The sequence below is a fragment of the Pseudorca crassidens genome, chromosome 19, assembly GCF_039906515.1.
Source record: "Pseudorca crassidens isolate mPseCra1 chromosome 19, mPseCra1.hap1, whole genome shotgun sequence".
NCBI lineage: Eukaryota > Metazoa > Chordata > Mammalia > Artiodactyla > Delphinidae > Pseudorca > Pseudorca crassidens.
Genome location: NC_090314.1, coordinates 22,267,980 through 22,338,948, shown reverse-complemented (window position 1 = coordinate 22,338,948; position 70,969 = coordinate 22,267,980). Strand labels below are relative to the sequence as shown.

The 70,969-nt window shown below is 44.3% G+C and overlaps 2 protein-coding genes and 1 long non-coding RNA gene across 3 annotated transcripts; all 3 read right to left on the bottom strand.

Annotated features, from left to right (window-relative positions):
• Positions 1-18,543: 18,543 nt before the first annotated feature.
• Positions 18,544-20,903, bottom strand: LOC137211607 (eotaxin-like). Its single transcript, XM_067714144.1, has 3 exons — positions 20,773-20,903; positions 19,466-19,577; positions 18,544-19,068 (listed from the first exon to the last, which is right to left on the bottom strand). Exons 1-3 carry the CDS (start codon positions 20,846-20,848, stop codon positions 18,963-18,965), a joined length of 294 nt encoding a protein of 97 aa, XP_067570245.1. The 5' UTR covers positions 20,849-20,903; the 3' UTR covers positions 18,544-18,962.
• A 24,556-nt stretch (positions 20,904-45,459) lies between these two features.
• Positions 45,460-47,381, bottom strand: LOC137211729 (C-C motif chemokine 2). Its single transcript, XM_067714306.1, has 3 exons — positions 47,222-47,381; positions 46,341-46,458; positions 45,460-45,958 (listed from the first exon to the last, which is right to left on the bottom strand). The coding sequence occupies exons 1-3, from the start codon at positions 47,295-47,297 to the stop codon at positions 45,853-45,855; spliced, it is 300 nt and encodes a 99-aa protein (XP_067570407.1). The 5' UTR covers positions 47,298-47,381; the 3' UTR covers positions 45,460-45,852.
• A 15,075-nt stretch (positions 47,382-62,456) lies between these two features.
• LOC137211961 (uncharacterized) lies at positions 62,457-65,386 on the bottom strand. Its single transcript, XR_010937293.1, has 3 exons — positions 64,436-65,386; positions 62,645-62,809; positions 62,457-62,520 (listed from the first exon to the last, which is right to left on the bottom strand). It is a non-coding gene; the product is annotated as an uncharacterized lncRNA (long non-coding RNA).
• Positions 65,387-70,969: the final 5,583 nt, after the last annotated feature.

Below are 70,969 nucleotides of genomic sequence, written 5' to 3'. Positions count from 1 at the left end.
GCTGTTCCTACAAGAAAATAGGTTTTGAAGTCTTCACTCTTGAGTACATTTACTTTCATGTGACGGCAAACGTTCCCAGGAGCCGTCTTCACATTTCTTCCTGAACTGGTCAAAGGGGAGTCTTAAGTCCTTGCTCCAGCTGGGGTTGGGGAGAGCATGATCCTTAGAATTGACTTTCTCAGTGGAAAACAACCTCCGTGCAAGTCCCGGGTCCCTCGCCGGCCAGGGCGCACCTTCCCGGCTGTCGAGCAGGGACCGGAGCGTGCGCGGTCTCGCGGTGCAGATCCTCAGTATGGCTCTGGGCACACGTGGGGCTCCAGCCGCTGGAAGCACAGCGGCTGCGTCAAAGACTGACTCTCCCACACCAGATGAGATGCTTTGATTGCTCCAGGCCTCAGGCATTGTGACTGATGTGCTCCAGGTACGACAGCCTCTGAGTGATGCCAGCGTCATAGCTGGCGAGTGTTCAGTGACGTCAGGCTGCTATTTTCATTTTGTAGTTTTCCACCCCAGACTTCAGCTGTGCTACCTGGGGAACTCAGTGTGAAATATTAACCCACTCATTCCCACCATCCAGGTTCGGCAGCTGTTCTGTCGGGCTCAGCTGCCTTCTGCAGCAAGGTGGGTTCTCTCTGACTTTTTTCTGCGACCTCCCAGCCAGCACTCACCCAAGGCAGATTCAATTCACATTCGCTCTTGCTGGTGCCTGGGGAGTCTATGATCAGGATTAACTCTGATGGGGGTAGGATATGAGTACCCTGTTATGGAAACTGATGTCCTGACTTCTTACCTGGTCCCTAAGAAATAAGAATGGTCAGGTAGAAGTGCAAACTGGGAATCCAGACTCCCAGCTTTGTTTTATAGCTTGGCTGCAGAATTCATCTGATACCACACAACTAGAGAAAGAAGTGAATAGGACCTGAGAATTCATTGTCTTCTATGCTCTCCTTTCTTGGATAGAAAAACAAAGGCCCAAGGATGGACAAAATCCATCAGGCCATGTAAGCTATTAGAGGCCCATGTGTCCCAGTGCCCAGGTCCCCTGACATGTCCCGTGAGGTTCCTACTATATTGTACCCTATCAAGCCCAGGGCCTCAATTGTCCCTTTTATAAAAGAGAACCAGCTGAGATTTGGGATCAGCCTTTCCCAAAGTTTCTTGGAACTTTTTGGAAGAAGCAGTCTATAAAGTCATTTTCATATAAGAGCTCAGCATTGCAACTGACACACAGTAAAAAGTCAATAATGATGGCTGCTTTTTTGAATTTGTTCTCCATGCCAGGGACTATAGAATTTGTGTATGTTATCTAATTTAATCCTCCTGGCCAACATCTGAGGTAAGTGATTTTATGATGCTCATTATAAAGATAAAAGAAGTGCAGCTTAGAGAAGCCAAAAGCCTTCCTCATATGGGACAGAGCCCATAAAAGGGAGAGCTGCCTCTCTGTGCAGACCTGCCCTTGAACTATGCTGAACACACACCCATGTGCCTTTGTTCTAGTGCTATTTGCCTGTTGTTTCACATAATCCTCTAGTAGCAGGTGTCTTGATCCCCACTTTACTGGGGAGATTAAATGATTTCCACAGAATGCAGAGCTGGTTCCGGCAAACCAGAGCTGAAGCAAGTCTAGCAGGTAGAATAGGGTTCCCAAGCCTCACCCTCACTCTAATACATTAGGCAGAGTCTTTGGGAAAGATAACTTAGAACCTGTGCTTTCAGACATAGAGAACAGACTTATGGTTGCCAAGGGGGAGGGTAGGTGGAGGAGGGAAGGATTGGGAGTTTGGGATTAGCAGATGCAAGCTATTATATATAGAATGGATAAACAACAAGGTCCTACTGTATAGCACAGGGAACTATATTCAATATCCTGTAATAAACCATAATGGAAAAAATATGATAAAGAATGCATATATATGTATAACTGAATCATTTTTCTGTACAGCAGAAATTAACACAACATTTTATGTCAACTATACTTCAATGAAATAAGATTTTTAAAAAGTACCTGTGCTTTTAGACATGTCTGTGGTAGTTTTAATGCACAGTCAATGAGAAGTCATATATCTAGTTCAAGGATCCATTTTATGGTTGGGTACACCAAAGCCCAGTGAGAAAATGTAAATTTCTAAGAGTTACCTTCCAGGCTAGCTACAGAACCCATCCAGGGATCAGACATGCCTTAGGTCCAGACCTGCATCCTTATAGCAGCTTCCATGTTGCTCTGCCTAGAGCCCCATTCACACCTCAGGACCAAGGTAATCATTCCCCCAACTTCAGCCGCATTCGTGGCCAACAGGTCTGCACTGAGTGCCTCTCTAGGAATTGCCTTGGGCTGTAGGGACAGCTGCCTCCCTCAAAGTCACATCCCCTTTTCTGGGGACTGCCCACACCCAATGATGGGTGATATAGACAGATAAAGGCCCGTTGCTTTTTCCTTATATGGGATAATTCTAAAGGAGCATCCCTGCTCCAGAGCACCTCATAGGATTAGTCTGGGAGCTCACTGGGATATACCCTCTAAAGTCAGAGAATAATTGTAGCATCCCTTGCCTCCCACCATTGAGAAAAGAGGCACAGTGCCTGGCAGTCAGCTTCTCTGTACTCGGGAAGACTGCTCTGACCACGCATACAAAAGGCTTCCAGTTGTGACTTCCAGGCTTCCAGGGGTGCAGAGCATGAGTGGGTTCCAGCTGGTCTGGATGTGGGGCAAGTGATCCTGCAGCTTGTGCCATCCAACCAGCTAGACGCAGGTATTAGAGGTAATGTGGTGGGGAAGGAAGCCCACTGTGCCCCGTGGAGTCTATGACTGTTGGAGAATCACAAAATGGACCCCTGGGCTTCTGGACCAAGGCCATGCCATCTAAAGAGGAGAATTTATATCTTCTGAAAAAAGAGTTCCCAGTGTGTTTACTGCCCCTGGCAGAGACAAAGAGCCTGGCCAGAGGAATTCAAGTAGACTTGCAGCCAGAACTGCCTGTCAGGAACTGGGTTTAGTGAAACCCACCAAGTTATAAAGCCAGGTGGGCCCAGCAACAATCCATTGTGAGATTAAATCAGCGCCTTGGGACTGGGCACAAGCAGGGCCAGAGGGCCCCCATCCTTAGGCACTTTCCAAAAGTGACCTCGTTAACGTAACAGATCATATTAGCTCTCATCACTGGAAATTCCAGTTTTAGGAGCTCTGTGCCAGGAACATGTATTTCTTATTATTAATTTCAACACCATAGTATTATTTACAGCCTCAAGACCAGCTGCAGCAGTGGATTAGGGTTTTCATCTAAGAGTTTGTTTCCCAGAGAAACCTTTTGATGACATCCCTGGTCCCTGGTTGGGGTCTGTGTGTAACTGAGCAGGACCCTATGGGACATCCGCACAACAGACACCACCCCCACAATGTCTTCTGCCTGCTTTTTGTCTGTAGAAAAACTTTAGTCAAAGAATAAATGTAATCAGAGGAGTGAGAAAAATGCAGAAAGAAAGGAAAGCAGTCAAACAAGACAAAATAATAACAGTTTAGCCATTAAACAAAGTCAAGGACTTTTAGTTCCTCCTCAAAGGCTATAGAGAATGTTCTGAGCCATATCCTTGGGCTGTTATGCAGATACTGAAATCCCCACCAGACTGGAAGAAGTTAACTGTATGCTGCCCATGAGCACATAGACCCCAGACTGATTGGAACCAGAAGGTTAAAGATGTTGACTCCTGATGAACTCACCACCAACCAGTCAGAAGAATGTCTACGAGCTGATCACACACCCCACACCCCACAACCCCCTCCCTCACCCTATCTTTAAAAACCTTTCCCTGAAAGCCTCTAGAGAGTTCAGACCTTTTAAGCACTAGCTGTCTGGACTCTTTGCTTGATGCCCTGCAATAAATGCTACACTTTCAGCCATGTACCTCAATGTTCATTGTGGCTCTATTTACAATAGCCGGGAGATGGAAGCAACCTAAGTGTCCATCGACAGATGAACGGATAAAGAAGATGTGGCACATATATACAATGGAATATTTCTCAGCCATAAAAAGAAACGTAATTGAGTTATTTGTAGTAAGGTGGGTGGACCTAGAGTCTGTCATACAGAGTGAAGTAAGAAAGAGAAAAACAAATACCGCATGCTAACACATATATATGGAAACTAAAAGAAAAAAAAAGGTTCTGATGAACCTAGGGGCAGCACAGGAATAAAGACGCAGATGTAGAGAATGGACTTGAGGACACAGGGAGGGGGAAGGGTAAGCTGGGACGAAGTGAGAGAGTGGCATGGACATATATACACTACCAAATGTAAAACAGATAGCTAGCGGGAAGCAGCCACATAGCACAGGGAGATCAGCTCGGTGCTTTGTGACCACCTAGAAGGGTGGGATAGGGAGGGTGGGAGGGAGACGCAAGAGGGAGGAGATATGGGGATATATGTGTATGTATAGCTGACTCACTTCGTTATAAAGCAGAAACTAACACACCACTGTAAAGCAATTATACTCCAATAAATATGTTAAAAAATAAAGAAAAACAGTCCAAGAAAAAATGCTACACTTTCTTTGACCACAACCCGGTGTCAGTAGATGGGCTTTACTGCGAGGGCAGGCAGATCCAGGTTGAGTTCAGTAAAATGTGTGCCGTCTTTAAATACCTCCAATGTTTCGTGCCCACCATTTCACACTCCAGGGGCAGATGATGCTGTGCCCTGTTAGAGGTGAACCGGGCTCAGGGTTCCTTGAATGAGAAGAGAGAACGCTTGGCAGTAGTGCTGTGAGCAAACTCTGTTTAGTCTTTCACAAATGGAAGACACTCCCCGCTGCCACTCTCTTTTCTTGATCCCATCTTCAAGATTTTCCTGGCACCAGCGGGTCTGCTGATCCCAGTAAGCTGTCCTGTGGCCACCACACTGTTGGTCTGCTGGTGCCTACCTCTGGATATGCTAACATTTGGAGGTGCCTCTCTGATTGGCATTTAGGGCTGAAGTCTGCTGGGCTGCAGGAAAGGCAGGGAGGTTTGTTGTCCTTGGAGTGAGGTCCAGTGATTAGTCTAAATGGGAGACTTTCTGTGGTAGCCACCGGGAGCTCTCTGGTGGCTCCTGGGGTCCATGCTTCTACTTGAGGCTCTGATAGAAAGGCTTCCCAGAAGGGCAGTCTGAATGCACGGGTGTGCCAGTTAGCTTGACCCTTGTGTGGTTGTGGGAGTGTAAGAACCCTCACCCAAACTTCCCTGCCCCTATGGGTAGAGATAGTGATATTTTCCAAGAGAAAGTGCTCTCAGAGCAGAAGATCTTGTAGGACCATTTATTTGATCCCTTAGATCCTTCCCTGTACAAACAAAAAGAACAAGAGTCTCACTCACCATCCAGTTACACAAGGGGTTAAGTCACAACTCACAGACAGTGCACCCTGAGGGGAATTCAAGATGGAGAAAAACAGAGAAGCATTCTGAGTTTTGGAAATATAACCCCTAGATAGTTAAGATGCATATCTAAGGAAGAATTTCAATGAGCCCAGATTCTTGCATATTTCCATGCACAGAAAAGCACTAAAATCATTACCTTGAGATATCTGGGTTTTTTTTTTTTTTTTTGCTGATTAGCACTAATCTTTTACCAAGATGTATGCTTGACTACATGTATTTCTCAGCCAAAACATTTATATATATCCTGGCTCCTTCCCTACCTCTTCGGAGCAGTTCTTCAGAACTATCTGAGGGGCTGTCTTCAGGATCTAGTTCTCAGTAAGGTCCCTGAACAAACCTGAAACTCACTGCTCTCATGTTGTGTGTGTTCTTTCAGTCAACACCTAAAATATCATTATTCTCATATTATGGATGGGATAATCAAAACCAAAGTAACTTAGTGAGAGAGACCATTTCTAAGGGCTAAAATGGAAGTCACCTGCCTCCCAGGTAAGTGTGCTTCCTGATGTCTCATGCCGCCATTTATATTGCCTTGTGCCATGGTCACCACATATAGTGGCCCAAGGGGACTTTGGTGTGAATGGTGCCCCTTGGAGGTATGCAATGCAGTGACACTGCTGTATGTAACAAGATGTTGGGGACCATCGGCTCTCCAGATTGGCAGCATCAGGCTGGGTGGAGTTATACCAGCAAAGCAACAGTGACCCTTTTCTACCCTAGAGGACACAGTGGGTCTTTGTGTCCAGGGGTCACATGACTGACAGAAATGTGATTTCATATGCTGCAGGGGAATCCTGATTTGAGTTGCTGATACAGGAGGTGGGGGGTCCTGTCCACGTGATTGGAAGCTCTTGAGCTTGGAAATTTGGGGTGTAATGGGAGGAGTGATGGAGGGAAGTGAGTTTTCTGGGTCTAAGAAGCCACCTTTAGTTGCAGCTTTGTGGAGTTTGGAAAGTTTCCACATCACTAATCCTGCTTCTCCATCCACAACATTCAACATTTCACCTGACCTAGTCCCGTTCTTCTTACAATTGCCCTCTCCCCCCTTCCCATCTACAAGTTCCCTGGCTCTGTCCCCCATTACCTTGTGAAAAGGAGACAGCAGGCCCAAATGGAGTCACTTGTGCTAAACCCCATGTCAGCAAACCAAGACTTAATATCTAACCTAATTGCAGTTTCAATCTCCCAAGAATATAACCTTTTACCAGGCAACATGAAATTATCTGGTCAGCAATAGCGAGATGATCCCCCCGTTAGGCCCTCTGTACCCCCTAGAAAGGTGACCTTGCCTGAAATAATCCATTCTTTGCTAATAATTTCCTTTTTCCACCCCTCTTCTGCCTTTAAAAACTATTCCTTTTCTACAGCTTGGGGGAGTTCTTTTCTATTGATAGAAGGGACGCTGATTCATGAATCATTGAAAAAAGCCAATTTGATCTTTAAATTCACTCAGTTGCATTTTTGTTGTTTAACAGATTTAGTGGCAATGGTGGAATTGAAGGAGAATTCTGACAGCTTCAGGATAATGAGAAACATAGGTACTCCATGAACCCTTTGAGTTCACTGTCTTTTTCACCAATTCTGAGGGTAGGTTTCCTCTTGATTTTGGGCATCACTCTCTTTGCATCAAGCTCAATTTAATTAGCTTTCCAGGGACTTCCCTGGTGGTCCAGTGGGTAAGACTCCATACTCCCAATGCAGGGGGGCCGGGTTCGATTCCTGGTCGAAGAACTAGATCCCGCATGCATGCCACAACTAAGAATCTACATGCCGCAACTAAGAAGCCCACATGCTGCAAACAAGATCCCCTGTGCGCAACTAAGACTCAGAGCAGCTGAAATAAATAAATAATATTTTTTAAAAAAAGATTTTTTAAAAAATTAGCTTTCCAGTTAGCTCCCCATTTGTCTGGAGTCGCTGGTTCCAAGTTGGGAGCTGCTGATATCTTAAACCACAGTTCCCTGTTTGATTGGAAACCCCAGCTCTTGGTTCTGTCCCCAGATTCCACGTTGGGAGTTGCTGGCGGTTTAGTCTGCATTTCCATATTTGTTTTGAATCAGCCTAAAGTCTCCATTCTTTGGGGTTTGCTGGTTCAATCCTTTCCCCAGTCCCCAGTTCCACACTGGGAATTGCTGATGGTGTGCACAAGGCCTTTTCTTGGCCAGGGTGCAGTAACATCTGTTGGTTATTGCTGATATATTAAGGTGCACATGGTTGTTTGTCTTGTTTTGTATAGATAAAGGCTACAGCTAATGGTAATCTGGGAGGCCAAAAAGCTAAAAAAATTGGTGGGTACGGATCAAGCACATAAGAACTGTTAAAGCACTTGCCACCAAACCCAAAGACTTCTGAGTTAGGATAAATTGGCCATGGGGTGGGTCAAATTGACACTAGGTCACTCACCAACCTCAAGAAGTTTTCCGTGCAACAATGTGCACTGTAAACTACCACGTAATCCCCAACTCAGTGGCACATCCCTTATAGGTATTAGACCAGCTTTGAGAAACCCAAAGCCTTAGCTAATGGGATCCTTAAACTCTAAAGAGTCAAGGGTACCACCTTTGGGCACAACTGCTTATTTTATGTCTGAAAAATATGATCCTGAAAGCTACAAATATCTACAAAGGTGGCGAAATCTTACCAAAAACAGCCTAGAATTACAACGGTCATCATGGAGAACATTTTAATTAGACATGATCATTCATTTAAGAAGAGCACTTGAAAGTCAGGATTCCCGAATTAAACAAACAGAATGGGGTACCTATTTTACCTGGTATGCAGAGACCTCCAAAAGCCTTCAAGATTCCAAAATAACCTCATTGAACATTGCAACAGGATAGAAAGCCCAGAAATAAACCCACACACCCATGGTCAATTAATCTTTGACAAAGGAGGCGAGAATATACAATGGAGAAAAGACAGTCTCTTAAGCAAGTAATGGACAGACACATGTAAATCAAGGAAGTTAGAACACACTGTGCACAAAAATAAACTCAAAATGGCTTAAAGATTTAAATATAAGACATGACACCATAAAACTCCTAGAAGAGAACATAGGCAAAACATTCTCTGACATAAATTTTAGCAATGTTCCCTTAGGTCAGTCTCCCAAGGCCACAGAAATAAATGCAAAAATAAACAAATGGGGCCTCATGAAGCTTATAAGCTTTTGCATAACAAAGGAAATGATAAAACAAAAAGACAGTCTACAGAATGGGAGAAAATATTTACAAACAATGTGACAACAAGGGCTTAATTTCCAAAATACACAAACTGCTCATACAACTCAATAACAAAAAACCAAACAACCCAATCAAAAAATGGGCAGAAGACCTAAATAGACATTTATCCAAAGAAGACATCCAGATGGCCAATAGACACATGAAAAGATGCTCAACATCGTTAATTATTAGAGAAATGCAAATCAAAACCACCATGAGGTATCACCTCACACCAGTCAGAATGGCCATAATTTAAAAATCTACAAATAACAAATGCTGGAGAGGGTGTGGAGAAAAGGGAACCCTTGTATACTGTTGGTGAGAATGTAAATTCGTGGCTACTATGGAAAACAGTATGGAGGTTCCTCAGAAAACTAAAAATAGAGTTGCCATATGATCCAGCAATCCCACTCCTGGGCATATGTCTGGAAAGAAACTCCAATTCTAAAAGATACATGTACCCCAATGCTCATAGCAGCACCATTTACAATAGCCAAGACCTGAAAACATCCCAAGTGCTCATCAACAGACAATTGGCTTAAGAAGATGTGGTACATATGTACAATGGAATATTGCTCAGCCACAAGAAAGAATGAAATAATGTCATTCGCAGCAATATGGATGGACCTAAACATTATCATACTATGGGAAGTAAGTCAGACAAGTACCATGTGATATCACTTATATGTGGAATCTAAAATATGATACAAATGAACTTATTTACAAAACAGAAACAGACTCACAGACATAGAAATCAGACTTACGGTTACCAAAGGGGAAAGAGGGTGGGGGAGGGATAAATTAGGAGTTTGGAATTAGCAGATACAAATTACTATATATAAAATAGATAAACAATAAGGTCCTACTATATAGCACAGGGAACTATATCCAATATCTTCTAATAAACAATAAAGAAAAATAATCTGAAAAAGAATATAGATGTGCATGTGTGTGTGTGTATATATATATATATATATGCACACATATATATAACTGAATCACTTTGCTGTACACCAGAAATTAACACAATGTAAATCAACTATACTTCAATAAAAAAAATTAAAAATAAACAACTCAGGGACTTCCCTGGTGGTCCAGTGACTAAGACTCTGCACTCCCAATGCAGGGGGCCGAGGTTCATCCCTGGTCAGGGAACTAGATCCCGCATGCCACAACTAAAGATCCCTTGTGCTGCAACTAAGACCCCATGCAGCCAAATAAATAAATAAATAATTGTTTTTTAAAAACTCAATTTAAAAATGGGGAGAGGGGCTTCCCTGGTGGTGCAGTGATTGAGAGTCCGCCTTGCCGTTGCAGGGGACGCGGGTCCGTGCTCCGGTCCGGGAGGATACCCCATGCCGCGGAGCGGCTGGGCCCGTGAGTCATGGCCGCTGGGCCTGCGCGTCCGGAGCCTGTGCTCCGCAACGGGAGAGGCCACAGCAGCGAGAGGTCCGCGTACCGCAAAAAAAAAAAAAAAAAAAAAGAATAAAATGGGGAGAAAAATAGAAAGATTCATTGCAAAAGGCCAATAAAAAATTAAGGATACTGGAGGTGCCTAAAACAAAAGGTAATGGGACTAGCATGACCCCTCCTGCCCCCCTCTATCCTTCTTTACCTGGGTACTCACATTTTACTAATTCTCCGAACTGCCTTTTTATTCTAAGAGACTAGTAAACAGTTATTTTTTTAAGATTTATTTTTGTCTGCGTTGAGTCTTTTTTGTTGCGCGTGGGCTTTCCCTTGTTGCGACAAGCAGGGGCCACTCTTCGCTGCGGTGCGTGAGCTTCTCATTGCGGTGGCTTCTCTTGTTGCAGAGCACAGGCTCTAGGTGTGCAAGCTTCAGTAGCTGTGGCACGTGGGCTCGGTAGTTGTGCCTCGCGGGCTCCAGACCTTAGGCTCAATAGTTGTGGCACATGGGCTTCACTGCTCTGCAGCATGTGGGATCTTCCTGGACCAGGGCTGGAACCCATGTCCCCTGCACCAGCAGGCGGATTCTTAATCACTGTGCCACCAGGGAAGCCCAACAGTTGTTTTTAAAAATAAAAACTGCCCAAGATTGCAGGCCATCCTCCTTAGGTATCTTCTACTCCTTAGTCAAAGACTGAACTAAGGGCCATAGCTAAAGGGTTTCCTAAACCCAGGGAGGATCCCAAGAGTTTTTTGAAGAGTTTAGAATCCTTACTGGGGCCTATGACCCGGGGCTGCCAGATCTTTATCAGCTTGTTCCCCGGGATGGTGGGACCTGGGGAAACCCAAAAATGGATACAGAAAGCAGAATGGCAAAACACCGAGGATGATACTTGAGATCCTCAACCAAAAAAAAGCTCCCAAAAGAGCCACCAACCTTTTACAAGCCATTCCTAGAGTCTTCCCTGCACTAATCGTTCTACTCTTCAAACATTCAAACAAAAGAAAGAATGCTTGTCCTGCGGCATTCCGGATTTCATATAATAAATGATGTCGCCTAACCTGCTCCAGCTGTCCTATTTGTAAACAGAATATCTCTTGAGATTAGTGGATTAATAAAGGCAGAAAATTAAATGGGAGGCCACTGACCTGACTGAACTCGTGATCATAGCTGAGCACTTTGAAACAAGATGGTAAACAAAGATCTGAGGCATTATTGGCTTTATAACTACGACAGCACCAAGACCAGGCCTCAGATAATACTTGGGCCTCCCACATCGCATCCTGCTAGGTCCATCATTAGAACGCCCACCCAAGAAGCAATGTCTCATTGGTAATCAGTTGGGACACTGGAAAAGAAAAATTGTCCTAAACAAATTCCTCACTATCCACGCAAATGTCCCTAAGAGAGAACACCCATCTGGGCCTCTTCCAAAATTGACGGGGGGCTCTGAGGGACCCTCTGGTAACTGCTACCAGCAATATCCTTAAACAGCCCAGGGGAAACAAAAATTAAAATTGATGGAAACCTTGCCAAATTCTGGTAGATCCTGGGCTGCACTCTCCACTTTAAACCCCACTCTCATAGGACAACAAATCCTGTGAAAAAAAGGTTTCCATCTAATAATGTTCAGGGAGAATTTCTATCTCAAGCAATGCAAAATGATCATGGGTAAAGCATTCTTTTTTGCTGTGTGACACAGCCCCAGTTGATGTATTAGGTAGAGATGTCTTTTCTAAATGAAAAGGACTGATATGTTTTGCTTCCCATGGAGACTCCACCTTAGAATTTCCTGACCAACTTGAACCTGATCTTATATGTTCTTTACAATTTGTCCTTGGTTTGCAAGAAGAATTCAAACAAAAGTCCCCTAATTTAATCGAGGTGCTCAAAAATCTGTGGACTACTTCTAATACTGATGTTGGTAGAATAAAAAGTATAAAGCCTGTACATATTCAGATAGATCTGGTTAAACCCCTTCCTAAATTGCCTCACTGTCCATTGAAGCCTGAGGCTGTACAAGGCCTCTCCACTTGTCCCATAGCAGAAGACTTAATCACCCCGGGGCTGGTCATTTCTGTACCGGCCCCTGCAACACGCAGATCCTCCCAGTATAGCTAATGGGCGGGAAGATGATTTGTCCAGGACTTGAGAACTATTAACAAGATAGTTGTTCCCCGTTTCCTGGTGGTTGCCATCCTGAACCTCCTTTTATCACAAGTTCCGCCAGACTCAAAAGGGTTCACTGCTGTGGACCTTTGCTCAGCCTTTGTCAGCATCCCTGTGGACCCCAGCAGCCAATATCTGTTCATCTTGACGTGGAACCATCAACAATATACCCGGACAGTCACGCTTCAAGGGTTCACTGAGGCCCCCTCCTGTTCCTCCCAATTGCTCCCCCAAGACGTAAGACCCTCCAGTGTCAGGAAATCAACCTTCTACAGCATGTAGATGACCTCTTGCTGTGCTCAGTTACCAAAGAGGCATCCATAAAGCATTCCACTTATTTGCTGTAAGTAAAAGTTACAATTATCTCTAGACACTTTATTACCGAGTCATAATGGAAGCACTGGAGGAATTCAGCTGTCTCCAAAAAGAATTAAGCTAAACCAAGGACTTCCTAGGCCCACAACTAAGTGACAGCTTTGTGGCTTTCTAGGCCTAGCAGGTATTGCCGACTACAGGCTCCTAATTTTTTCCTATTAGCTTCCCCTTTCTATGAACTTACTAAAATTTCTGTCCCTGAACCCCTTCCACGGGAAGATAAACATGGGTAGGCCTTTCTAAGACTAAAACAAGAAGCTCCTGTCCTAGGGCTACCTCACTATTCAAAACCTTTCACCTTATCTGCGCAGGAGAGAGAGAACCAGGCCCTGGGAGCATCGAGAGCCTGGTAATGAACACAGGCCTGTTACAGCATCAGCTTGATTCCGTGGTTCCTGCCCCCCCAGCTGTCTTAAGGCTATAGCCGCAGCTGCAAAGTTAGTGGCAGCTTCACCAGATGTAACCTTAGGAAACTGCATTTGTTTACAAACTCCTCATGCTGTCCAAAGTCTCCTTAACTCTGAACTCCCAACATCTCTCTGTAAGCAGACTAACCTCCTGTGAGATTCTTCTGCTCTCACCACCTAATCTGCATCTTAAACATTGCAACGTCCTTAATCCTGCCATTTTACTACCTCTACCTGAGGAAGGTGAGCCCCATGACTGCGCGGTAATAACATCCCATTTTGTGACATGACACCCTGATTTACAGACACCCTGTCAACTAATCCCGATCTAATTTTGTTTGTGGATGGTTCACGTCGTAAAAAATTAGTAAGGGAATTTCCACGCTGGTGATGCTCTTACTACCCAAAATGAACTACCTGAGAGGGAAAGTCTCCCACAAGCTAAATCAGCTCAACAAGCCAAGCTCTGTTCCAGTTATCAGGACAAACCGTTAATATTTATACTGACAGCTGGTATGCCTTTGGTATTGTCCGTGATTTGGGAATGTTATGGAAACAAAGGGGTTTTCTTACATCCTCTGGGACCCCAATCAAACATGGATAACAAATAAACAACCTTCTTACTGCCATTCTCTTAGCTTCTGAAATTGCTATTTCAGGAATTGCTATTATTAAAATTGAGGACTGAACCTGAATATCAGGGAGACACCCTGGCTGGCTTTCATGAGAAGGCCATAAAAGTCTATAAAAGTTGTGGCATGGGACTTCCCTGGTGGCACAGTGGTTAAGAATCCTCTTGCCAGTGCAGCGGACATGGGTTCGATCCCTGGTCCTGGAAGATCCCACATGCCGTGGAGCCCGCGAGCCACAACTACTGAGCCCACGTGCCACAACTACTGAAGCCTGAGCGCCTAGAGCCCATGCTCTGCAACAAGAGAAGCCACTCCAATGAGAAGCCTACTCACCGCAACGAAGAGTAGCCCCTGCTCGCCGCAACTAGAGAAAGCCCATGTGCAGAAACAAAGATGTAAGGTAGCCAAAAAAAAAAAAAAAAAAGCAGTGGCACATGTGAAGTCCATTCTGCTTCTATATTGTGACCTTTTGTTGCCAGACTTCCACCATGCTGATGTCCTTGCAACAGAGCAACAGTCTGCTCCTGAGTCAGAGAAACTAAGATTGACTGTGGTTGTAAATTTAATAAACGGTTGGAGTTATGGGGAAATCAATATGGCTACTTATTTCTTCACAGCTTCCGGCCAGTCCCGTTTTTCAGGTTTTGCATTCTTTCACTCACCATGGTGCATTTAAGATGACTCAAATTTTAAATAAACTTTGGTGGGAAGATGCCTATAAAATTGCAAAAAACGTTTACTAGAAATGTCTGACCTGTCAGGTCCCTAATCCTGGAAAAATTTTCTTTGTTCCCAGAGGCCTCCGACCTCCTCCCTCTGGACCCTTTTACACCTGCAACTGGACTTCATTCAGTTGCCACCTAGAATGGGTTACCACTATGTTCTTGTTATGGTATGTATGTTTTCTGGATGGGTTGAAGCTTTTCCCTGCCACAAGGCTGATGCCCTCATAATGGAAAAAAAATCTTTTAGAAAATGTGTTTTCCACTTTGGGTAAACCTTCCACCGTCTCCAGTGATCAAGGCATCCACGTCTCTGGGGGGGAAAATCATACGAGCCTTAGCAAAAACCCTGCAAAGTTTTTGGAGTCATCACAGTACCTATCACCCTCAATCACCAGGCAAGAGGGAACTAATGGGATCCTCAAACTTAAAATCTCTAAACTTGCTGAAACTACTGGACTCCCTTGGTCTAAGATGTTGCCTCTGGCCTTGCTGACTGTTTGTAATACACCCTTTGGGAAACATAAACTCACTCCACATGAGATAGTCACTGGTAGACAAACGTCCCTTGGTATACAACTGTCTGCTGATCCCTTGTTTCATGCTAATGTGATCAGCTACTGTAAGGCTTTAATGTCTTATGCTAAAGCCTATCGACAGGTTAAAGAAGATTTCCTGTATTCCAATTCAAAAGATCGTGTTGGTCACAGTCTGGAACCTGGTGACTGGGTATTCTGGAAACGTCATCAGAGGAAAACAGCCTTCGGACTCTGTTTGAAAGGACCTTACTAAGTGTTCCTGACCACTAACATGGCTGTGAAACTAGAGGGCATTGAGCCTTGGGTAAGCACATCACAGCTAAGGAAGCCTCCACCTGACATCTGGTCCTGTACAGGTGCTGGATACCCCTGAACCAAACTATAAGAGAGAAGCAGCTGACTTCAAAATAGACTGTTTCCACCCAAGCCGCCAGATCAAGACTTCATACTTTAACTGAACATGAAATTTTTTTCTTCCCTTTCTTTCTTTTACTGTGACATTGGCTTGGAAAGATAACACTCTCATCTGTATCTCCCAGGCCATTGCTAAGGGGAGTAACCTTTCAGAATGCTCAATTTGTCTTCAAAGATTCTAATCTATCCATGATGCTAGAGACCCTCTGTGACCAATTTCTCTTCTATTTCCAATGTCACTGCAAACTACAGTTGATCCCCATTTAGAACTCTCTTACTAAGTTCAACTCTTGTCATCAGAACACCCTGTGCCTTGTTTTTCCCTTTGTCAAATCGTAACTGTACGTACTCAATTAGACACAAATACCTACAAAAATCTTAGTACATTTGCAGCCCCACGTTCCCATGATTATCCAAATCAGATTGGCCCCCAATCACTAAGAGATCTCACCAGCAGTGCACATATTTACAAAGCATTTAGGATGACTCTTTATTGCAGGCTACGAGATTCTCTTCCCATATGTGCTGAAGACCTGACTGAGCCCTGGCTTGGATGGGTAAAGGCAGCAAACCCTGTGAATGAGTCCATTAACAGTACCCAGAATGCTCTGTGCCTCAACATGCTTTGTCTCTCTCTGTGGCTGTTTTCATTCTCCCTGGGCCTATGGATGCCTAGATGCCGAGGGCACAGCCAGGCAATGCCTCTTAGGTTATCTAACTGTGCCTCTAACTTTCCACGAATGAGTTAAGTCATCTCATTGATTGACTTCCCTGGATTTACAGCATTGAGTTAGAAAGGAATTATCGGAAGGTGGTCATGACTCAAGATTAGCTTCCTTTGGCAGGGCCATACTTCCCTGGTTATGAGTAAATACAAGTGACAATATGATCAGGAACCCCTCCTTAACTCCTGAAGACATTGCAGATTCCATTGCTAAGACAATAGCTGCCCAATAAAGATCCTTAAACTCTCTGGTCAAGGTTCCTCTTAATCGTAGGATAGCCCTTGATTATCTTCTAGCTGGACAAAGAGAGGTCTGTGCTGTGGTCAACACCACTTGCTGCACCTGGGTAACCCTTCTGGGGAAGCTGAGACTCAGTTACGCAAGACCACTGAGCAAGCCACTTGGCTTAGCAAGGTGACTCCTTCAATGGGTCTTTCTTTGAATTATTTGATTTTGATTGGTTTGGGTCTTAGAGACCATGGCTCGAAGTGCACTCCAAACATTAAGGATTATCTGGCTTATAATAATCATAGTAATCTCCCTGGTGTGTTGTATTCTCTCTAAGACTGGAATGTCAGAAGATGAACAAAGAGAATAGCCAACTTAAAAATCATGAACCTGGGGCTTCCCTGGTGGCGCAGTGGTTGAGAGTCCGCCTGCCAAGGCAGGGGACACAGGTTCGTGCCCGGGTCCGGGAAGATCACACATGCTGCGGAGCGGCTGGGCCCGTGAGCCATGGCTGCTGAGCCTGTGCGTCCGGAGCCTGTGCTCCGCAATGGGAGAGACCACAACAGTGAGAGGCCCGCGCACCGCAAAAAAAAAAAAATCATGAACCTGAAACCATGACCTGTGGACATCACAGAGATGAAGGAAAAAATAGTCCTGACCTGTGAATACCACACAGAGGATGGACAAAAGCTGTGAGAACTACAGAGCAGTAGCTAAGAGTGGTGCTAATGCTTTAAATTTTGATCTCATGTCTCAGTTATTCTGATCAAAAGTGGAGGGGGGGTGGGATAGTTTTAAAAAGGAGACAGAAAAAATAAAATAGAATAAATAAAACAAAATAAAAAGGAGACAGCAGGCCCCAAATAGAGTCACTTGTGCTAAACCCCACATCAGCAAACCAAGACTTATTACCTGAACTAACTTCAGTTCAACCGCCCAGGATTGTGACCTTTAACCAGTCAACCTGGAAATATCCGGTCAGCACTAGTGAGCTGACCCAACTGCCAGGCCCTTCCATTCTCCTTAGGAAGGTGACCTTGCCTGAAACAATGCATTCTTTGCCAATAACTTCCTTTTTCCATCTCCTTTCTGCCTTTAAAAACCATTCCTTTCTACAGCTTGGGGAAGCTCCTTTTTATTGCTAGATGGGCTGCTGCCTGATTCATGAATTGTTGAATAAAGCCAATTTGACCTTTAAACTTTTTCAGTAGAATTTTTGTTATTTAACAACCTCATGCCTATACATTGCCAGAGTGTACCGGCTGTTCCCCCTTACCCCTCCCACTCCAGCCCATAGAGGTGTTTACTGAAGAAGCCCCACCGATCATGGCACTCCCCTTCCCCGCTAAATCAAAACTTTCAATGTCTATTAGCACTAGGGTGACCAGATGCTCTGATTTGCCAGGGTCGGTGTTAATTTATATCTGTTGTCCCAGCATAATTATTAATGGTGCCTCCTTTTATTCTCAAACGTACCCTAATTTGGGTGATAAAAATGACATGTTCATCTTACTTATGACTATCTGAATGGAGCATAAACTCCCCACCTTCACAGACTGGCCTCAAGCTTCCTTCTCAAATTTCCCCATCACTTCACACAGACTCCAATCTAACATCTTCCCAGTGGGCCTCCACCCAACTTGATAAACACATTATAATCCCCCCCCCCCGCCCCCGCTTCTAGGCATTCGCTCAAACTATACCTGTCTCCTTTCTGCCTGGCCTGAAAGAGCTTTCAAAGAACCCCTGTACTTGTCCATCCATGAAGACCTGGTTTAAGTTCCAGGATGAAGCCTCCTTAAGTGCTGATAAAGTCTTAGTCTAAATAAACCTCTTGTCAAGGGTTATCTAGGCTTCCTCTGACTTCCTAATGTCTCTTTTCTGTTTATCCTGGGTTGGAGGATGATCAGAGGAGTAATGTCAGGCACAGGGAGAATATCACAGGCTGTTGCAATGGGTCATGGGAGAGATTTGGGGCAAGCATGGCGCTGGCCAGGCAAGGAATAGTGGTGAGAGTCCTGCTGAATAAGAGACTGAAGCACCTGGGGTCTGGGAAACCTCTCTTGGGGACTGGAATTAGAGGGATGGAAAGGTTTTGTCTGGTCTTGTCAGTTTTACCCTGAATCTCATTGAAGACCAGCAGAACTAAAAGGCCATTTCTCAGGAACACAGTTCCCGCCCCCATAACCATACCTCTCACCCCTACTTCCATCTTTCTCCCTCCCAGCTCAATGTAGATTCCCCACAAAATATACAAAATATACGATTGCTGACTGTAATAAAAAATATTTTTTCTGAATTCCTAAAATAACATGTATTTCCATTTAACATTATGAGCCACACCTTTGGTTCACAAGAGCAATATCTTCTTAAAAATACAAAACATTTTTGTATCAATGATCCTTGCCAGGACCCTTACAAGATTCCAGGGAATTAAAGAAGAGAGAGACAACATTACTCATACGTTGCAGGTGATTGAATTGGGGCTCACAGAGGGGGAGGGACCCAACCAAAGCTTTACATTTAAAAAGTAACAAAAATTCATGGCAGAGAATTTTTTAAAAAGTCAATAACTTATATGCAATATTTTTTTTAATTATTAAATAAAAGCCATTCCTTTTGGAATGAGGTTATCTCAGAATACATCTTAGGAAGACCGGGAGAATGAATCAAGCATTTTGAGGCTCTGGTTTGGTTTTAAAAGGTGAATATTTATGGCTTTAAAGTTTGGGCTTTTTGGTCCAGGTACTTCATGGCATCCTGGACCCATTTCTCCTGCGGATCAACACAGATCTTCTTGTCCTGCTTGGTGCTGAAGCTGTGGGAGAGAGGGAAAGAACTTATTAAGGATCCTCTTTGAAACTTGTGCCAATTTAATCCTAAACCTTCCAGGACCATCTGCCATGGGATGAAGGGGTTGCCATGAGAGCAGAAGAAGGAGATAGAGGAAGGGTGGGATGCTGAGGGTCAGTGGCTGCTCTTGATGGCTCAGTAAAGCCATTCTTGCTCTTGACTCGAAGGAACTGGTATGACCTTAACAAACTTCTAGCCAGGGAGCTAGAGGGAAAATTTCCTGTTGTGAAAACTCATGGATTGGATTATAGAGATGGAACGCTCTAAGTGTAAGGCTCCAGTTAACTCTAATGCAGTTTCAAGAGCTCTATCCCCCAGAAATGAAATTTGGGGCTGGGAAAGGGTAGGTTTTGTCTACTTACATCACAGCTTTCTGGGGACATTTGCTGTTGGTGATTCTTCTGTAGCTCTGCAGTCGCTGAATGGAGATCTTCCTTCTGGCCATATTAAAGCAGCAGACAGTTGGGACAGAAGCTGAATTGGGGAGAAATGAATAGAAAGACTGAGCACTAATGATATGTAGATAATTTTTAAGCATGACTTTGTAAGGAAAGAAATTTCAGGAAGGCAAGGAAATGTAAGAGATGGAGGCAGAATCCATCTGCTCTGAGGTCCTGTACCTCTGCCTTTGATTTGGTGTCCCCAGCTGTACAGTAGGGACCCATCACTACAGGCAAGGCTATGGAAAAAGCTTGGTCAATGCAATAAACTCCAACTTTGTCATTACAAAGAGCTACGTCACTAAGGGATAGTCATAATACTGCTCATCAAATACTCTCCGTTCTCTGCTTTCTGGACGCATGGTAGACTTGCAAGTCTTGGCCACTTTTGGTTGATTGGAACCATTAACTGGTTTTGAGCAATAAGTGAGAAGACAAAGTGACAAGTATCATTTCTAAGGTAGCTGTTGTAATTGTCAGTGCAAGACCCTTGAGAGCTTTCTTTTCCTTCATTACAGTAAGCAGCAATGTTCCCAATCCATCAATTGCCCCATCAATCCAGAATCCTGAGTATATGAAGTCAAAGCTCTAGTCAATACATTACAGATATTTAGTATGAGTAAGAAATTAACCTTTGTTGTTTTAAGCCCTTGATAATTTAGGATTGTTTGTTACCACAGCATGCATTGTCTTATCAGACTGATACATGCAGAAAATCTAAGTCATCAGAAGATGAAAACATGAGTTATGATACAAACAGATAGATACAATCACAACACGTCACCTTGAGAGATTCCCCTGGGACCTCATTCCCTTCCTCTAACCACTGTTTCTGAAAACTGTCTTGGGATCCAGTTAAATTTTGGGGTGTACAGTCAAAGCATTTTTTTTCTCTCCACCACTGACAAAAATGCCCCCTGTGCCTGCAATAAGAGAGGGTCTTTCTTTCGTGTGCCCCCATCCCCAAACATGCGAAGGCAGCCGGATTATGGATGGACAAAACATCACTCTCAATATTCATGTCAGGAAAGAATGTGGGGACTGACCTCAGTAGCCTGGGTTTCTAGTTCTGGCTCTTTCTCTGATTGTGAGGTTGGGGCTCTTCTTGTCCACTCGTGGGACCCGTTTTCCCATCTTTAAAATGACGGGGTCTGCAGCAAGTCTCTGCAGATTCTTGCTGATCTGACAGTTCTGGTGGTGATCAGCTTTGCCATAGAGAAGGGACTTACCTGGCTGAGCCAGCACCTGGGTGCTGAAGATGGCTGCTGTGAGCAGCAGACACAGAAGTGCTGCAGAGACCTTCATGTTGAGCGGGGAGGTTACCAGCTTCAGTCTGAGAGCTGTTGGTTTCTGGGTTTGTCTCAGCCTCTCTGCAGCTCTGGCTGCTCTACATGCCTTTTAAAGACAGCACAGGGTGTGGGAGCTTCCAGGGAAACCTTTGCTTGGCCAGGGTCATGAACAAATCATGACAAAGGCAAGTCCTGGATTGCTGTTCCAGATCCCAGCAAGTTAACAGGACATAAGAGGCAAACATATCTTTTCATTCTCACATGTTTTTGGAATGGCTGAGCACAAATGGTAACCTAGAGGGTCATTCTTACAAGCTCTGCTTTCTCTGAAATGAACCATCTGCAGTGGCGGAAGAGTCAAGGAGACCAAGGGCATGAAGAGATGAGGAGATTCAAGTACTTTCCCTGGTCCTTGTGTTCACATGGTGGTCTTTAGGATTTTAGAGGCTGGAAAGGGGCCTTAAAACTTCTGCTAGGCTCCCATCCAAATACAGAGAGATCTCAGCAGCTCTGAACATTGCTTGGTCTCTGGGAACCCAGGAATTGTAGCACATGAGAAACTCACCCCATAATTCAATCTAGTGCACAGAATCTTAGTGCCCTGGAATTTTAGTGTTATAGGACATCAGAACTGAGTATTTCTTATTTATCTTGACTTCCTGTGCATTCTTTACTCAGTTTTGTTAAGGAAATTTGACAAATAAAGATTGTATATATTGAAGGTGTACAGCATGATGGTTTGATATTCACATGCATTATGAAATGATTATTGCAGTTAAGTTAACTCACACATCCATCACCTCCATCACCACACATAGTTAACTTTTTGGGGGGTGTGCATGGTGAGAACACTTCAGATCTACTCTATTAGCAAATTTCAAGTATATAATATGGTATTATTAACTAGAGTCACCTTGCTGTACATTAGACCCCCAGAACTCATTCATCTTATAACTGAATGTTTGTACACTTTGACGAACATCTCCCCAGAAATACAAATCAAAACCGTAATGAGGTATCACTCCACACCTCTTAGGGTGGCTTTTATAAAAAATACAAGGCACAGTAAGTGTTGGCGAGGATGTGGAGAAAAGGGAACCCCTGGACGCTATTGGTGGGAGCGGAAATCGGTGCATCCCCTACGGAAAACAGTATGGAGGTTCCTGGGCATTTCTAAGCTATTTGCTTAGCCGCTAAAGCATTTTCCAAATGGAATCAAATAGCCAAAGCTTGTTCATCAAATACACTGTAGTGGATTGGGTCTGCTTGAAGCATAATGGTTGGCCCACATGCCCTCACACCCCAAGGATTCAAGGAACACTTTTGGAAAACCAGCAATCTAGTTCAACCCCACTCCCTGAGCACACATTGCAGACAAAGTGCCCAATGGCTAAAAATATCAAAGAGAAAGAGACAAGAACCTACATGTATCCTCTTCGTGCAGAACACTAGGCCCCCTAGTAGGAGATGGTGCAAGGGGAGGTCATTATTAACGGGGTCTTTTAATGAGGTCCTTAATTAAAGTCTTTAATGGGGTCACTGCGGTGAATACAGAATTGAATACTGGTATGGAGGCACTGCAAGGCCATTTCCGGGCTCTTCCTTTACACTCCCATATCAAATTGGTACAGGTGGCACAGAGAGGTGTGTTGAGAAGGACTCTGAGGCCTTGGCTTGCGTTAGTAGACGACAGTGATGTGGCTGACTGGTCATGTCCATCATGGACACGAGATTAAGAGAGTCCTCTTACTGGCCTACATGCTCTCTCAGCTCCCATCTAGAGTAACTGGTCTACAAGTACCTAAAAAGGAATTAAGTAGAGACCAGGAAATCTGGATTTTCCTTACTCTTTCCTGCTCAGCTCCAGATGAAGTGGTCTAGCGTGGTCTCTGGAATCAGGACCCTGAGTTTCGGTGATGGTTCTGCCACTAATTAGCTTGGATACCATGGACAACTTACTAGCCACTCTCTGCTAGGTTAAGATGGGAATAATAATCATGCCTACCTTAGAGAATTTTTGGGTGAAATAAATGAGTTAATATATATATAAAGTTCTCAGTGGAGTGATCACTCTGTTACTCTGTAAGTGGAAATTCCTATATATTTGTGTTTAGAAATGGGGCAGATTTTGTGGGCCAGGGGATGCTAGAAAAGGACCTTGAGTCTGATCATATGGTTTCGTCAACATCTTCTCCCCAATTTTCCCAACTGCTTCCAAATAAAGGCATGTTATGCTAGGGACATTCTCCAAGAATGCCTGAGTTACACTAGTGGAGGAAACAAGCTCTTCAAAGCTGTGTCAATACAACAAGTTTGGAACATTCAAACATGTTTGGCTGATAAGTTTGAGTGATTATGTCCTCTTAGGAGGAATAATTTCATAACTCTCCTGGGTTTTTAGAGGGCCCTGTTAGCAAGGAACTTTACATGCTTGTGTTTCCCTTCAAAGCTCTGGATTTCATCTGGAGCAGAGAAACCTCAGTAGGTAGAAATAAATTAAATCTTTAAACGTTTAAGTTCAGTAGCTGTTTTGTCCAGTTGCCTGGCTGTCTCTTACAAGTGGGGACAGCTTCACTGGTTGTCACGTCTCTCTTCCTTGGAAATTTGTGACTCAGTGGTGATGTGAGCTGGACCCATTACTTGCCTCTGGCCTGGAGCCTGATAAGTGTGGGGCTTTGGTCAGGAATGACTCTGAGTGATGGGCAGAACGGGGGTCCCCCCCCTGTGAAATCTGACCTTCCTGAGTGTTTCCCAAAGAATGACTGATGGTCAGTGGACAAGGATCCCAGGAAGCCGGACTCCTTGTTTGTTTTGCAGCTCTGCTCCAGATTTCCTCTAATAATGCAAAGTTATACACAGAATTGAAAGAGACATTAACATTCATTTTATTCCAATCCTTTCTTAAAAAAGAAAAAAAAAAGAATAGAGACTTAAGCTTGGGGACCACTGACAAAATCCCTAAGGCAACATGGTGTGTTTTATTTTTTATTTTTATTATTCTTTTAACATCTTTATTGGAGTATAATTGCTTTACAATGGTGTGTTAGTTTCTGCTTTATAACAAAGTGAATCAGTTATACATATACATATATCCCCATATCTCCTCCCTCTTGCATCTCCCTCCCATCCTCCCTATCCCACCCCTCTAGGTGGTCACAAAGCACCGAGCTGATCTCCCTGTGCTGTGCGGCTGCTTCCCACTAGCTATCTATTATACATTTGGTAGTATATATAAATTCATGCCAACCTCTCACTACATTCCAGCTTACCCTTCTCCATCCCCGTGTCCTCAAGTCCATTCTCTACATCTGCGTCTTCATTCCTGTCCTGCCCCTAGGTTCTTCAGAAACATTTTTTTTTTTTTTTAGAATCCATATACATGTGTTAGAATATGGCATTTGTTTTTCTCTTTCTGACTTACTTCACTCTGTATGACAGACTCTAGTTCCATCCAACTCACTACAAATAACCCAATTTCGTTCCTTTTTATGGCTGAGTAATATTCCATTGTATATATATGGCCACATCTTCTTTATCCATTCATCTGTTGATGGACATTTAGGTTGCTTCCATGTCCTGGCTATTGTAAATAGAGCTGCAATGAACATTGTGGTACATGAGTCTTTTTGAATTATGGTTTTCTCAGAGTATATGTCCAGTAGTGGGCTTGCTGGGTCATATGGTAGTTCTATTTTTAGTTCTTTAAGGAACCTCCTTACTATTCTCCATAGTGGCTGTATCAATTTACATTCCCACCAACACTGCAGGAAGGTTTCCTTTTCTCCACACCCTCTTCCACATTTACTGTTTGTAGATGTTTTTGTAAGGGCCACTCTGACCAGTGTGAGGTGATACCTCAATGTAGTTTTGATTTGCATTTTTCTAATGATTAGTGATGTTGAGCATCTTTTCATGTGTTTGTTGGCAATCTGTATGTCTTTGGAGAAATTCTATTTAGATCTTCTGCCCATTTTTGGATTGGGTTGTTTGTTCTTTTGATATTGAGCTGCATGACCTGCTTGTATATTTTAGAGAGTAATCCTTTGTCAGTTGCTTCGTCTGCAAATATTTTCTCCCCTTCTGAAGGTTGTCTTTTCATCTTGTTTAAGGTTTCCTTTGCTGTGCAAAAGCTTTTAAGTTTCATTAGGTCCCATTTGTTTATTTTTGATTTTATTTCCATTACTCTAGAAGGTGAGTCAAAAAAGATCTTGCTGAGATTTATGTCAAAGAGTGTTCTGCCTATATTTTCCTATAAGAGTTTTATAGTGTCTGGCCTTACATTTAGGTCTTTAATTCATTTTGAGTTTATTTTTGTGTATGGTGTTAGGGAGTGTTCTAATTTCGTTCTTTTACATGTAGCTGTCCAGTTTTCCCAGCACCACTTATTGAAGAGGCTGTCTTTTCTCCACTGTATAGCCTTGCCTCCTTTATCAAAGATAAGGTGACCATATGTGTGTGGGTTTATCTCTGGGCTTTCTATCCTGTTCCATTGATCTATATTTCTGTTTTTGTGCCAGTACCACACTGTCTTGATTACTGTAGGTTTGTAGTATAGTCTGAAGACAGGGAGCCTGATTCCTCCAGCTCTATTTTGCTTTCTCAAGATTGCTTTGGCTATTCGGGGTCTTTTGTGTTTCCATACAAATTGTGAAATTTTTTCTTCTAGTTCTGTGAAAAATGCCATTGGTAGTTTGATAGGGATTGCAATGAATCTGTAGATTGCTTTGGGTAGTAGAGTCATTTTCACAATGTTGATTCTTCCAATCCAAGAACATGGTACATCTTTTCATCTGTTTGTATCATCTTTAATTTCTTTCATCAGTGTCTTATAGTTTTCTGCATACAGGTCTTTTGTCTCCTTAGGTAGGTTTATTCCTAGGTATTTTATTCTTTTTGTTGCAATACTAAATGGAAGTATTTCCTTAATTTCTCTTTCAGATTTTTCATTATTAGTGTATAGGAATACAAGAGACTTCTGTGCATTGATTTTGTATCCTACTACTTTACCAAATTCACTGATTAGCTCTAGTAGTTTTCTGGTAGCATCTTTAGGATTCTCTATGTATAGTACCATGTCATCTGCAAACAGTGACAGCTTTACTTCTTCTTTTCTGATTTGGATTTATTTTATTTCTTTTTCTTCTCTGATTGCTGTGGCTAAAACTTCCAAAACTATGTTGAATAATAGTGGTGAGAGTGGGCAACCTTGTCTTGTTCCTGATCTTAGTGGAAATGCTTTCAGTTTTTCACCATTGAGAACGATGTTGGCTGTGAGTTTGTCATATATGGCTTTTAGTATGTTGAGGTAAGTTCTCTCTATGTCTAATTTCTGGAGAGTTTTTATCATAAATGGGTGTTGAATTTTGTCAAAAGTTTTTTCTGCATCTATTGAGATGATCATATGGTTTTTCTCCTTCAGTTTGTTAATATGGTGTATCACATTTGCTGATTTGCATATATTGAAGAGTCCTTGCATTCCTGGGATAAAACCTACTTGATCATGGTGTATGATCCTTTTAATGTGCTGTTGGACTCTGTTTCCTAGTATTTTGTTGAGGATTTTTACACCTATGTTCATCAGTGATATTGGCCTGTAGTTTTCTTTTTTTGTGACATCTTTGTCTGGTTTTGGTATCAGGGTGGTAGTGGTCTTGTAGAATGAGTTTGGGAGTGTTCCTCCCTCTGCCATATTTTGGAAAAGTTTGAGAAGGATAGGTGTTGGCTTTTCTCTAAATGTTTGATCGAATTCGCCTGTGAAGCCATCTTGTCCAGGGCTTTTGTTTGTTGGAAGACTTTTTATCACAGTCTCAATTTCAGTGCTTGTGATTTGTCTGTTTATATTTTCTATTTCTTCCTGGTTCAGTCTTGGAAAGTTGTGTTTTTCTAAGAATTTGTCCAATTCTTCCTGGTTGTGAATTTATTGTCATATTGTCACTTGTAGTAATCTCACATGATCCTTTGTATTTCTGCAGTGTCAGTGGTTTCTTCCCTTTTCTATTTCTAATTCTATTGATTTGAGTCTCCTCTCTTTTTTTCTTGATGATTCTGGCTAATGGTTTATCAATTTTGTTTATCTTCTCAAAGAACCAGCATTTAGTTTTATTGATCTTTGCTATCGTTTCCTTCATTTCTTTTCCATTTATTTCGGATCTGATCTTTATGATTTCTTTCCCTCTGCTAAATTTGGGGTTTTTTTTGTTCTTTCTCTAGTTGCTTTAGGTGTAAGGTTAGGTTGTTTATTTGAGATGTTTCTTGTTTCTTGAGGTAGAATTGTATTGCTATAAGCTTCCGTCATAGAACTGCTTTTGCTGCATCCCATAGATTTTGGGTCATCGTGTTTTCATTTTCATTTGTTTCTAGGTATTTTTTGATTTCCTCTTTGAGTTCTTCAGCGATATCTTGGTAACTAAGTAGTGTATGTTTAGCCTCCATGTGTTTGTATTTTTTACAGATTTTTTTCATGTAATTGATATCTAGTCCCATAGCATTGTGGTCAGAAAAGATACTTGATATGATTTCAATTTTCTTAAATTTACCAAGGCTTGATTTGTGACCCAAGATATGATCTATCCTGAAGAATGTTCCATGAGCACTTGAGGAGAAAGTGTATTCTGTTGTTTTTGGATGGAATGTCCTATAAATATCAATTAAATCCATGTTGTTTAATGTATCATTTAAAGCTTGTGTTTCCTTATTTATTTTCATTTTGGATGATCTGTCCATTGGTGAAAGTGGGGTGTTAAAGTCTTCTACTATGATTGTGTTACTGTCGATTTCCCCTTTTATGGCTGTTAGCATTTGCCTTATGTATTAATGTGCTCCTTTGTTGGGTGCATAAATATTTACAATTGTTTTATCTTCTTCTTAGATTGATCCATTTATCATTATGTAGTGTCCTTGTCTCTTGTAATAGTCTTTATTTTAAAGTCTATTTTGTCTGATATGAGAATTGCTACTCCAGCTTTCTTTTGATTTCCATTTGCATGGAATGTCTTTTTCTACGCCTCACTTTCAGTCTGTATGTGTTCCTAGGTCTGAAGTGGGTCTCTTGTAGATAGCATGTATATGGGTCTTGTTTTTGTATCCATTCAGCCAGTCTATGTCTTTTGGTGGGAGCATTTATTCCATTTATATTTAAGGTAATTATTGATATGTATGTTCCTATTACCATTTTCTTAATTGTTTTGGGTTTGTCATTGTAGATCTTTTCCTTCTCTTCTGTTTCCTGCCTAGAGAAGTTCCTTTAGCATTTGTTGTAAAGCTGGTTTGGTGGTGTTGAATTCTCTTACCTTTTGCTTGTTGTAAAGCTTTTAATTTCTCTGTCAAATCTGAATGAGATCCTTGCTGGGTAGAGTAATCTGGGTTGTAGGTTTTTCCCTTTCATCGCTTTAAATATGCCCTGCCACTCCCTTCTGGCTTGCAGAGTGTCTGCTGAAAGATCAGCTGTTAACCTTATGGGGATTCCCTTGTATGTTATTTGTTGTTTTTCCCTTGCTGCTTTTAATATTTTTTCTTTCTATTTAATTTTTGATAGTTTGATTAATATGTGTCTTGGCATGTTTCTTCTTGGATTTATCTTGTATGAGACTTTGTGTTCTTCCTGGACTTGATTAACTGTATTCTTTCCCATATTAGGGAAGTTTTCAACTATTATCTCTTCAAATATTTTCTCTGTCCCTTTCTTTATCTCTTCTTCTTCTGGCACCCCTATAATTCGAATGTTGTTGCGTTTAGTGTTGTCCCAGAGGTCTCTGAGATGGTCATCAATTCTTTTTTTTTTTTTTTTTTTTTTTTTGTGGTACATGGGCCTCTCACTGTTGTGGCCTCTCCTGTTTCGGAGCACAGGCTCCAGACATGCAGGCTCAGTGGCCATGGCTCACGGGCCTAGCTGCTCCGCAGCATGTGGGATCCTCCTGGACCGGGGCATGAACCCATGTCCCCTGCATTGGCAGGCGGACTCTCAACCACTGCACCACCAGGGAAGACTGCGGTCCTCAATTCTTTTCATTCTTTTTTCTTTATTCCACTCTGTGGTAGTTATTTCCACTATTTTATCTTCCAGGTCACTTATCCGTTCTTCTGCCTCAGTTACTCTGCCATTGATTCCTTGTAGAGAAGTTTTAATTTCATTTATTGTGTTGTTTATCATTGTTTGTTTGCTCTTTAGTTCTTCTAGGTCCTTGTTAAACGTTTCTTGTATTTTCTCCATTCTATTTCCAAGATTTTGGATCATCTTTACTATCATTCCTCTGAATTCTTTTTCAGGTAGACTGCCTATTTCCTATTCATTTATTTGGTCTGGTGGGTTTTTACTTTGCTCCTTCATCTGCGGTATGTTTCTCTGTCTTCTCATTTTGCCTAACTTACTCTGTTTGTGGTCTCCTTTTTGCAGGGTGCAGGTTCATAGTTCCCCTTGTTTTTGGTGTCTGCTCCCAGTGGGTAAGGGTGGTTCAGTGGGTTGTGTAGGCTTCCTGGTGCAAGGGACTGGTGCCTGTATTCTGGTGGATGAGGCTGGATCTTGTCCTTCTGGTGGGCAGGACCACGTCCAGTATTGTGTTTTAGGGTGTTGTGAACTTATTATGATTTTAGGCAGCCTTTCTGATAATGGGTGGGGTTGTGTTCCTGTCTTGCTAGTTGTTTGGCATGGGGTGTCTAGCACTGTAGATTGCTGGTTGTTGAGTGGAGCTGGGTCTTAGCATTGAGATGGAGATCTCTGGGAGAGCTTTCGGCATTTGATATTACATGGAGCTGGGAGGTCTCTGGTGGACCAATGTCCTGAACTCGGCTCTCCCACCTCAGAGGCATAGGCGTGACACCTGGCCAGAGCACCAAGACCCTGTCAGCCACACGGCTCAGAATAAAAGGGAGAAAATGGAAAGAAAGAAAGAAAATAGAATAAAATAAAGTTATTAAAATAAAAAATTAAAAATCAAAGAATTAAAAAGTAATTTAAAAAAAGAAAGAGAGAGCAACCAAACCAAGAAAACAAATCCACCAATGATAACAAGCGCTAAAAACTATATTAAAAAAACAAACAAACAAAAAAAACGGACAGACAGAACCCTAGGACAAATGGTAAAAGCAGTTACACAGACAAAATTACAGAAAGAAGCATACTCGTACACACTCACAAAAAGAGAAAAAGCAAAAAATATATATATAGTTGCTCCCAAAGTCCACTGCCTCAATTTTGGGATGATTCATTGTCTATTCAGGTATTCCACAGATGCAGGTACATCAAGTTGTGGAGATTTAATCCACTGCTCCTGAGGCTGCCGGTAGAGATTTCCCTTTCTCTTCTCTGTTCGCACAGCTCCCTGGGCTCAGCTTTGGATTTGGCCCCGCCTCTGCGTGTACGTCACCTGAGGGCACCTGTTCCCCACCCAGACAGGACGGGATTAGAGGAGCAGCTGATTCGGGGGCTCTGGCTCACTCAGGCTGGGGGGAGGGAGGGGCACGGAAAGCAGGGTAAGCGTGTGGCGGCAGAGGCTGGAGTGACGTTGCACCAGCCTGAGGCGCGCTGTGCATTCTCCCGGGGAAGTTGTCGCTGGATCCCGGGACCCTGGCAGTGGCGGGCTGCACAGGCACCCCTGAAGGGGGGTGTGGAGAGTGACCTGTGCTCGCACACAGGCTTCTTGGTGGCTGCAGTAGCAGCCTTAGCATCCCATGCCTGTCTCTGGGGTCCGCGCTGATAGTCGCGGCTCGCGCCTGTCTCTGGAGCTCGTTTAGGCGGTGCTCTGAATCCCCTCTCCTCACGCACCCCGAAACAATTGTCTGTTGCCTCTTCGGCAGGTCGAGACTTTTTCCCGGACTCCCTCCCGGCTAGCTGTGGTGCACTAATCCCTTTAGGCTGTGTTCACGCCGCCAGTCCTCCCCCTGGGATCCGACCGAAGCCCAAACCTCAGCTCCCAGCGCCCGCCTGCCCCGGCGGGTGAGCAGACAAGCCTCTCGGGCTGGTGAGTGCTGGTCGGCACCGATCCTCTGTGCGGGAATCTCTCCACTTAGCCCTCCGCACCCCTGTTACTGTGCTCTCCTCCGTGGCTCTGAAGCTCTCCCTCCTCCCACCCCCCGTCTCCACCAGTGAAGGGGCTTCCTAGTGTGTGGAAACTTTTCCTCCTTCACAGCTCCCTCCCAGAGTGCAGGTCCTGTCCCTATTCTTTTGTCTCTGTTCTTCTTTTTTCTTTTGCCTTATCTGGGTATGTGGGGAGTTTCTTGCCTTTTGGGAAGTCTGAGGTCTTCTGCCAGCGTTCAATAGGTGTTCTGTAGGAGGTGTTCCACATGTAGATGTATTTCTGATGTATTTGTCGGGAGGAAGGTGATCGCCACATCTTACTCTTCTGCCATCTTAAAGGTCTCTCCTCACGTGGTGTGTTTTAGGGTAAGCTGATTCTAGAACGTCCGTCTTGTGAAAATTTTAGCACAATGAAGTCCCTGGACCTGGTTTTCCCTCATGCAAAATAGGGTCTGTTACCTCTCTTTCTCAAGGGTCACTGAGACCAAGTGTGCAGTTTCTTGTTACTTTTGGAGGAACATTACCTTCCAATATGTTAGTATAAAAGTTCTAACATGTCTATGGGCTTCCTGGGTGGCGCAGTGGTTAAGAATCCACCTGCCAATGCAGGGGACACGGGTTCGAGCCCTGGTCTGGGAACATCCCACATGCTGCAGAGCAACCAAGCCCGTGCACCACAACTACTGAGCCTGCTCTCTAGAGCCTGCATGCCACAACTACTGAAGCCCTTGCACCTAGAGCCCGTGCTCTGCAACAAGAGAAGCCACTGCAATGAGAAACCCATACACCACAGCAAAGAGTAGCCCCTGCTCAACGCAACTAAAGAAAGCCCACATGCAGCAACAAAGACCCAACACAGTCAAAAATAAATAAATTAATTTTAAAAAATTCTAACATGTGTAGCATATAGCAAGTTCTCAATAACAATGCTAACTTCAGTAATCTACGCAAGCTACCATATTATTTCACTTCAAATGTGTTGACTCATTGAATCCTCCCCAAAAACCTACGAAGTAGGTATTCTAATTAAGTCCACTTTAAAGATGAGAAAACAGAGGCTTAGGGAATTTAAGTGACTTCCTCTCCTGTGAAATCATTTATGAAAGTGAAGCCTGCTTCTCAGAGTTGCTCTGAAAAAAACCCTTATATTTAAAAGACATTATTTTTTATTTGCATTTCTCAACAATTAGTAACATTGAGCATATTTTCATGTGCTTTTTAACCATCTGTATATCTTCTTTGGAGAAATGCCTATTTAGATTTTCCACGCATTTTTTTATTGGGTTGTTTGTTTTTTTGATGTTGAACTGCATGAGCTGTTTGTATATTTTGGAGATTAATCCCTTGTCGATTGCTTCATTTGCAAATATTTTCTCGCATTCTGAGGGCTGTCTTTTCATGTTGTTTATGGTTTCCTTTGCTGTGAAAAAGCTTTTAAGTTTCATTAGGCCCCATTTGTTTAGTTTTATTTTCATTACTCTAGGAGGTGGATTGAAAAAGATCTTGCTGTGATTTATGTCAACGAGTGTTCTGCCTATATTTTCATCTAAGAGTTTTATGGTATCTGGCCTTACACTTAGGTCTTTAATCTATTTTGAGTTTATTTTTTGTGTATGGTGTTAGAGTGTGTTCTAATTTCATTCTCTTACATGTAGCTGTCCAGTTTTCCCCAAACCATTTATTGAAGAGACTCTCTTTTCTCCATTGTATATTCTTGTCTTCTTTGTCATAGATTAGGTGACCATAGGTGCATGAGTTTCTATTCTGTTTTTTCTATTCTGTTTTTTCTATTCTGTTCTATTCTGCTTTCTATTCTGTTCCACTGATCTATATTTCTGTTTTTGTGCCAGTACCATACTGTTTTGATGACTGTGGCTTTGTAGTATAGTCTGAAGTCCAGGAGCCTGATTCCTCCAGCTCCATTTTTCTTTCTCAAGATTGTTTGACTATTCATGATCTTTTGTGTTTCCATACAAACTGTAAAATTTTTTGTCCTAATTCTGTGAAAAATGCTATTGGTAATTTGATAAGGATTGCATTGAATCTGTAGATTGCTGTGAGTAGTATAGTCATTTTAACAATATTGATTCTTCCAATCCAAGAACATGGTATATCTCTCCATCTGTTTGTGTCATCTTTTATTTCTTTCATCAATATCTTATAGTTTTCTGGGTATAGGTCTTTTGCCTCCTTAGATAGGTTTATTCCTAGGTATTTTATTCTTTTTGATGTGATAGTAAATGGGATTGTTTCCTTAATGAGGTATCACCTCACACTGGTCAGAATGGCCATCATCAAAAAAATCTACAAACAAATGCTGGAAAGGGGGTGGAGAAAAGGGAACACTCCTACACTGTTGGTGGGAATATAAACTGGTACAGTTACTATGGAGAACAGTCTGGAGATTCCTTAAAAACTAAAAATAGAGCTACCATATGATCTAGCAATCCTACTCCTGGGCATATAACCAGAGAAAACCATAATTTGAAAGGATACATGCACCCCAATATTTACTGCAGTACTGTTTACAATAGCAGGGACATGGAAGCAAGCTAAATGTCCATCAACAGAGGAATGGATAAAGAAATTGTGGTGCATATATACAATGGAATATTACTCAGCCATAAAAAGGACAAAATAATGCCATTTGCAGGGACATGGATGGACCTAGAGATTGTCATACTGAGTGAAGTAAGTCAGACAGAGAAAGGCAAATATCATATGATATCACTTATATGTGGAATCTAAAAAAAGACTATAAATGAACTTATCTACAAAACAGAAATAGAGTTACAGATGTAGAAAATAAACTTATGGCTACCAGGGGTGTAAGAGAGGGAGGGATAAATTGGAAGATTGAGATTGACACATACACACTACTATATATAAAATAGATAACTGATAAGGACCTACTGTATAGCACAGGGAGGGATGTCTACTCAATACTCTGTAATGGCCTATATGGGGAAAGAAACTAAAAAAGAGTGGATATATGTATATGTATATGTATAACAGATTCGTTTTGATGTACACCTGAAACTAACACAGCATTGTAAATCAACTATACCCCACGAAAAATTATAAAAATAAATAGATAAATAAAAGACCTTATATTTAAAAGTCTTGTATTTAAAAGACTCTTATTGTTTGTTATTTTATCTCATATAGTCCTTTTGGAGCAATCAACTTCAATCTTTCATACAAAGGGTAAAACTGAGGCACAGAATGCTGGAAGTATTTTCCTGAGCCATCGGTCACAGTATAGCTAGCCTACGCTTCAACAGTAACAATCATGAAAATCTCAGTAGCTTATTGCAACATTTATTTTCTGTTTATGTCACAGCCTGATATTGGTCAGTTTGCCTTGTCAAGAGTGCTCTCTTCTGAGGAGTGACTAAGATCCAGCTTGCTTGTAAATTACAGCCACCATCTGGAACATGTGGCCTCCAAGTTCACTGAGGCAGGGAGAGAGAGAGTGGATAGATTGTGGAGGATGTTTTAAAGAACCAGGCGTGGAAGTGGTTTATATCACATCTGTGTCTACATCCTGTTGACCTTCATGCATCACATGACTCTAGTCTAAGTGCAGAGGAGGCTGAGAAATGCAGAGGAGCACATGAATTTTGATTAGGGCTAATAGTTTCTATCATAGTCTGTCCTTTGCTCACTTCTTTCTCAACATAGGTTAACACAATTAACCTATCCCCGAGAGAGACAACCCAAGGTCCTATGTAGTCATTGCATCAACCTATATGTCCAGGATCTCTGGATGGCAGGTGGTCCTCTCTGTCAGGTGAAGATATTTTGTCCAGTGACCTGTGAACTAAAAAGACAAACTGTTTGCCCCTAATGTAATATATCAAGTTTGCAGAGGACAGGGTACTTGCCATCAACACCCTCATTCATGGAGGGGAAGATGGTAGACCCCAGTGGACAGTACTCTGTAGCAATCCTTCAGTCCTTCAGGAAGAGGTTGGAAAAGTCTCTCACCCTTGATGAGGCTTGATTCTGCAACCTGGGGAGTCTCTTTTGACTTTCTGATCCTGGCTCCTGATTGCCTTTGTGAGGACCCTCCTTTCACATTATTCCCCTTGGCCACCTTTGAAGTGGGTGTGGAAGAGAGACATGATCTTCTATGGGGGCTCTGCAGCCTTTGAAGACTGCTTGCTGCACTGCAGTATTTGGAGTTTGTTTTCATCTTGAACTGTCAATGGCTTCTCTCTTTGTTTTTTTTTTTTCCAGTCCAAGCTCATTCATTCACTGTTTTAATGGCAATATAGTATAATTCTCTTGATAACTTAGTAGGCTGATACCTTTCCACTCAGTCAATTTCATATGCCAACAACCACAGCCCAAGTTTATTTCTGGATAAACTTCTCAAATGGCTTCTGCTTTTCCTTCTCCCTCTCTCTCTTTCTCTTTCTCTCCCTCTTCTTGATGGGGCTTGAAATGGCAAGGCAACAACTTCAATCTGATTTTGCCCTAAGTCACTTCATCCAACTAAGAGTTCTTTTTCTGAATTTTATTACTAAAATCCTTTTACTTTTTCCCCTTAAATTCCTTCTTTTAAGGTTTGGGACCCAGAAACAGATGGCTTTCCCAACAATCTCAGGTCCTGGATCTGGAGACTTTATTCTATTTCATTTCTACTTTAAAATCTGTCCATTCTTTTCTGAGCTCATCTCTTTCTTGCAATACTTTAACAAATGAAGACAAAAACAACCTATATATGACTAATGTATATTTTTCATACTCTCTCCTGAGATTGGCTAGGAGAGATTTTCAGTGCACCCATGAGTGTCAAAGCTTTGGTGTTTGAGTTTTCTTGTCCTGACATCCTGGACCCATTTCTGCTTGGGGTCAGCACAGACCTCCTTGGCCAGTTTGGGCTTGAAGCTGTGGAGGAGAGACGGCACAGTTAGATGGGGAGCCTTGAGTATTCAGGCGTGGGAGTGTAACCTACTGTATAGGAAACATGCCTGGTCCGATAGTCTGGATGATGGAGCTGCCCCAGGGATGGAGGGGGAAGAAGGGGCCTTAGGAGAAGGAGCTACCTTTGCTGGTCCAGGGGAAGCCATCCTGGCTCCTGGATGAAGGAATTGTAGAGCTGAATCAATGACTGGACAGGACCTGGGAGGGAGAAGTCTCTTGATTTTCTTAAATTCAGTTTTCCCAATGGAAAATTTCTATGATTGGATTAGAGATGGTTTAAAGCATCTCCAACTCAATCTGATAATAACCCTATCCACTGCCCCAGGGGAAGAACTCAGGACCGAGGGTTGAACGTGGGTGGTCATGGTTCACTCACATCACAGCTTCCTGGGGACACTGGCTGCTGATAATTCTTCTGTAGCTCTCCAGCTTCTGGATGGGGATCTACTTATTGGTGAGTCTATAGTAGCAGGTTGTTTCTGAGTGAAACAACAAGAGAAAGGCTACTTAGACTGTGTTCCAGGGCTTTCTGTTTATAAAGTAGAGAACCATAGAAGGGGTCGTCAAAGAAAAGGGAAACTGCCCATCCTAAACCCCGTGATCTGCCCTTTGAAGTGTTCCTTAAACTCTCCGTCTCACTTGCATGTGCTGTGAAGTGGGAGGGCACCATCACCAAATGAGAGGAGAAGAACTGACGGCAAATCTGGGCTGACATGCTTGGAGGGGCGAATAGAATATTACAATTCCTTAGGGCAAGAGGACCTCAGGTATGGGTCCTCTATTAGGCTCCAGCCAATCTATGCCCAGTCATGAGTTCTCCTGATACCCACTGCCTCTGCAGAGCTACGTCACTGGAGTCCAGATTCTGGGTCTCCTCCTTTGCCCTCCACCATATCTGGAAATATTCTGCACACCCACTCGTACAGACCCTCTCTCTTTGATATCCTGGTCCCCAAACACTGCTGAAAGGAGCCAGGGTAGTAACTGCACTGGGATCATGTTTCCAGAGCTGGAGTTCTGGAAGGAGCTGAATTTGGTGTCCACAGCTGGAATCCCCATCCTGGCTTTGCCCAGGAGCAGCCGTGCAGTCAGGCTTATTCCTTCTCCTTCTCAGACTTTTCCGATCTTGTAAAAACAGTTGTTAAAGTGAGAGTGTGGGTACCCTTCTGCTCTGAAGGCCCATCATGACCTAGAGATGGGGTGATGTGCTTCAAAGGGAAGAAGAGGGGGGCTTGCATGGCTGAGGGAGCACCTGGGTGCTGAAGGCGGCTGTTGTGAGCAGTAGACCCAGGAGGACTACCGAGACCCTTATGTTGGGGGGTGAGGACTTCAGCTTCACCATTGTAGCTGCTGGCTTCTGAGTTGATCTCAGCCTCTCTTTCCCTCTGCTGGCTCTGCCTACATTTTATAGAGAGCACACAGGAATAGGGAGAAAGTCAGTGGGTGAGAGGCCCTCATTCTTCTGGATGAATCACAGCACGGAGTAATAAATCAGCCGAGCCATCACCCTGCCCTGAGGAAGCTGTTAGGAGATGAAAGAGAAAAGTGTGAGTTGATGCAGGCCTGTTTTCCTTCTAAGATAAGGAGTGGTAGGGGAGGTAGGGGCTATACCCAGTCAGACCACAGGATGGGACCTCTGGCTGTTATTAAGGGTCCTGCTTTTTGAAATAAAACACTTTCTGTAGAACAAGGAAGGAGGTAGGGATACCAAGGGCAAGGAGATGAAAGCACTTTCCCCATTTTCCTTTTAGGCTCCCAGGTGCAAGGCTAGGGAACATAGACCATGTATCTTAATGTAAGGAGTGTAAAAGAATTTGCAGACACGTTTTAAAACCACTGTTTTAGCTTACAGCCTTACACTGTTGGGTGTATGTTAGCTGTGGGCTTGTCATCTATGGCTTCTATTATGTTGAGGTATGTTCCTTTTATACCCCTATTGTTGAAAGTTTTTATCATGAAAGGATGTTGTATTTCATCAAATGCTTTTTCTGCATCTGTTGAGAAGATCGTGGTTTCTATCTTTCATTCTATTAATGTGGTGTATCACATTTATTGATTTGTGTATGTTGAACCACAGTTACGTCTCAGGGATAAATCCACTTGATCATGGTATAAAATCCTCTTAATGTGGTCCTGAATTCAGCTTGGGATATTTTGAGGATTTTTGCATTTATATTCATCAGGAACATGGGCTGTAGGTTTCTTTTCTTGTAGTGTCTAGCTTTGATATCGGGTAACACTGGCCTCGTAAAATTAGTTTGAGAGTGTTTCCTCCTCTTCAAATTTTTGGAAGACTGTGAAAAATTGGCATTAATTCTTCTTTAAATGTTTGGTAGAATTCATCAGGGAAACCTTTTAGTCCTGGACTTTTCTTTGTTAGAAGATTTTCGATTGCCTATTCAATCTCCTTATTATTGGTCTGTTCAGATTTTCTATTTCTTCATGATTTGGTTTTGTTAGGTTGTAAGTTTCTAGGAATTTATCCATTACTTCTAGGTTATCTAATTTGTTGGTGTAAATTGTTCATGTAGTCCCTTATGATCCTTTGTATTTCTGTGGTATTTGTTGTAATGTCTTCTTTTTAATTTCTGATTTTATATTTATTTGAGTCTTCTATTTATTTGAGCCTTCTTTCTTCTTTTTCTTAGTTTTCTCAGTGTAACTAACTGTCAACTTTTGTTTATCTTTTCAAAAAAAAAGACAACAGCTCTTAGTTTTGTTGATCTTTTCTGTTGTTTTTCTGGACTCAGCTTAATTTATTTCTGTTCTGATCTTTGTTATTTCCTTTCTTCTGCTAGCTTTGGGCTGAGTTTGTTCCTCTTTTTTCTAGTTTCTTAAGGTGTACAGTTAGATTGTTTATTTGAGATTTTTTTTTCTTGATGAAGGCATTTATCACTATAAACTTCCCACTTAGAGTGTTTTTGCTGCATCCTATAAGTTCTGGTATGTTGTTTTTCCATTTCCAGTTGTTTCAAGATTTTTTTTTTTGATCTCCCTTTTGATTCTTCATTGACCCATTGTTCAGGAGTGTGTTGTTTCATTTTCATATTTGTGAATTTTCCAGTTTTTCTCCTGTTATTGATTTATGGTTTCATACCATTGTGTTCAGGAAAAATACTTGGCATAGTTTCAATCTTTTTAAATTTGCTAAAACTTATTTTGTTATCTATAATATGATCTATCCTGGAGAATGTTTTGTGTGTGATTGAGAAGAATGTGTATTCTGCTGCTGTTGGATGAAATGTTTTGTATATGTCTGTCAGGTGTATTTGGTCTAAAGTATAGTTCAAGTCTAATGTTTTCATATTGATTTTCTGTCTGGATGATCTAGCCATTATTGAAAATGAGGTATTTAAGTCCCCTACTAATATTGTTGTCTATTTCTCCCCTTAGATCTGTTAGTATTTGCTTAATATATTTAGTTGCTTCAATATTGGGTGCATATGTACTTATTATTGTTATAGTCTCTTGATGAACTGACACCTTTATCCTTGTATAATGACCTTCTTTGTTTCTTCTTACAGTTTTTGGCTTAAAGTCTATTCTGTCTGATATAAGTATAGCTACTTCTGCTCCCTTTTTATTTCTACTTGCATCAAATATCTTTTTTCACCCCTTCACTTTGAGCCTGTGTGTGTCCTTAAAACTGAAGTGAGTCTCTTGTAGGAAGCATATAGTTGGGTCTTATCTTTTTAATCCATTCAGCCACACTATGCCTTTTTTGGAGAATTTAATCCATTCACATTTAGAGTAATAATTGGTAGGTAAGGACTTAGGACTGCCTTCTTATTGTTTTCTTAATATTTTGTAGTTCCCTTGAACCTTTCTTCCTCTCTCACTGCCTTCCTTTGTGAACTGATGCTTTTTCATAGTGGTATGCTTTGATTCCCTTTTCTTTATCTTTTATGTATCCATAGTTTTTTGCTTTGTGTTTACCATGAGGCTTACATAATACATCTTATAGATACAACAGTCTATTTTACACTGTTAACAACTTTACTTTGATTGCATACAAAAACTCTACTCATTTATCCCCCTTTTATGTTACAATTAACCTTTTTGTGTATCATGTAACCATTAACATATTATTGTTGCTATATTTATTTTTAATACTTTTTCCCTTTAACCTTTGTACTAGAGTTAAGTGTAAAATCATATTACAGTATTAGAGTATTCTGAATTTGACGATATGCGTACCTTTACCAGTGTATTGTATATTTTCATATAACTAATTAATGTCCTTTCATTTCAGCTTGGAGAACTCCTTTCAGCATTTCTTGTAGGGCAGGTCTAGAGGTGATAAACTGACTCAGTTTTTGTTTATCTGGGAAAATCTTTATCTTTTCTTCACTTCTGAAGGACTTTAAGCCAAAAACTGTAAGAAGAAACAAAGAAGGTCATTATACAAGGATAACGGTGTCCGTTCATCAAGAGAATATAACAATAATAAGTACATATGCACCCAATATTGAATATTTTCCAGGTAGAGTATTCTTGGTCGGCAGCTGTGTTTTGTTTTGTTTTTTCTTTCACTATAACACCCTACTCTCTTCTGACTACAAGGTTTTTGCTAAGAAATCCACTGACAACCTTATGGGAGTTGCTTTTTTAAGTTACAGGCTTCTTTTCTCTTGCACTTTTAAGATTCTCTCTGTCTTTGATTTTTGACTGTTTTATTACAACGTGTCTTGGAGAAGATCTCTTTGAGTTTGTTTGGGAACCTATGAACTTCATGAACTTGAATATCCAAATCTCTCTCCAGATTTGTGAAGTTCTTAGCCATTATTTCTTTAAATAAGCATTCTGCCCCCTTCTCCCTCTCTTCTCCTTCTGGGACTTCAATAATTCACAGATTGTTTCTTTTGACGGTATTCAATAGACCACAAAGTCTTTCTTCACTCTTTTTACTTCTTTTTTCTTTGTTCTCCACTGACTAATAATTTCAAAGGTCTTGTCTTCTATTTCACAAATTCTTCTTGGTCCATTCTGCTGTTGATGACATCTATTGTATTTTTCATTTCATTCATTGTATCTCCAGCCACAGAATTTTTAAAAATGATTTTCTATTTTCTATCTCCTTGTTAAACTTCTTATTTTGTTTGTGTATATATTTTTTTGACTAATTTTGTTGAATTGTCTTTCTCCATGTTCTTGTAGCTCGTTGAGATTCCTTTCAAAGGATATTTAAAATTCTTTTTCAGGTAAATAATAGATTTCAGTGTCTTTGGGTCACAGTTACTGGAAGATTATTGTGATCCTTTGATGGTGTCACGTTTCCTTGACTTTTCATGTTCCTTGAAGTCTTGTGTTGCTTTGTTTGTTTTTTGCGGTACACGGGCCTCCCACCTCTGTGGCCTCTTCCGTTGCGGAGCAACAGGCTCTGGACGCACAGACTCAGCGGCCATGGCTCACGGGCCCAGCTGCTCCGCGGCACGTGGGATCCTCCCGGACCGGGGCACGAACCCGTGTCCCCTGCATCGGCAGGCGGACTCTCAACCACTGCGCCACCAGGGAAGCCCTGTGTTGCTTTCTTTGAATCTGAAGTAGCAGTCACTCCCTCCGGTCTTTACTGAGTGACTTCAGGAGAGAAATACCTCCTGTCAACCCTGCTAGGGATTTTGAGGTTCTCTCAGAACTTCTAAAAATATGCTTGCTCCATGCTTTAAGCTCCCCTTTGTGGCAGAATTCTTTAACTTGCATGCCTTCTCTCAAGCCTGCCAAGTGCTTGGCAGCCTCTTTTGCTTTCTCAAGGGCGGGGCTAAAGCCCAAGTAGATCTCTCCGTGAGGCACAGATTCAGGCCGGCTTTCTGCACGTGCTCTCTAGCTGTCTGCCAAAGCTCGCTCTTGCCATTGTTGGGAACACTCAGAGGGAGCCAGCCACAGGTTGGGTGTGTGTGTATGTGTGAGGCTCATGGAGCGGGGCACTTAGGGAGATCTGTAGCTGAGATCTTGCAGGCTTCTCGGAGTCTGTAATGCAATTAGTAGGATCTGCATCCTTCTAATGCCTCCCCAAAGTTCTATCTGCTGCTCTCCCAGCCTCTTCCTGGCCCCTAGTCATGTATGTAGTTTGGAATCAAGACTCTGTGAGGAGCAGGAAAAAAATGGGTCTCTGGGGCAGTGTCCACATAGCTGGGGAGCTGGGGAAGTTCACACACACAATCTCACTCCCCGCGCCCCCAACGTCTCAGGAGAAAGCACAGCAGCCCAGAATGTCCTTCTTGGCACTGAGCTGTACCACTTTGGGGGAGGGGTAATGCAGGTAACGTGAAACTGGTCCTGTTATGCTCTCCAATGCATCCAAACTTGATTTTCTTGCTCCAACTGTGTGGTGTGCTGGAACTTCTCCACTAGAAACCTGGACTTCCACAAAGGCTCTCTCATCTGTAGGTAATTGGCTAAGACACTGTTCTCCAGGGGCTTCCAAACCACAGACAGGAGGGGCTGGTGCCAATTCATGGACTACTGCAGATTTCACAGCTAGGACTTCGATCTATATGCTTTTGACCTGATGAATGGGTGGGCAAGACTCCTCCCAGGTCCCGTGGCATACAGTGCTTGATCCCACAGCTGCAAAAAGGCACTTTTGTTCATGGATAGCTGAAAACTTGTTGTTGTTGATGGGGAGATATGAGCAAGGGACATCTTATTTGGTCATCTTACTGACTTCACTCTTCTTTCCATTACTTTTTAAATTTTTTTGTGCTCCATAGTTTCTAGTGTACCATTTTATTTCCTCTTCTCTTTTATTTTTTTGCGGTAGGTGGGTCTTTCACTGTTGTGGCCTCTCCCGTTGCGGAGCACAGGCTCCGGACGCGCAGGCTCAGCGGCCATGGCTCACGGGCCCAGCCGCTCCGCGGCATGTGGGATCTTCCCAGACCGGTGCACGAACCCGCGTCCCCTGCATCGGCAGGCAGACTCTCAACCACTGCGCCTCCAGGGAAACCCTCCTCTTCTCTTTTATCGTATATTTTTGAGTTATTTTCTTAGTGGGCACTATGAGGATTACCGCTATTATTGTAATTTGTAACAATCTAGTTCAGGTTAATACCATCTTAATTCAATAGTATATGTGAACTTTGATCCTATATAGCTCTCCTGCTATATGCAGGGACGATGAATGAAGAATCACAGAATCTGGCTGATGCCTATCTCCTGCCCCTTCTCTCTCTGGCTTATTTCTTTTGCCCCAGTCTCTTATTCACCATTATCAGGTGTGTGGGGAGAAGGTGGAAAGGGTGGTGGGGGCAGAGAAAAAAAAAGCTGCTATGAATGGAGGAGGGGGCCAGGAACTAAGGGATGCAGAAAGCCTCTAGAAATTGGAAAAGGTAAGAAAACTGATTCTCCCGTAGAGTCTCCAGAAGGAATGCAGCCCTACAGACCCATTTTAAACATCTCCAGAACTTTAAGATAATATATTTGTATTGTTTTAAGGCATTAAGTCTATGATAATTTGTTACAGTGGCAATAAGGAATGAATACAGATTTTGGTACCGGGAAGTGGGGTGTTGCTATTACAAATACTAAAACATGTAGAAGTGACTTTAGAATGGGGCAATGGAAAGAGGCTGGAAGAATTCTGAGCATGATAGGAAAAGCCTAGCTTTCCCGGAACAGACTGTTGGCAGTAACAGGATATGAATACACTTGGCATTCCCTCCTGAAACAGGGCCTCTTGCCAGTGCTATGTGCTCAGAGATTCGTTGTGCAAGGAGCAAGGAATCCCATGCTTAGCTGGAATGACAGCAACAACAAAAATGGATTCAAGGTTTCCTGAAAGTGAGTAGATATGGTTGCAAAGGAAATGTGAGTAGATAATTTTGGGGACTTGAGCACACGCATTGCCCCGCCCCTAAGCCTCCCTTCTTTCCAGACCCTCCACTTCAAATCAGCCTGGCATTAGAGGGTCTGATGCTCAGTAAGCTGTATGGTGATGCCCCATTTGCTTGCACTTCATTCTGTTTTTGCCTCCTGGCATCCACTGCAATTTGAGCGGTCAGGGCTGAGGATTGGAGGAGTGAAGGACGGGCAGGGGGTACGGTTGGGCCTGGCACGAGGGTCAGTGAGTTCCATTAACAGCTGCCAGTGAATTGGCTGCTGACTGATGTACAGGGCACTTTGGGAGTGTTCCTTGGAGTTTTGATGGAATCCCTCAGCCAGAATCAGGGACTCCGGATGGGCTCAGGAATCTGGAAGCAGAATACCTTCTCTTCCCCTTCAGCTCTAGGTGGTAGAAATGAAAGTTTTCCAAAAGACATACACCCAGATCCCAAAACCTAGGGTCTGCTGGGTTCCTACATGCAATACAACATCATCCCCATTTTATTGATGGAGACTCAGAATACTCAACCTGCCCTAGGTAACAGAGTGAGTCAGTGCCAGTTCCGGGATTAGAACCTAAGTGTCCTTCTGCCAACCAGGATTCTCCCCTACTGCCAAAGGCACTGCCTGATCTAGCTTGATACAGCAGCCCTCTCCTCACCAGAGTGGCCTTGGTATCTGCAAACTCACCATGCAGAATTTATTCATAGGACAAGATATTTGCTTTCCTTAGTGGAGGAGCTGTCTGGGTCTAGGTGGGTCAAATCCTCACAGGTAGGTCAAAAGCCATGCAAAGGAATAGACAACTTAGGTGGACATTCTGGAAAAAGAGGCCTATCCATCTAAAATATGATCTCAGACTCCTGGGGTTGGGATTAGGAGACAGTGATGGAGAAAAGTGCATTCTGGTTTCAGGGAAAGCTGACCCCTTAGAATGTAGGTTGTAGAAGGAGCTTCCTCTTTATCTTAAGTCACAGGTCTTCTCCTCCATCTACGATACCCAGCATTTCACTTTGCCCAGCTAATTTTTCTCCGATGTTACCTCTTATACTCCATATTCAGACACTCATAATCTCTTGCCTGGACCATGGCAGTAGCCTCTTCCTTGTCCCTACTTGTCCAGGTCTGCAGGAAGCCAGTAAGTTACAGTTACTGAAACTCATCTATGAACCTCTGAACATGGACATGTCCTTCCTCACTGGCCCAAACATTTCCAACATCTCCTGTTAACCTATGAGGCTGAGTATTAACTTTTCACCTTGACATTTAAAACCCTTTACTCGGGACTTCCCTGGTGGCGCAGTGGTTAAGAATTCGTCTGCCAATGCTGGGAACAAGGATTCGAGCCCTGGTGCAGGAAGATCCCACGTGCCACGGAGCAACTAAGCCTGTGAGGAGCAACTAAGCCCGTGTGCCACAACTACTGAGCCTGCCACATGGCTTGTGGGATTTTAGTTTCCTGACCAGGGATTGAAACTTGGCCCTCGGCAGTGAGCTCACAGAGTCCTAAGCACTGGGCCGCCAGGGAATTCCCTCTCCTTTTCTTAATGATCTTGTAATTTGTCTAGAAAAATCTCATGCATTCATCAAAGATAAGTTCAAGTCATATATTCTTTTTTTTTTTTTTGCGGTACCTGGGCCTCTCACTGTTGTGGCCTCTCCCGTTGCGGAGCACAGGCTCCAGACGCACAGGCTCAGTGGCCATGGCTCACGGGCCCAGCCGCTCCGCGGCATGTGGGAGCTTCCTGGACCGGGGCACGAACCCGTATCCCCTGCATCGGCAGGTGGACTCTCAACCACTGCGCCACCAGGGAAGCCCTATACTCAGCTTTTTAATTTCCTTCAAGAAAATGTCAAAAGACAGGTTTTGTAAAAAAATATATATATTTTGTTCAACAGTTACGTAATATACATTTCCACAATAGCACTTTCAGCAATGACTTAGAATGTAAAACAAAAAGTTTTTTCATTAATCATCCTTGCAAGGACCCTCCCGCCATCCCAGGGGTAGAACTGGGATTCACAGAGGAAAGCAATTTGCCCAAGTCTCCATTTAAAAAAAGAAACAAAACACTAGTAGTCATGGAAGATAAACTTAAAACATCAATAACTTAAATAAGATTAATATTACTTAAGGCATCATGTTTCATATCAATAAAGTGCACACTCTTTAAAATTATAATAAGATAACATCATAGGGCAGTTAGGGAAAGCCAGAAGAAAACAGTCTTCAGATTCTCGGGTTGTGGAGGGAGTGCTCAAGGCTTTGGAGTTTGCCTTTTCTTGTCCAGATGTCTCATGGAGTCCTGGACCCACTTCTGCTTGGGGTCTGCACAGATGTCCTTGCCCAGTATGGTCTTGAAGCTGTGGAGAAGAGAGGGGACGGTTAGATGGAGTTCCGTTGAGATTTCAGCCTATGAATGCAGCCTATTTACCCCAAGACGCTGCCGTGGGAACTTGAGGAGGAAAGCAGGTGGAAGGAGGGAGCCCAGGGCAAGTCAGTCCTGTAGATGGTGCAGATAAAGCCATCCTGATTTCAGGCTAAAGAAACCGGGATGGTCTGAATAAGCACCCAGATGGAGAGTGATGTTAGGAGTAACTTCTTCCCTTGTGGCTGCAGTTTTTCCATTGGGCACCTTTGGATATTGGATTAGGTCATGTAACTCTCTGACTTCACATTTGTGAACCATGCCCCTGGCGCCCCGAGGAAGAACTGGACCACGGAGGCCTGAAGTGTTCAACTCACATCACAGCTTCTTTGGGACACTTGCTGCTGGTGACTCTTCTATAGCTCATCAGCCTCTGATTCGAGATCTTCTTATTGGCGAATGTATAACAGCAGGTGACTGGGGAGTTAATTGCATCTGGAAATAGAACCACAAAGAAAAAGCACTTTAGGACGGACTAGGTTCTTTCTGATCTCAATCAGAGCAGAAAAGAGGAGTAAGGAGAAGACAAAAGGGAGTCAGGAGTGGAGGTAGAACCACTTAAATCCCAATACTTCTGCCTATGCTAGAATAGCATACAAACTCAGTTTCCTATGCTCTAAAATGGGTATACAGCATCGATAATGAACTGAGGGAAGGGAGCTCTGTTAAAACTAAATAACTTAAAAAAAAAACTAAATAACTTTTGGAAGTGCTCTTAGGAGGAGCTAATAATCCAAGTTATCAGGGTCAGGGACACAGCTGTGGGTCCCCTTTAGGCTCCAAGTAATCGATGCTTGGTTGTGAGTTTCCCTGGTACCCACTGCCTCTGCAAAACTGAGTCTCTGGAGTCCAGATTCCAGGTCTCCTCCTCTGCCCTCCACAGTATCTGGAAATACCCTGCCAGAGAACCCCCTCTCTTTATATCCCAGTCCCCAAATTTTGCTGAAAGGAGCCAGGGCAGTAACTGCTCTGGGTTCAGGCTTCCAGAGCTGGAGTTCTGGAAGGAGCTGGATTTGGGGTCTGCAGCTGGAATTCTCATCCCGGCTCTGCCCAAGGGAAGCTCTGTGATCAAGCTCACTCCTATGCCTCTCTGACTTTCCTAGTTAAAGCGAGCGTGTGGGTACCTTCTGCTCTGATGGCCCATCACAACCCAGGGATGGGGTGATGTGCTTCAAAGGGAAAGAGACAGGGGACTTACCTGGCTGAGCGAGCACCTGGGTGCTGAAGGCGGCTGTTGTGAGCAGCAGACACAGGAGGGCTGCGGACACCTTCATGTTGGAGGGAGAGGATTCAAGATTCAGCGTGGGAGCTGTTGGTTTCTGGATTGGTCTCAGCCTCTCTGCTCCTGCAGTGGCTTTGCCTGCCTTTTATTGAAAACCAAGAGGGTGGAGCAATGGGAGAGAGGTTGGCCCAGGACAGCATCATCCTCAATGAATGACGAAGTGGAATCTTGAAAGTGCTGAGCAAGTGAAGCACCCGAAGACATTTCCAGGAAGTAGAAGAGAGAAGCGGTAGGTCAGGACTGGACACTTTTTCCATTCGAAGCTGAGATAAAAAGAAATGGGAGGAGCAGGGTACAGTTATATCCCGAGAGACCACAGACGTAAACCAAACGGTTTATTCTTAAGGATTCTGCTTTCTCCGAAGTGAAAACTGCAGAAAGGAAGGGAAGCAAGAGAAAGAGAGGTCACAAGGACGATGAAAGCATCTCTGAGCTTAACCATGGTTTAACCCTGGTCCACCTTCAAGCAACATCCCAGGGGACCTTCAAGCCAAGAAACGGTTCTGAAGTCTTGGCAGCCCCCCCCCCCCCCCGCAACAGCATACTAAATCCCCTTGCTCTTTAAAATGTAGGATGGTGGTACAATTGAAGCTTAGCCGAACTATAGGGTTTTTTTAAACTATAAAAGTGAATTCTAGAATCATCGGATTTAAGACTTGGAAGAAGCCCTCTAAATCATGTAGTGCTGCAAAAGAAATTTTCATGTAATACTAATGCAGTACTTACTCTGTGCCAGGAATATTCTAAGCCCTTTACAAATGCCAAGGCTTTCAATTCTCCAACCCCATCTAGTAGGTATTGTTCATTCCAATTTTATAGCCAGGCAACGAAGATACAGAGAAGGTAAGTAACCTGCTTGAGTTCCCCCAAGAAGAACCCAGTGTCTTGTGCTGTCATGACTAGGACATATGAAAGGGGCACATTCTCCAGCTGGCTCTCTGGTCATTTACCTGGGTGCCCTCTGTCCTCAGCCTCTGCCAAACTAGCCGACATCTAAAGGGGAGTCGGGGATGTTCCTTGCGGTTAAGTCATTATGGGATTTGGAGCCTGTGGTTAGCACAGCAGGCAGACAAGACAAGAAGCGTGTCCTTTGCTACGGCGGCTGTTAGCCCAGCTTCTTTCTGGATTCCTAGGTAGCAGGGGTGAGCAAAGGAACAGCATTACTGGAATTAGAACACTTGCCTTCATGCTGCAGCTCTGTCTTAGATTTCCTCAGAAACCCCAGAAGCAGTCATAATACCTAAGACCTCAGCATTCATTTCAGTGAACTCTTTTCTCTTACAAATATGATAGGATTCCTTGAGGCATGTTGGTGGCTAAGCCGAGCCTCGAATTCAGGTCTCTACTTCCCCATTCCACTGCCTCGTGCTTTTGAGCTTGCTTGGTCTTTGCCCAGTGAGCATGGAAGGAGCTGGTGACCTTTCTTTCTTAGAGAGTCTTTGAGACAAGGTCTATGAAATACATGGAACTTTTTGGAAGAACCGTCTGACATTTGTAACCACTACTACATTTGTAATAAGAAATGGGTTCTATTGAACAAACGACTGTATCTGGTCCATATTAGTGGTGAGCAATGGCGAAGAAGAGGACTAGCTGGTGTCACTGAGTGTTTCCCAGGAGCCAGGCCCTGTGCTTGGGTGATTTCCAGCATTGTCTCATTGGTCCTCCAAACAACCCAACTTGCCTTACATTGCAACTGAAGTGAACTCACTTGTCGAGGATCTCACAGGTAAGAGCAGGTGGGGCTGAGATTCCCACCCAGGACACTGATTCCAGAATCCCTACTTCCAGGCACTAGGCTTAATGTCTCAGGATGGATATTGGTTTCCTAGAGAATCTAAGAGCAGAGAATCTATGGAGAAGCCATGCCAGGCTCTTGGGTGTGATTCCAAAAGGGCAGGACAAAGAGAACAAATTAACTTGGGCACTGCTCTGCTTGTGCCCCTCTAGGAGCCTTAACTGCATTCTGCCTGACTCCTTTTAACCCGCCTACCACCTCCTCACCCCCGACTTGGGCTGTTTTGCTCAGTGCTCTGCCAACAGCTCTATCCATTCTTACTGAATGAGTCAATTATTTTCAGGAATGGAGACTGTGTAACGTCATGTACGTCTTCCCAGACCATCTCACCTTAACTTCCGAGACATTTTTCCTCATATTAATGGAAACTCCTCTCTAGTCTATTAGTGTCCTTTTCTGTGGACTTGGTGGATTTCATCCCGTTTCCTTCTAGAATCCGGTCATTCCTTGGATTTTTGTCTAGGTTAACAAATTTAAAGATGTTGAGATCTTAAAAAATGTAAGTCTATAAGAAAAAAACCCCACAAAACCCCCATAATATTGAAAAGTAATAGAACATCTGGGTCTGAAGGTTTTATCTGGAAAGTTTTCAGCTGGATAGATATCAGGCTTTCGTATATGATTATTCAGGTTGTCTATTTCTTTGTGGGAAAGTTTGGGAATTTGTTTCTTGTGATGTATTGGTTGGTTTTATGTATCGTGTTGAATTTATGGACATATATTTGTCCACAATATTCTTTTATTACCTCTTTATTGTCTAAAGGTTAAACGCTGATGTATCATCTTTCATTCATGACATTGATAATTTGTCTTTATAAATAAAAATATAATTCCCCTAAAAAAATCAAGATGTTGAGATCTTGAAACTGCTCTCTCTTGATTCTGCTAGGTAGTTATCATTCCTCGTCTCCTAGAGCCAATGCACCTGTAGAGATCTTACAGTACATCTCCTCTTCTTATGTAAGGAAACCATATTCTTGATATGGGCAGGGAGAGCAGCTGGCCCCTGGTCACCCATAGTCACACAGAGAAGTTTTCAGGGTTTTTTTTCTGAGTTTTCAGGCAGACTTCTGAGTATTTGAAGCCATGTCTCTGCTTCAGGAAGGGATCACCATTTTTGGAAAGTGACTCAGTCACTGCAAGTGTCAGGCAACAAACAGATCAAAGGTGAAAGATGAGTCAGAAGAGAAAGTCTTCAGGAAGATGGTAGCTGCCTCCCTGTCACTTCTGCTCAGTCAAGAAGAGCTGCTCTCCCCAGATGGAGGGTCAATCACAGGATGGGAGAAACAAGTGGAAATTCCCACTCTGAGGCAGCTCTGGAAGTCCCCAGATTCCTTGGAGAAGAATGCACTTGGCTGGAGCCTGCATTCCAGATGCTGGGTTTGGATCCAGAGACGTCTCACGCGGGGCATGTGCTGCGAACATCCCAGTGCAAGGTCCGGGTTGGGGCCCTGCTTCAGGGCATGCAAGGGAAAGGCCCCGGGGAGAGTTGTGGCGAGAAGGCAGGGTTAAGGTTTTGCTGTTCCCCAGAATCCCCAGTCCCCCTGGGACCCCTCCTCAACAACACACAGATGAGGAATGGAAAAGTTCCTCTTGGTGAATAATCTTTCCTTCCTTCCTCCCTGTGGGCTGACCTCACCCCCCGCCCCAACCCGGATCTTCCGCGTGGACCTTGATCATCGGCCCAGACTCCCACTCAGTGTCAGGGGCAAAGGAAAGATGAACTGAGAGTGATCTTTCTAGACATATCAGAAGCCAGCACCTCGCCCCTGCCTTGGTCCCTTCCACAGTTCGGTTGCTTCCCCCTCTGCATCTAGCACGGGCGCACTTACCTTTGCATGCTGATGCTTCTCCGGTTCAGGCCTTAGAGTGAGATACACAGTAGGCCTTGCACCCATTAGGTCCTTTCTAGACACTTCCCCAGGCCTCTCCGCCTGCTGCTACCTACCGTTCTCCTCCACGTTAGCTCTGAATTCTAGGGAGGACAGAGCTTACTTTCCTGGGGCCCCAACTCTAGGATCCCTTGCCTTTCAAGGATGAGAAATCCATTCTTTATTCTTGCACAGAATGTCAGATAAAAACAGAACCTTGGAGATTATCTTCCTGTTTCATGGATGGGGAGATTGAGGCCAAGAAAGAGGCTGTGACAGGCCTGAGGTGACGTAGTAGACGAACAGCAGAGTTTGTGGGGACTTGTCCGTTTCTGGGTTCTCAGCGTAGCACCCTTCCTCAGATGCTGCACTAACTCCTTGTTATAACACACAAACAGTTAGCATCTTTTCGGTACACAGCACCAGGTAGGGGACTGGGATTGGAGGATGGGAAAAGCGAGCCAGACATGCAGCCTGCTTTCCAGATGAGATGATTAAGTAGCCACGGGAAGTCAGGCTGAGTTTATAAATAAACCCAAGCAGTGCTCACCCCAAGCTTCAGCATCCAGGCATTTCCTGTGTTCCAGGTGGATCCGCCCCAAGTTTATATGTGTGAAAGAGCCGCGGATGTTTGGGGGAGGGAGCAGGGGGGATAGCCTATGGGAAGAGAAAGGAAAGGTTCACCTGCAACAGCCAGCTCTTGCTGGTTGGGGACGGAGAGAATGGGTCTCAGCCCAGTGGGGGGCTTGTCACGTAGACTGCCTTGTGGGCCAGTCCTCAGGGACCAGCACCTGAGCCCTACAGTGAGGGGCTGCTCTGGGCAAGGGGGTCACGTCTAAGAAAATCGTTAGGATAATGACAGTGTAAGACTCGATACTGCTCCCCAGATAGACTGTAACCAGGGGTAGCACCATGTGGGAGAAGCCACTTTCTAGGGATTGCACTGCCCAAGGTGCCCCAGGCAGTGTCAAGGGGGCTGGTGAGCACAGTTGAGGTACCCCTGTGACAGCCCTGAACTTGGGGGCATCGTAGGGAAACAGAGCTCATGAAGAGCAGGTGGAGTGGAGACAGAGAAACACTGCTTTGACAGCCTTCTATGGCATCCGTGGTTTTTGTTTGTTTGTTTGTTTGTTTGTTTTTGCGTTACGCGGGCCTCTCACTGTTGTGGCCTCTCCCGTTGCGGAGCACAGGCTCCGGGCGCGCAGGCTCAGCGGCCATGGCTCACGGGCCCAGCCGCTCCGCGGCATGTGGGATCTTCCCGGACCGGGGCACGAACCCGTATCCCCTGCATCGGCAGGCGGACTCTCAACCGCTGCGCCACCAGGGAAGCCCGGCATCCGTGTTTTAACACCTGTGTTGGGGTCCTCTGAAGGAAACGCAAGTGACACACAGAATCACTGCAATAACCAGAGAGGTGCAGAGCTGTGAGAGCCCCAGCTACGGGGCTCAGGAAAGCTTCATGGTGGTTATTTTAAGATGGGCTCAGGGGCTGGCAGGTTTCGAACCTCGGGTGATTACTGGATGGAGGAGGGGTGCATTCTGGAGCGAACTTAGAGAGATCAGAGGTTTAAAGTGCCCACATAGCTTCTTGGGATCTTGTTAAAGTACAGATTCTGATTCTGTAAGTCTTGGGCGGGCCTGAGATCCTGCATTTCTAACCAGCTCCCAGGTGAGGCTTATGATACTGGCCTATCGTCCCATTAGAAGAACCTTAAAAGGGCTCAGCAGGGGAAATTGTGGTCAGGGGTGGGAAACATGAGCAGTTCATCGTGTCTAGACAAGGGTTCTTACCTGTGGCTCTTGGCTAGGCTTCAAGAACCGTCTGTAATTGTGTCCCACATTTACGTGATTGTGTATTTTTCTGGAGAGCAGGTCCGTAGCTGCCATCAGATTAGCAAAGGCATCCGTGACCTCCAGATAGTTAAGGACCACTGAACCTAACAAAAATAGAGTTCTGGTCTTCACCTCTGACCTGCTGAATCGCAGTCTGTAATTTTATTATTTAAAGATTATTTTTTCTTTCTTTCCCCCTTTTTTAAATTGAAGTATACTTGATTTACAATGTTGTGTTAGTTTCTGCTATACAGTAAAGTGATTCAGTTATACATATATATTGATATTCTTTTCCATTGTGGTCTATCACAGGATATTGACTATAGTTCCCTGTGCTCTACAGTAGGACCTTGTTGTTTATCTATTCTCTATATAATAGTTTGCATCTGCTAACCCCAAACTCCCAGTCCATCCCTCCCCCACCCCCCCAAAGCTGTATTTTTTCTAAGCTCTCCTCCTACCCTCAGATGATTGCTGGTCTATATTTGGGCACCCCTGGGCTGAGCATAGGGTGCATGGGGTAGAGGCTGTGCTGGAGGGCTGGGTGGCACAAACAGGAGAAAGGCACAGACAGAAAAAAGAAAACAGGGAGATGGAAAGCGTAAGAGAAGAGAGGGGGTAAAGAAGAGGGAAACTTGAATCGTGGAAAGAGCCCCAGGCAATGTCAGGCCACTAGGGCCAGAGGCCTGGCTCTGCTTCTGTCTAGCTGGATGGCTTTGCACAAGTCACTTGACTTCTCTGGGCCTCTTCTGTAACGTATGATTAGTAAGACAGCGTTTCTAACATTGTCATGAGACTCCTATGAAATAATAAGCCAAAGGTGTTTTGTAAGCAGCGTGTAAAAAGCTGTGTCACTCTGAGGGCCTGAGCAATACGATCTCAGACAGTCTCTGGGTACAAGGCCAAGCCCAGGAAGCCCTGATGGTTTTTTTTTTTTTTTTTTGACTGCACTACATGGCATGTGGGATCTTAGTTCACTGGCCAAGGATCCAACCCGTGCCTCCTGCAGCTGGAAGTGTGGATTCTTAACCACTGGACCACTGGGGAAGTCCCCAAGCCTCCACTCTTATTTCTTGCTCTGAAAGTGGATTGGGCATCTATATCATGCAGTCAGGTTTCGATTTCCCGGGCTCTTTTTTATCAGTTTTCTTGTCTGTGTGTGGACAGGGAGAGAGCCTTTAGGGGCTGACAAAAACTGAGGGTCAGAGAGGAGCAGCTCCCAAATCGAGTTAGGGTATCAGCTCCCTCACCCAGCAGCCAGCTCTCACTGGAAGTTCACATTCTGACACGTCCTTGTCTGCCTTTAACCTCCTGTGGCCCCCAGAGTCATTCTTGGCTTCTAGAACCCTCCATGCTCCATCCCACCTCAAGGCCCTTGCCCAGGCCGGACCCCAGCTCCTGGTACAGTGTCTTTCCTATAATGGATTCTCAACAAATATTGTTTGAACTAATGAACAGCCCAAGACTCTCACAGCATTTCTCCCAGATATCTGAATTATGGGATGATTTAGTATCAGGCAGGGAAATGAGTAGGGAAGCAAGACTTTTTTTACCGAGTTCCCCACTTCTTCTATTTGGGGACGAGATCGTGGCAGGGCTGGGGAAACAGTGCCTGGACCACTACCAAATGGTGGCTTTCGGGGGCCCCATAAATCCCTTATGGGGATGGGCTGTTTCTCCCTTTTGGTTGCAAAACGTGCATGCCGAGAAAGGGAAAGTTCAACCCAAAAAAAGCTCCTGCTTTGTTAATAGTTTCAGGTGGCTCGCTGGTGGAACCTGCGGTTGCAAAGCACTGGCTACACTCCAAAGTTCTCCCTGCATTTACGTAAATTGGAGTCTGAGAGAGGGTCTGAATGAGGATGCTGAAGGTATTTGTGCAAGGGAGAGAGTGATCTTGGCGGAAATTGTTCTGCAAAACACATGCAACCTTTCTGGCTTAGATGCAGGGACCTGAGAACAAAACATTATTAAATAATCCACCTAATGGTGTAGGAATGTCAGGCATGCAGGTGGGCAGGGATTTTTGTCCTGTATCCCCAGCACCAGCACCCAGCATTAGGGGTTTGACATATATGTGATAACGAATGAATTAGGGGAAGATAACTAGAGCTGGAAGGTGCGTGAGAGGTCCTAGAGTTGACAATCCCTGCCCTGATTAAATCAAAATGGGGAAAAGAATGTTTCCCAGGATTTTAGTGCACTCGTAAGTCAGTGCAGACAAGCCGTGTGTGTGTGTGTGTGTGTGTGTGTGTGTGTGTGTGTTGTGGAAAGTGCCTGGTCAGGGATCTTAACATTTTCCAGTGAGACTGCCAGCTATTTTTTCTCTAGGAGAAACACTTCTTTGTTTGTAGAGAAATTTTACTGAGGCCATAGAATTAGGCACTCATTGTGAATAGGCACTCATTGCCCTGGAGGGAGGGAGGAAAGAACTTTTGGTGGCCAAAGAGAAAGGCTGCCCCTTCGAGCACCCCTTGCGATGCAGAGCTGGCCACAGGGGGAGCAAATGGACCAAATGGACATTTGCTTAAGGACCAGGTGACCTTCTAAAAGGAGAGGAATCGAGACCCTGTCTTTCAAGTCCAAAATGATTAGACACTTTCTGAGAGTCTGAAGAGGTTCCAAGTGGATTGGTTAACTCGAGTTCTGAGTCCGGGCTGAGAATTCAGGGGGTGAGGGTGGAGGTGGGAAGACCTTCTGGCCCGCCCTCCACCATGTGGATGCAGTAGTCATGCTTTGGGGGCAAGTTGATGGTGCTGATGATGCTGTTGCCTTGGAAGCCCAAGGCTGGCACCGTGGTCAAGACAAGAGGAGGCATAGTTAGAGCAAGGAGCAGGGAACCGCTTTGGGTGGTTGGGGGTCAGCTGTCTACAGTTCCCCCCAGGGGCTGTGATGGAATCAATGGTAGCCAAGAGCCCTGGCTACTGATTGGTGGGTCAGATCCCCCAGCTCTCACTTTGCTTGCACTTTAGCAGCAGGACTGATCAGCTGGACCAAATAGGTCTCCATGGTCCTCGGGCAACATGAGGAGGTTGGGAGGGGGCACTTAAGCATGAACTATTACATTTCCTCCTAATCTGGACAACTTGGGGCTCTAGGGATTAACTGAACATAGTAAAAGAGACATGAACCATTTGTGCCTTGAGATGGCAAGAAAGACTATGTCAGTTACACACACACACACACAGTTCTTTACTGTGGACAATTCACTGCTCCAGTCCATCATGTGCCCTCTTGCTTTTCCCCACTCCCCTCCCATTGCGATTAGGAGGTACTTATATTTCAAAATCATGAAAAGCTTTTCCCTTATACAATTTTGATTTCATGATGATGATAAACATTAATTGTAGTATTTACTGAATGCCTTCTAGAACTTCTGTGCAGTTCATGATGTGTGCTTTATGACTCATTAAACCATGTGAGCCTAAGAAGAGCACTGTAATGTGAGTGAGACCGGGATCATCATCCCCATTTCACAGGTGGGGCAACTGAAACTTAGAAGTTGACTTGCTCAAGGACAAGGGGTCTAGGAAATAGAAGCGCTGGGATTGAAGTCTACGTGTTCCCGGTCCAAGGTCACTCTTCTTCATGTTCCAACAGTCATTTCCTTCTCCTGGTTATTTTCCTTTCCCTTCATCCTAAAGCTCACCTTTGGAGATCACCTCCATCTACTGTGTAAATGGAAAGCGTGGTGAGTAGGTGGAAGGAAGGAAAAAGTTAGGTGATGTAAACCAACTAACAGGGATGTTCTCCAGTGTACTCTGGGTCTCTCTTCAAGTGACTTCATTGCCACCTCACTTCAGCCCCTGCCCCACATGGCCACCCTCTGGACTCTGTCATCTCCCTGAACTTCTCCATTTCATGGTGTTGGACTGAGTAATACATTTCTTTGACCACAGTCTTCCACTTCCTTCCCCTTCAGCAATTCTGTGTCACTGTGTCATCTCCTCCTGGCCCCTCGGCCCCTACCTGGCTTCCCTTCCTCCCCAGCCCAGCCTGGGGTCGGTCACACTCTCACCAGCACACCGATTCCCTCATTTCTACCATTCTGTCCCCCCACTCACCAGTACCCAAACCCAGTTCATCTGATCATGTCCCCAGTTCCCGACCACTCCCAGGCTGTCAGGCTTGCTGGAAACCTCGCTCTTCTCGATGGCTACACCAGCAATGCTTTCACGTATCCCTAGGTATTTCTTTCTGCCCCGTTCCACGGCAGTGCTCCAAACCTTCACCATTCTCTTATAACTCTTGCTCCAGCCTCAGAGCTCTCAGGAAACAATATACTCCCCAGTATAAGCAGAGACTATGAGATGAGAATTCCCTCAATGCTTGCCTCCATGCCCCTATCAAAACTTAATCCCATCTTCATGTTATGACATCTCTTCTCTCCTGCCTTAGAAGAAGAGATGGTCCCTCTTGTTGAGGGTCACGGATCAATCCATATCCTTAATCTCCTGCAGTCTTTTCCAGAACCTGTCATTCCCCATTAGCTCCATGCCTTTTCGATCTCCCTCGTTCCAATCCCCTTCCTTTCTTCCAACCAACATGCTCAAGTCTTCTTCATTATTTAAAAAAAAAAAAAAAAGTACTTCCCTTAACTCCATCTTCCCTCAAGCCACTCCCTTGCTTTTCTTTCTTTCCATGGCAAAAACCCTTGAATGATTGATCTCTACTTATGGCCTCTACATTCTCAATTAATTCTACAATTAATTCCTTAACTGTGGCCATTTACTTCCTATATCTGTTGCTCAACTGCAATTCTTATGGTCTCCTCAGCAACCTCCTCATTACTTAATTAAAGGAATTATTCACAACTCTGATCCATTGTGAAACCACCGTCTACCACTCCCTGTTTCAGGAAATCCTGTCCTCCTTTTGTGTCTGGGGCTCTGTTCTTTTCTTGTGTTACTCTCTGCTTCTTCTTTTTTGACATTGCATTCACTGGCTTTTTCTGTCTGTTCATCCCTAAATACTGATCTTCACGAAGGTCATGCCTGTATTCTCACTCTTTTTTTGTTTTTGTTTTTTTAATATATTTATTTATTTATTTAGGCTGCATTGGGTCTTTGTGGCTGCACGCAGGCTTTCTCTAGTTGCAGCGAGTGGGAGCTATTCTTCATTGCGGTGCGCGGGCTTCTCATTGTGGTGGCTTCTCTTTGCTGCGGTGCACGGGCTCTAGGTGCACGGGCTTCCGTAGTGGTGGCTCGCAGGCTCTAGAGCGCAGGCTCAGTAGTTGTGGCGCACCAGTTTAGTTGCTCCGCGGCATGTGGGATCTTCCTGGACCAGGGTTGGAGCCTGTGTCCCCTGCATTGGCAGGCAGATTCTTAACCACTGTGCAACCCGGGGGGAAGTCCCTGTATTCTCACTCTTCACTAGCATTTGCAGACTGGTGGCCCATCGCCTGGTTCTGGCCTGGAGACTTTTTCTGTTTGTCTTGTACAGTGATTCAAAAGAATAAAAGTAATTGCTAATGTTTAAAATGGGAACGATTTCTCATTTAAAACTTTGGATATCTGGTCTGTCTTGGTAGAATCAGAATTGGCAGTGCTGAGCCTGCATCCTCGCATGGCAACGATCTATGGGAGCAGAGTGGCTGTGGTCCCTTTGGATAAAGCATAGGTTCACAGGCTCACCAGAGAATCCCTTCCTCCCTTCCCCACAATTTCTCTGTTAATTATTGCTCCCTGCCTTCACTCACTTATCCTATCTGCCTGGCTCCTGTTATAGTTGAATCTGTTACCTTGGGTCTGGACTCTTTTTCCCACATTTAAGTTTCATAATCCAGCTAATTAGTCTTTAGATAAGCTCTAGACTTGTGTTTCTATCCGCCCACTGGACATTTACCCGGATGCCACTCAACTTCAACAAGTTCATCTTCCCTTCTCTGCCTCTCTCCTTTCCCTCCCTCTCCTCCTTCTTTCTTTTCTTCTTTCAACCAAAATGTGATAAGCCCCTGTGGCAGATGCAGAAATTCTACCTCCGAGGGCCTTGGGGAATCAGTTTGGTTGGAAGATGGGGTAAAGGACTGGTGTTGAGGCTGTATTTGCATAAGAGGAACATCATTTTCCCTTACTTTAATCATCTGAGGAGGCTTCAGGCAGAGAATTTTTGAGGAGGGGTTTTAAACTTCCTCAAACCATCCCTTGATGCCATTTCTGTATGTGACTACTCTGTTGGCTGCCATGCTGAGTGCCAGGCCTGCAGATCAATCCTGATCCACAGTCCCCAGAACCACCATGCTATCCTCAGATCTGCTTCCCCTGCCAAGAATTCCCATGCCCACTCACCCAGGAGGCCAAAGCAGAGTGCAGAGACCATCCTTAGATTTTCCTCTTCACCTCCTTTACATCCAATTGGTCCACTAAGATCCATCTGTTGCACTCCTTTTAAAAAAATTTTATTGAAATATAGTTGATTTACAATGTTGTGTTAATTTCTACTGTACAGCAAAGTGATGCAGTTATACATATACATTCTTTTTTATATTCTTTTCCATTATGGTTTATCTCAGGATATTGAATATAGTTCCCTGTGCTATACGGTAGGACCATGTCTCCATGTCTGTGAGTCTGTTTCTGTTTCATAGATAGGTTTATTTTGTCATAGTTTAGATTCCACATATAAGTGATATCATATGGTATTTGTCTTTCTCTTTCTGACTTACTTCACTTAGTATGATAATCTCTACTTCTATCTCTGTTGCTGCAAATGACAAACTTTCATTCCTTCTTATGGCTGAGTTTTGTTCCATTGTATGTATGTCATCTGTTGCACTTCTGAAGCATCTCTTGCATTCACCTCCTCTTCTTTGTCCCAGATGACCCTGCCTCAGTCTGAGTTCTATTAAAACAGTTTAATGTGATTTCCTGCCAAGAGAAATCTACCACCCAGTCCATCCTTTTTACTGAAGGCAAAGGTATCTATCCCAAACTACCAATCTGATCTGCTAAAAATATTTCAGCAACTCTCCATATCTACTTGATGGCCTTAGAATGGCCATCAAGAGGGCTGACCTGGGCCCAGCATACCTTTAAGGGCACATGTCATGAGTCAATACTTTCAAATACCCTAGGCTGGGTATTTGAATACCAAAACCGATTAGATCATCTTTCCCAGAACATGGCCCTCACATGCGTTATTTCCTTTGCTTGGAAAAGTAGCTGGACCTTCTCTAAGAAGTCTTTCCAGACTCCTTAAGACACATGATCCTTTGTGTTCTTTCCTTTTTACAACACTTGACTACACCCTGTATTTTAAAGGGTTTTTATACGTATGTCTTCTGCACCACACTCTGAGCAAAGATAGGCAGGATCTACCTATTCTTTTTTGAATTTATCTTAGCACTTAGAACAGAGCCTGGCATTCATTCATTCACTCATTCATTTAACAAGCAGTAATTAAGAGCCTCCTATTCTCTGCTGGACAGGGACTCTATATTAGGCATATATTCGCTGAATGAATGGAGAACCTGGGGATAGGAAGACCTCAACTCAATAAAAGGTCCAAAATCTGAAAAAAATCTAATCTGTGTTTTTTTGGGTTTTTTTTGTTTTGTTTTGTTTTTTGCAGTACGCGGGCTTCTCACTGCCGTGGCCTCTCCCATTGCGGAGCACAGGCTCCGGACGCGCAGGCTCAGCGGCCATGCATGGCTCACGGGCCCAGCCGCTCCGCGGCATGTGGGATCCTCCTGGACCAGGGCACGAACCCGTGTCCCCTGCATCGGCAGGCGGACTCTCAACCACTGCGCCACCAGGGAAGCCCTAATCTGTGTTTTGACTGTATTTTAAATGGGTCTTAGCTACACTGGGCATCCACTCATCAGATTCACCCCTCCCACTGACTCACTTTATTACCTTGGCCGAGTGTTTAGCTATCATGGGTCCTCGTGCGCAGAAGGGAAATAATAAATCTTTGAATTTCCTTATAATTCTGAGTTTCATTTGTCCCATTACTTCTTCATTTCTGAGGCAGCTGCAGAGAAAGGAAATATCTCAGTTCTGGAAATTCCCTATTGGATGGGATGCCTGGCTTCCTGCCCACAGGCCCAGCATTAGTATCATTTCACTTGATATTTGTAACAATGAACAGGTCGGGGATGATCATGCCATTATATAAGGAGGTCACATGACCTGCCAAGGTCAAGTGCGAGAAGGTGGTGGAACAAGTATTGGAAAGCAGGTCTTCTGCGTCTACAACCAGCCCAGTTTGGGACTCTCCAATACTGCTTTGCTGGGCATCTTGGCAAGAAAGTGGGTCTGGATACCCAAATTTGAAACCAGTGTGGTCTGCAGTGGGGTCTGCTCTAACATCTTGGCCTAAACCACATCCTCTTTAACCCTGTTTCTTGGATGTGTTTTGCAATGTAATTCTTATCTTCACTGTTCTGGGCCAAACATCAAGCCTCTAGTTCCCTTTCTGCTCATCAGCTTCTGCAGCTCAATTTTTCTTACAGTTGTTTTTCTAGTTCTCCATTTTTCTTTCTCTCATTTCATTTTCATCTCCTTGGGACTTGTCATCATCCCAACTGGCTGTCTCGGTGACATCAGACATCCCATTTTGAAGGATGGCACTGATTTTTCCAGGGGTGATATTAGTCTCTAGACCTTCTAGGAAAAGTCAAGTCAGAAAGCCCCTGTCTCCTCCATTATTTGCATCTTGCTAAACAAGCAACAACCTTGCTAGGGGCTGCTGGGTTCTTAGCCGGGCCCTTGAGGAAATCAAAAGGCAACTCTGACTCTAGACCCTCAACATTTGCTGTGGCCTTTTCTCCAGGTTCACCAGAGATCAGGGTTACTAACACCCTATCAGCTCAAGAGACCATCCTTCTATCAGTGGGTACAGCCACAGGTAAGAGGGTTGATTGACATGAACATTGCATGTCTAGGTTGAGAATGGAAAGGCACCAAAGAGATCATGGCGCCCATGCCACATTTTGCATATTGAGGTTCCTAGAGCACAGAGCAAGCAGTGGCTTGCCCAAGGTCACACAGCAAATTAGTGACCCGGGTTTGGGCTGAAACTTCGGTCTCTGAAAACTTTTCTGGGAAGAAGTCATTCCTCTACCACAAGGTTCTTGGAGTATCAGAGGCCTCTGGTAAGTGACTTGCAAAATCTCCAAGCATGAAAAAAAAAAAAAAAAATCTCCAAGCATGGATTCTGGATACATCTCTTGCAGTCATTCCTACCTGATACCTTTAAACCTGAAGAAGTTGCCTGGAGGGGGTCAAATCGCTCGGTCACATGCTGACCACAGAACTCTTTGCTGACATGGCTCTCCAAAGCCTTGATGAAGGAAGTTGAGGCAGGGACTTTTGGTCATTCCCATGCCTGAAGAACTCTCCAAGGCCGCCAAATGATCTGTTCCCAGCAAAGAGCCATCTTCCAGTCACCTTTCCCATTATGATTATAGTAATGACAATTACGATCCCTTAGAGGTAGGCTGCATTTCACAGTTGATTAAGCTCATTTGCATAATGTGTCTCACTCTGGTCTCTACACCAGTCTGTTCTAGACACTCTATTTTCTGAACCTAAGGTTCAGAGAAGTTAAACAACTTGGCCAGGGCCACGTAAATAGAAAGCAACAGAACCGAAGCTCTAATTCTGGGGTTTTTTGCTATATTGCTCTCACACAGAAACTCATAACAAGTTCAGTTGTAATAAGCACCTTCAACAGCTTTGACTTTCTGTTTCCTTACTGCAATCTTCTGAAGTCACCTGTATTCAGTGATTAAGTGACTGCATCACAAATTCAGGCCCCCTCCCACTGCCCGGCCTTGTCTTCCATGCCCAGGCCACAACCCCATGGCGAAATCCCCAACTGGGCCCCGGCGAGCCTCACAGGCAGATGGCCAAGGTCAGGCCAGCGGCCAGGACCTGGCTTTCTGCCCAGAGCTCTCTCTCCACTGACTCCAGTCGGGCCTTTCTGAGAGAAGGTGGGGGGCTTTCTCATCTGAGCTGACTGAAGTTTCCTGTCACCCTCATCTCTTCGGGGCATCCACTGTCCCTAAAGAAAAGATAAGACAAAAAGTGATAACCAGTGTTGATTAGATTAGCAGTGACCTTGAGAGAGGTATTAGTGGAAGATTTTATTCATTCATTCATTCACTCACTCATTCATTCCCCCTCCTTTAACAACATTTTATCAAAGATCTATTCTGGGGACTTCCCTTGTGGTTCAGTGGTTAAGAGTCCGCCTGCCAATGCAGGGGACACTGGTTCAATCCCTGGTCCGGGAAAATCCCGCATGCCGTGGAGCAACTAAGCCCGTGCACCACAACTACTGAGCCTGTGCTCTATAGCCCGTGAGCCACAACTACTGAGCCCATGTGCCACAACTACTGAAGCCCACGTGCCTAGAGTCTGTGCTCCACAACAAGAGAAGGCACCGCAATGAGAAGCCTGTGCACTGTAACGAAGAGTAGCTCCCGCTCGCCGCAACTAGAGAAAGCCCGTGCACAGCAGTGAAGACCCAAAGCAGCCAAAAATTAAACATTTTAAAAAATTTTAAAAAAAGATCTATTCTGTGCAAGGCATCATGCTAGCTGCTTAGGAGGCTGGAAGTTGACATAACATTGTACATGACTTCAAGGAGTTAAATTTTGGTTCAGCAGATAATAGAAAACTAGAAGTCACCCTGGGCTCTTCAATCTACCTTACACTCCACGTCCAGCTTTCTCCTCCTCATCATTGGCATTGCACTTCTTCGGGTTCTTAAAATATTTTTTTCCTGGATACTGCAAGGCTCCCAGCTGGGCTCTTGGCCCACAATCTCACACCTCTAATCTATCCTCCATCCTGATGCCAAAAGCTTGAAATGCCAATCCCACTGTGTCTCTTCCCTGCTGAAAATCCTCTATGGCTCCCTCCTGTCCTCAGGATAAACTCTAAGTCCCTCAGTGTGTCTGCCTGGACTTTGGTGATGGCTTGGTCCTTTCCTCTTGTTCCAGTTTCATTTCTCCTCTCTTGCCTCTGGCACCCTGATTATTATAGGACCAGAAACCAAGCAGTTTGCAGGGACTCCACCTCTCCCTCCCATCCACCAAAGGCACACTTTTGGGTTTTTGTATAAGCTGTTTCCTTTTCCTGGAGGATCTTACCCTTCTTCATTAAAAAACCAACTTCTACCCTGTGGGGCTCCTGGGGAAGCCTTTCCATGTCCCCCATTTCTTGTAGGGAATAGACTCCAGCCTCCATGACCTTCCTTGAGTTCCAAAGGGCAGATTCAAGCAGTTGCTAATCAGGGAAGGGAGGGAATGCAGAGACAAGGGAGGGGCAGCCAAGAAACAATAGTACAGCCTTGGGGCAGAGTCCTAGTTCCACCTCAAGGGATACACATAACAATATCTTTGAACTGTTTACAGAAGTAAACCCCCAACAAATGGAAGATGTTAGCATTCTTTATTCCAGATTAAATGAGCCAGAGAAGCTCTTCAAGAGACCATTTGAGGCCAGATTAAAGGAGTGCAGGCCCTGCATACTCCCTAATCCTTATCAGCAACCCCATCCTTGAACCATTGCTATAAAACTCACAAAATCCCTCCAGGTTGGCACACACAGTTACACAGTTTTGAGGGGCAAGAGCCTGCTGTGTTCCCCTTTGCCTGAAAGCAATACATCTATTCTTTCCTACCTCACCCAAAACTCTGTCTCTGAGATTCGATTTGGCACTGATGCACAGAGGCCGAGTTTTCGGCATCACTCGTCCTGCAAAACCCAGCTCAGAGGCTCTTTCCTCCTGGAAGCCAAGGCTGGAAAAGATGCTTTTCTGCTACATTTCTACAGCATCAATGTTCACCCCAAACAACGATTCATGTATTATATTGCATTATTGGACTTGCCTGTCTCCCGTTTATCTGTGGGATCCTGGATGCCTATTACATAGAGAACGCCTAGACCAAGAAGGTGCTTAGTCATGTTCTATTGAATGAACTCAGGAAACATTTCAAAGAAAGAAGCTATTTATCCTCTCTGCTCCAAAGCAGCTTGCAAAATGTCGTCAACTTTGTCCTCCCTCGTGGGTGGTTGGAGCTCAGAAGGCAGGAATGTGTCTGTGTCTGTTTTTCTGGAGAACAAATGGATCGCTTTCAAGTCCCATTTCAAGATGCTTCAAAAAGCAGGGGCAGCTTAGTCATTGTAACTGGGAAAGTCCACATGCTTTCCTGTGGCTTTTGCCTGTAGCATAGGTCCTCGGGCGGTTTTCAAGAGCAGAATAAAAAGCCATTTGATTTTTCCCTTTTGCTAGCTGGAGTTTCTTTCTGCTCCATGGTCAGGGTTTCTGCCCAGCGTCTTTCTGCTCTTCCCACTCAGGGCCAAACTGCCAAAGCTGGAGCTTGGAGAAGGAGCTCGGTACACAGGTGCCTTGCTGCATCTGGGAACTGGGACCCATGCATCTGCTCATGTTTAAGTCTCCTGAAATCCACGGGGAACCGCTGAACTCGACTGGATTCCCTCATTGTTGTCCTGCTGTGGATTCATCCTCGTTGCAGAAAAATGCTGGTGCTAGGAGTAGCGGGAACGACTGTATCATCAGACCTACCATTTTCAAGACCCTGCAATAGGTAGAACATTTCTGCTGGACAGTTTACATATTAATTCATGAAGATAATTAGAACTTAATATGGGACAGATACTGGGTCTACATTAACTCATTAAACAGGCATGGTTCCTGCCTTGGTGAAGCTCACATTTAATCTTTTTTTTTTAATTGAAGTATGGTTGATTTACAATATTGTGTTAGTTTCAGGTATACAGCAAAATAATTTTGTGATTTTTTTCTGATTCTTTTCCATTGTAAGTTATTACAAGATATTGAAAATTGTTCCCTGTGCTATCCAGTAAATCCTTGTTTATCTAAAGCTCACTTTTAAGTCTCCCAATAGCTCTATGAGCTAAGAGATAGTACCCATCCCTGTCCTTTTGCAAGTGAGAAAACTGAGGTCTGGGGAGGTAAAGTGACTCGTTCAAGGTCATACAATCAGCAGAAATCAGAATTGAAGTCAGAGTTCAGGGCTTCTGACTCCTATCATGACACAATTTAAATAAGTGACACCTGTGACCTCCCCAGCTAGCCTCCAACACTGGTGCAGACCCGTCTGGGTTCATCACCTGACTCACATATGTCCCATGTACAGCACAAGCAGCTGGCCACCGTCACCCAGAGCTCACCTCCACTCAGGCCTGGTCTCACCTGATTGAGGAACCCAGACCTCGCCAGCCCACCTGTAATGCCGATTTTGCCTGCCAGCCCCATCTCCCCTCTCCCCAGCTTCGTCTCCCAGAGCTCATACCTGGTGCTGGATGGGGCTCTCTGCTCAGCAAATTTTGGTCTTTTAGTCTTTTTTTTTTTTTTTTAACATACCTACAGGCTGAATGAATGAATGGACGGGGGGGAAAAGGTGGAGTTCATCCTAAGGGTGCATGAAACTCACCCTCAAAGCTGAGACTCAAGGGCACATTAAGAAAGTCTGGGATCCAGACACCTTCCCCACCAGCTGGTCCAAAGGGTCTGGAATTGTCACTGTTACAGTGTGTGTGTCTTTCAGCTAAAGCATGTCCCCAGTTCTGGCGTTCTACTGTTGTGATTTTTCACAAGTCTTTGTAACACCGTTTTCTCATATATTTGGTGATTTTCTTTAAGATGATTCATTTTTTATCTTAAATAAATTCATTTTGGAAGGAAACAATTTGTAACTGCTATACATTTAAAACTGCTATACATTTCAAACCAATATTCATGCTCTATATACAATCAAAACAAACATTGTTTTTCAGCTTGTACTTGATGCAGCTGCATGCCTGCTCTTCTGAGTCCTGAGCTAACTCTCTGGTTGAAGAAAAATAGCAGAGAGAGAAGGAAGGGGGATTGGCAAGTACTGAGACTTCCTTATTAATTGAATCAGAAAAATTAAAAGAATATACTTAGTGAAGCAAGACACGCAGAGAAAGACAAATACTATGTGATATCACCTGTATGTAGAATCTAAAAAATAATACAAATGAATCTATATACCAAGCAGAAACAGACACACAGACATAGAAAACAAACTTATGGTTACCAAAGGGGAGAGGGAAGGAGACAGGGACAAATAAGGAGTATGGGATTAGCAGATACAACATACTATACATAAAATAGATAAGCAACAAGAATTTATTGTATAATGCAAGGAATTATACCCTTATAATACACTTATAATAACCTATAAAGAAATAGAGTCTGCAAAAAAACTGAATCACTTTGCTGTACACCTGAAACTAACATACTGTAAATCAATTATACTTCAATAAAAAAAGATAACAGAAAAGGGAATGCTTTTCTGTACTAGTGCTTCATTGCTGTTTAATGTCCTGGTCTTGGATAACCATGGACTAGGGTATCACGTCTTACACATTTGTCACCAGTGGGCAGTTAACAGAGTGATTCTCACTTATTAACACACCATGGGGCTCCGTGGAGCTGAAGCCTGACAAAAAGAACAGACACGTTTTGCTGAGGGCAGCTGGGGTAGAGCCAGATGGCATGGGCCGTGCCAGGGCAAGTGGGCCAGGCAGAGTTCTGGGGAAAGTGGGCTGAGGGCAGGTATTCTTGGAGTGCCAAGGTCATAATAATGGGTGATAGGGAAGCCCCCCCCAAAAGTTGGCTCACTCCCATTCTGCCCAGCTGTGGTTCTGTGCAGACCCTGGGGGACTGGGGAAGAGGGATTTGACTGCTGTCCCTGCGAAGAACTTGAGAAAAGAGAATCCGTGTTAGAGGCCCTCTGGGTAGCTGAGCATAGGTCCTCACGTAAAGCTGGGGAAAGGCTCTGCGGCTGGAGGACTTCCTCTTATAAGGGCAGGGGAATCCCTATTTGCTGCATTTCTCAAAAGAGGAGGGAAACTTCTCAGAAAACCACATGAGATGTGCTGATGTTGGGCAGAGGAGGTGATGAAAGCATGTCGAGAGTGGTGAGTGGACTAAGGAATCAGTGTCCAGGGTAGGGACCCCACCTGTCAGGCACAGAGGTGGGCATCTGACAGACATTAGCTGCTTTAAATGTGACAGTTTAATCATCACCAGTTAACACATGAGGCGATGAAGGCCCAGAGAGGCTAACCATCGATGAAGATTGCACAGCCGGGGAGAGGTAGAGCCAGGAGGCAGCCCCGCCCTTCTGATGCCGGGTTGGGGGAGTAGACCTGGTCTGGTTGCCCACATGGCCTGGCCTTCCCTCTGCAGGTGAGACAGGCTGCTGCCTCCAGCAAGTTTGAGTTCACGGTCAACCCCATTCCCCAGACCTCCTGCTCTGCACTGTTTTATTCATCGTCCCCATAATTCTGGGAGGTCACCCCTGTCCCCCTTTCAGGGATGTGGAAACAAAGGCTGCTCATGACCTGAAGTCACTTTGGCCTCCCTCTGATTCTAACAAGTGTCCAGACCACCAGAGCACCTGCGATGGCTTCCTGCATCCCTGAGGGTGGGGAGAAGTCCCAACTTACCAGGCTGGGCTCACCACACTCACCGCTGGAAAGAGCCCCCCCCTGCCCCCCCCCCCCGCCCCCCGCAGTGACTTGCCTTCAGGGCTGGGAAGACAGGCCTGTCAATGGGGTTTCACCTGCCTTTTGGAGACAATCAACATAGCTGGGACTTTCCCAATTTCAGAGTCTGGGAGGAAACTCCAGGCTTTCTTTTCTTTCTTTTTTTTTTTTTTTAATTCTTTTTCTGCTGCCTGTTGGGCTCCTGGGGACCAGGCGGGGAAGTGGGGGTGTTCCCGAGGCCTCCAGGGCCAGGCTGGAGCATCCGTCCGTAGCACATGGAGCAGGTGGGGCCTGCAGGGCAGGTCGGGGCAGCTGTGTCTGCCTCCAAGTCCTTTTGGAAACAGGACCCCAGGGGAAGCTGGGCGGGGCTTCGGCAGAGGAATCAGGCTTTAGCGGTGGAAGACTGGCTCCAGCTTTTTTGGTGACTCGTGAGGACAGCGCCTCGAGGCAGGGACCTTCTGGGAGGTTGTTACCCCTTAGTCACGGGCTTTGGGCGGGGGTGGGGGGGTGATGAGTGTGTGGATGTGTCTGGCCCTGATGTTGCCTCATTTTGTCCCCTTGGATCTCCCCCTGCAGGGAATCTAGCCACGGATGTTTGTAATACATGACTTGAGAAGATAGAGTTCTGCAGCACTGGTCCCATGACCTTCCCAGGGGGCACACCCTCGCTGGATTTTGCATCCCTCTGATGGCAGCCCTGACCCAGTCAGCAGTGTGCAGTGTGCCCAGGGGGTTCTGATTGTAGAAAAAGAGTGTGGTCCTTTATAAGATGGGGCTGTAAGGATGTTAGCACCAGCTCCTTCACTTACAGAGGAGGAAGCAGAGAGAGAGAGAGAGAGAGAGAGAGAGTGTGTGTGTGTGTGTGTGTGTGAGAGAGAGAGAGAGAGAGAGAGAGAGAGGAGAGAGAGAGAGAGAGAGAGAGAAAGGAAGGAAGGAAGGAAGGAGAAAGAAAGACAGAAAGAGGGAGAGGAGAGAGAGAAGGAGAGAGGAGAGAGGGAGAGAGAGAAAGAAAGAAAAGAAAAGAAAGAAGGAAAAAGAAAGAAAGAAAGAGGAAGGAAGGAAGAACCAAAGTCTCACAGTTGGTAGGTGGTGGGTGTGGACCCCTAGGACATCTTAGCAGTGCATCCAGTACACGGGGAGTCACACTGCTAAAAGCCTGAACAAGACGGCTCTGAATCAGGTGGGAAGCTGAGGGAGGGAGCAGGAAGCCAGGGATCCTGGGGGACAGGAACAGAATCACAAACCCTGGAAGCTAACAGTCCTGAGACCAGTCTAGGGGGAGGGCATCGTACAGCCAGGGCAGCCCCTGTGTTGGGTGGCTGAAGTGATTCTGGTTCAGAGGAGGGGACAAGGTGCCCTTCAGGGATAGTGTGAGCAAGTCAGCACCAATCCCACGTGGAGGTCTTTTCAAGACAGGGCTCCCCATCCCACAGGCTGAGGGAGAATGCACCAGACTCAGTTCCCAGTGCCGGGTAGGTGGCTAGGAGATGCAAGAAAGGACAGAAATGCGCACAATTTTGTTTTTGCTCCTCCCAATACCTGCAAGAAATCCAATCTGCATACTATGAAATTGAAGCTGGTTCAGAAAGGGTGTTTGCTATCGGTATTGTTCAAGTTTGCACAGTTAGGGAAGGCAGATAGATCCAGGGTCAGATACCTGAAGTATCCGTCTTAGGGCAGCTGTCACCTTCGTGTGGGGGGTGGGGGAGGGGAAAATGAGAGAAAAAATAAGACAAATTCGCTAATACCTATCATCCGAACAGGATGTGAATAGTGGCACAAAGGAAGTGCTGGGCCCTATGTGTTCTTCAGGGAAACCTCCTGTCCGTGTGCAGTGGTCAATACGGAGAGCTGGATGGAGTGTGTTAGGGAATTATACCCATTGCAGGAGGAAGGAAGTTTACAGCACAGAAAACACTGAGAAGATCTGCTTGGGCATCTCTCTCCTTCCCTAAACCTTCTCCAGGTTGTCAGCAACCAGGTGGGACCAGCCACTCTCCATGCTTCCTGAGTCCCTGGGCCAGGGCTTGTAAACATTGAACTGAACTGAAAGGAAGAAGGTCGGAGACAGGGTTTCAAGAGGAAGAACCAGAAAAGGTGGTTCATTTGCTTGTATTCAACTGGATGCACTTCAATTGAGAGTTCCTTTCATGAGTGTCTACAAGATACCCAGCACTGTGCTGGCCTCTGGAAGGCAGGTGAAATATTCGATAAGGGATGAAGAGAAGAAAGAACAAGGGAGATGTGCAGGCTTTTGGATGAAAAGAAGGGAAGAGAGCGGGGCTCAAGTTTATTGACCTATGTCACAGGTGTGAGGCACTTTACATGGGATATATCATTTAATCTGTGCGATACCCGTATTAAATATACTGCTATTGTTAAAAATACTATTGTGATTACAGACATATTTGAGGTGTGATCCCGAGGCTGCTTGAATGCAAGTTCCATAGCTCTCTCCCCTCTGCCACACTTCCTCCCAAGACATTGTACAGATTAATCCCTTAACTGACCCCTATACAGCCCAATGCCAATTCTATTCCAGTGATAGGAACCTCGAAACCGTAGAAGCATTGATAATCATTCCTTTAATGTATTCAATATTGGGAGATGGGGGCATGCACAGCAAAAGGAATTAGACTCTGCCATTGGGAAC

What these genes read in the sequence shown, in the direction of transcription:
- LOC137211607 (XM_067714144.1), bottom strand. Translation starts at nt 20,848, where the DNA reads ATGAAGGTCTCTGCAGCACTTCTGTGTCTGCTGCTCACAGCAGCCATC. An exon ending in CCAGGTGCTGGCTCAGCCAG is followed by an intron (nt 19,578 to 20,772) that starts GTAAGTCCCTTC and finishes TCCCCAATTCAG; the next exon opens with CTTCTGTCCCAACTGTCTGC. An exon ending in TGTCCCCAGAAAGCTGTGAT is followed by an intron (nt 19,069 to 19,465) that starts GTAAGTAGACAA and finishes TCTCTCCCACAG; the next exon opens with CTTCAGCACCAAGCAGGACA.
- LOC137211729 (XM_067714306.1), bottom strand. Translation starts at nt 47,297, where the DNA reads ATGAAGGTGTCCGCAGCCCTCCTGTGTCTGCTGCTCACAACAGCCGCC. An exon ending in CCAGGTGCTCGCTCAGCCAG is followed by an intron (nt 46,459 to 47,221) that starts GTAAGTCCCCTG and finishes TTCTATTTCCAG; the next exon opens with ATGCAATTAACTCCCCAGTC. An exon ending in TGTCCCAAAGAAGCTGTGAT is followed by an intron (nt 45,959 to 46,340) that starts GTGAGTTGAACA and finishes TCTTCTCCACAG; the next exon opens with CTTCAAGACCATACTGGGCA.